Raw genomic sequence first — 72,089 nt, 5'->3', positions numbered from 1 at the left:
TGCTTGTAAAACCCTTGGCACAGTGCCTGGTGCATATGAAACATTGAATACAAGTTACTATTGTTGCTGTGTTATCATTATTAAAAATAACCAATTCTTTCAGAAAATCTTGCCCTTGGCCGCCAAGCCTGGAAGGAACAATGAGATATTGTTTATCTCATTTTCCTAGTTTTTATGATCCCTGGAACAACCAGGGATCTGGCCTCGTCTTGACCATTCTATCTGCACATACTTTTATATATTTTATTGCTTCTGTGAGTTTAGCTCCCCCAAAACTAAAAGTGTTGTTTTTTTGAGTTCCAGTGTTTTCTTGGCAGGAAACAATAATTTCTAAACAAAATAGTACTTCTAAACCAATGTCTTAAGAAAAATAGATTATTTTTGTTTCTGACCTTCTCTTATTCCCTTTCAGAAACTAATTCTTTCTCCTTCTTTCAGCAAGTTATCAAACCTTCTATTTTTAATATGTTGAGGTTTCTAGTCAAATCATTGCTGTCCCAAAAGAAAAGCCTTTTTAGCACTTTTACTGCTTCTTGCTGTGTGCCCTAACTAAATGGTGTTAGACGGATGGTTTCTTAGCCATTAAAATGACATATGAACACACTTTCATTCTGAAGGATTACTAAGAGATTTTAAAATTTTCTAATTAGAAAAGAAAAATTGTCTACCTGTGATCTGAACCCATCAAAATAAGCAATTCTCATAACTCCCTGTTTTGTAATACTTTACTTATACCTAAAATGCAAATATGCTCTTTACCTTTTTGATCATATGTTTGATGTTTTTCAATTCTTTATATGTCCTTTATTTCTTTGTCAGTGTGGAATTTTCTAATTTGTTAGTGCCCAAAGGGCGGCAGCTGGCTATTAATGAAGTGTGCTAAAGATGTTTGGTAAATGGTCCTGAAGATGATGTTAGTGACAATATCTAATTTAAACTAATCTTTACTCCTCAATCTTCCCCTAAAATGTCTCATTTTAGACATTTTTTTTTTTAAGTTGCAGATATTGCTGTAATGGATGATGATGGAAAGACCAATTTGGAATGAGTAGACTTATTTTTTCATGCTTGATTCCTAGACTTGTTAGAAATTACTAATTTTGACAATCAAAGCCTGCTTCTCAACCTTTCATTGTCTGAGTCTTGTCTTTCTTTGTTTGGGGTTTACGAATAACACAGAAGTTACAGAAAGCTCGAAAGATATACAGCCTGTCCCTGCTTTAAGTAACGGGCGAGGTTCCTAACGAATGATGTGGTGGAGTGCCGGCGGGCGGCCGGTCTCTCCTCTGGGTCTTTTTTGGTCCAATTACAGGTGAAAAGATGCTATGTTTCATCCTGTCATTTGAATTCAAATATAAAAAAGATCTGTCAGTTCTCTTTTATGTACTTCTTGCCAATACGAACAAGCCCATACTGAGTCTTATATTGATGTTTCTGCTAAAGCTGGCTGTACTTGTAACTACAGTACTTGTCAGGTGACTAAATGAGGATGAGCATTTGGTAACAAGTGACATTGAGCATTTCAGGTGTATGTCCTCTTACCTCAGGAGAAACAAACCTCAGGAGAAACAAACACTAAAGGAGTTTTTAAAAATTAAAAGCTAAAACCATCTTTCCAGGGTATTTTAAAGAGAGAAGATGCATTCTGATTGCACAGATGTCCATTAGGTGCATGTGACACCAGGTTTATTGGCCTCTTTTTGCCCTATTACTTTTTAATTAATTAGAGAAATGCAAATAACAAATTAAAAAACTACTTAAATAGAATAGTCAAAAATTGAGCAATTAAGGTATAATTGTGTGATTATATTATAATAGTGATTTTGTGAAGGGCTTTAAAATGTCTTAACATAGGCATTGACAAAATGTTTACATGTATAACTGATGATTTCGGATTCTTTTTCAATGAAATGTGCATCAAAATAAGGCCAATCAGTTTTTGTGGTTACCCAGGGCCTCAAGATTTCTTGCAAAAAGAGCTACTTTTCCCTCTTTGTGGGATCCCTGACAAACTGGAAGACGGTGCTACTGGAATGTGGGAAAAACAGCTGTGATGTAACAGGAGGCTGCCAGCCCCCCACACAGCTGGCTGCAAAGATAATTAATTGTGAAGAAAGTAAGGAAGTAATCCACAAAATTGTGTAAATGTTAAGTAATTTACATAATTAGGTATACATAAAAACGGATTTTTCCCTATGTTATTTCTTTTTTTTTTTTTTTGTGAGGAGATCAGCCCTGTGCTAACATCCGCCAATCCTCCTCTTCTTTTGCTGAGGAAGACAGCCCTGGGCTAACATCTGTGCCCATCTTCCTCCACTTTATATGGGACGCCGCCACAGCATGGCTTGCCAAGCAGTGCGTCGGTGCGCGCCTGGGATCCGAACCAGCGAACCCCGGGCCGCTGCAGCGGAGCACGCGCACTTAACCGCTTGCGCCACCGGGCCGGCCCCTATGTTATTTCTTTAATATAAAAAAATCTAATCTACCAACGGTTGACTATTCAATAAAGAACCTGATTTTTTAACAAACCAAAAAATTGTATGTTCTAATGTGTGCTATTCTTCAAAATAATGTTTTTCTGTGACTATATCCTTCATCTCTTGTTACAGTTGCTTTGTGTGTGTGCCTGTGTGTGTGTATCATATACAGTATGTGTATATGTGTGTGTATATACGTGTATACTGTCTGTGACTATATGCTTCATCTCTTGCTACAATTGCTTTAGGGCCACTCCGTGAACAGCACAAGAAAATCTCTCTAGATACTCTTTATATCAGAGGTAACAAACGTGTCAAATATGTATGACTTCTACTACTCCCACAGTATAAATTTAGTTATTCCAGTATTTTTTGCCTCTGATGTGAGACTTAGCTTAGTGGTCTTTCCCAAAGAAGTGCTCCAGACAGCCGCCACGAATGAATCAGAGCTGGCACTTCAAATGAAGCCTATTTGCCAACCTTTTATAGACATAGCTAGCTTTTGTCCTCCACATGTGATACTCAGTGCTGTATCTACTTGGGTTCATGGGATGCAATCTTCATGCAGTTCTGTTCCTTGGAATGCCTATTAGTGTTTTGTTCTCCTAGTTGTACATAATAGGATATAGGATGGGCTTAGGCCAATATTTTTTGGCTCTTAAAAGGACTCTTCATGAGGTTTACCAATACCTGCCAATCTGAAGCTCCTCCAGCTTGATGACCAGTAGTGGGAGTTTTGAGTCAGCCCCAAATGAAAGAACGAAGCATATGGGGATAACATATAGTACACTCTGAAGACAGATCTTAGAGAGGATCCCCAGACTCTTTTGAGGCATGGATACATCATTAAAACAAGAGTCCACTTTCTCTAGGTCATTGAAACACTTAAAAAGCATCACCAAAAAATCTCTTACACCCCATGTTTCCTTTTAGTTATCTTTAAAGTGTTTTACTCCCTGGATCCTTAGCTATTCATAAAAATTTTAAAAATGAAATATTTTCTATAGCATGTTTCTGGAAGTTTTAATTTTAGATTTATAGTTTCACATTTTCATGCCAGTATTTTTTGCACTCCATTTTGCTCTATTTCTAGATTCTTCCTTTTTTTCGCTATTTCTCTTTTATTTTAGATTTTGAAATTGTTTTAGATCTTTAAATAGCCTTTGCCAGATTTTCTTTCCTTTATTTGGCTTCATATTATTTTTGCAAAGTATTTTCTTTGTTCCTTTTTTTTCTGCTTTCCTTTTTTTTTTTTTTACTTTCCTCCCCCCAACCCTCTACTATCAAGCAAGCATTTATATTTTCCATTAACTATATAGTTTCCCCTAATCACTATAAACTATGTGAAAGTAATAAGTTAACAGATACATTAAGACCTCAATTAACTGTCCTAATACAAGTGGAAATGGCAGAGAGAATGCCAAGAGCCTAATTTTTATTTTAATGTGTTTTTCATATGTACATTTTAATGTGAGCTTTTACGATATTATTTTTCAGCCACACTATTTCAAACAAAACAGTGGACGCATTTTGTGAAGATCAAATTCAGATTGAGTTATTGGGACATTCAGCTGCCCAGTCTTTTCTGTAAACCCTGTCAGGAGCATCCAGCAACACTCCCAGAATGAGACCAAGCCCTGACTGCCTCCCCTTCTGTCCCTGGTCTTTTCTTTCTAAATCATCTTTTTCTGATGAGTATTTTCTGTTTCTAAATTAACATCCTCCTGCTGGGCAGTAAAAATGAGTGAGGGTCAGACAAAATTGTGAAAAAGATGTTGGATGACTTAATTAATCAATAGTATGCTGTACAGTTGAACTTGAAAGTAAAACTTATGAAGACTAAACATTAATTTTAGTGTCATGTGATCAGATAAAGACATGTTTTAATGATGCTACAATAGAATACCTCTTCAGAGGTCCTGAAATCTTTCTTGTGCAATCAGTCTGAAAAAAAACTGAGTAGTTGAATGCATCAGGAAAATCTGACTCATAAAGTACCTTCACCTGGTGACTCATACCTTCTTTTTACAGGATAGGCGTCTAGCTTAAGTCAGGTGAATATGCAACCAGTCTTAGCTACTATTGCTCATCTTGCCTTATCTTTTTACCCAGTGTGCCTTGGGCCTATCTTGGCAGAAACCGACCCTTTAAAGAAAAAGGCTAAAAATCAGTTCAACCGCAGAAGCTATCAAAATCTTTTATCTGACCATAAGTTCAAAGTTCTAATCAGGTAATTTACCTTAAGCCTGGATGGGGAATTAACCATATTCCAGAAAGTTTGGATTGAATAACATTCTAGATGCTTTTGTTTGTTTGTGTAGACTCATCTCCATTAATCTTCTCCCTCGCTATCTGTGATATTCCTGTAAATGATTCCTGTTAAATAGTACTTGTTCTAGGTGTCGTGTCAGGAAAAGTTCTTAGATGTCTTATCAGTCAGGTTATTCAAATAATTTCCCTATTGTCTATTCCTATTTGGCACTAATTTGACAGTAGCTTCCCCTTTTGTGGGTATTTTCCTTTTTCTGTTAAAAAAAAAAAAGCAGTCTGTTCTATCCATCTTCCATTTTCCCAGCCTCTACTCCGTCACTTGGAATTGACTTCTGTGTTAAGTGCCTTTAAGAAACTGGTCATTATGATTCCCAAAACATTTGGCTTTTCTGTGAAATTACAAGAATTGAAATAGCCTCTTTGGTACTTGGTACTTTTTCAAAATGTTCTCAATTTTCCAATACTGACTATATTTCTGACTTTCGAGATCAGTAAGAGCATGAATGAAGTTAATTTTGCATGAATGTTTTCCATGTACACAGCTTGGAGGTCTTCAGAGGGAAGAAGCAATATAAATCTCATATAATATACATAATTTTTGCATGGCTCCTTAGGTAAACTTTGGTAAAGTCTAAAACTTTTTTTAAAAGATTTGTATAGTGTAGAAATTGAAGGCTGAAGATTAGTCATTAATTTTTAATTCATTTATTCATTGAAATAATTATTCCTTGAGTCCTTGGCCATTGCCAATAGCTTGGGACACTTAGGTGAACAAAGCCCTAGACTTTAAAGGAGTAAGCAGTGTACTGGAGAGAGAGATACACTTACAAAATGTTAGTAGGCCCATGTTCTTTGTTTTCTTTCTTTTAAATTTCTATCAGAGAAACACAAATTTTTTCTACATCTGAGTCACTCCTATCCATGGGGAAAAGATTGATTTATCAGATTGGTGAAGTGGCAAGAATTTGACATTCATTGGTTCTACCCTTCCAGCTGAGTACAGTCACGCAGGAGAAGCCATGGGCACATGTGATTTTGTTCTTTGCCTCATTTCTCACTCTCATTACCACCCCTCCCAATGGACCAAGCCCTGAGCACAGGTGGTCTTGTTCTCTTTGTCCTCTCCTGGCTCTCAGATGGGTGAGAAGGAAGCTTCAATTTATTGTACAACAAATAAGTGTCCTCTGCAAGCAGCCTCCTGTGACTGATATGTATCAGAACTAAGACTTGTGAGGGAGTATTAGAAAGCCTGATGCTGGCTGCAAGTCTCTGCCCTGATATGCAGGTTTAAGTTGCAAACTTATAAGACATGGTAGGCTGTCACCTAAGACTATATTTGCTTAGCTTCATAGAAAGATACAGGACAAGAGATATATCACATAAAGCACCTTCATGTCATCAGGTGGCCCAGCACCTACTCAAGTACACAGCTTCTTTTGCTCCCTCATAGAGTGTGTCCAGCTGCCACGAACAAGAGAGAGGTTCATGCGAGTCACCATAACACAGAGAAGCTGTGGCCTCCGTTTCCAGCTAACCTTGTAGAATTGTTCTAGTGACAGAAGCCCAGCCTCCATGCCACCCCATAGCTCCAGTTACTGTGCCATCAGCAGGTAAGATAGACATAGCCTTCCACATGTATTGTCACTCTGTTGTGTCCAAGCAAAGAGCGCTATGAGAAGGCAGACTCTGAGATGATTCTTCCAGGCAAGCCTGGGTCAGCCCAGACCTGATCTTAACCATTTACTCATAATGTCCAATCCAGATTTATCAACAAAAAATGATGATATTTTGATCCATATCTGATTCTTTTGTCTATTTACCATTTTCTGACCAATGCATCATTTGTCTCTGGAGGTGTCTGAGGAGCCAGCCACACCACTTTCCCTACGAGTTCAGGACAATAGAGACACACCAGTCGCATGCAATTGACACACATAGACCAGTTTATGTCAGACTTTCTCCATCTCACCAATCAGGTAAATTAATTGCCTTCCTGTGGAGAGGTCTGAAGTGTTGCTGTAACCCACCTAGGAGTGGGATCAGAAGTTTCCTCACAGAAAATGAGACAAAGAAATAGGACACCTCTATGTTAAGAGTAGATTTAATGCTACATCAGAGGACCAGCCAAAGTATAGTGGAATCCCAAATGAAAGTGTGCCCAAGGACGCCTGCAGGAGACCTGCTTCCCATTGTAGTGAGGATATGAGCTGAGACGTGAAGGAGGAGTTGAATTGTCTAGTGAGATGAGCAGAGAGAGCATTTCATGTAAGTGTTTAGTAGGTGCCAGGGGAGAGCTGAGCAATATCATGAGATCATGGAGAATACAAAAATACTAGGGACCTTCCCCTCAGATCCGTACTTCTGTTATTAAATCAGTACTTTTCCTCACTCAAGGTAACTAATTCATCTGCTTAGATCATTTTAAGCCCTTGAAATTGTACATAAAGATAGGCATTCAATCTTTATTGAAGAATTCCCCTGAGATCTCAAAATTCTTTGAACTCTTCTCTCTTGAATATCTACTATGTGTCAAGCACTGTTCTTTCTATAAACACAAGGAATGCAGCAGTGAACAAGACAGGCAAGGTCCTTGCCCACATGGAACTTGTATTCTAGAGCTGTACTGTCAAATACAGTCACCACCATGTGGCTAGTCCCAATGGAGATGTGCTAGAAGTGAAACGTTCACACTAGATTTCAAAGACTTTGTATGAAAGAAAAGAATATAAAACATTTCAATAATATTTTTTAATGTTGATCACCTGTTGAAATGATAATATTTTGGTTGTATTGGGTGAAATAAAATATACCATTAAATGAATTCTGTTTCTTTTGCTTTTATATTGTGGCTACTAAAAAATTTACAGTCACATAGGTGGCTCAAATTCCCATTGGACAATGCTTCTCTCAAGAGAGAAAGAAGAGTCAAAAAGTAAACTAGTTCACAAATAAATGAATAAGATGATTTCACATTGTAATAAGTGCTATAAAGAAAATAAAAGTGAATGATGCAATGGAGAGTGGCATAGACTACCTTAAATCAATCAGCCAAGGAAGGCTTTTCTGAAAAACAATTTTTGCTGATGTATAGATGATATGCAGGAGCCTGCCAGGTGAACTTCTGTGGGAAGAGCAGCATTCTAGCTAGAGAAATAGCAGAGATCCCAAGGAATAGCTTGTCATCTTCAAAAAACAGAAATCCAGTGGGGTCAAATAGTAATGAGCCAAAGGGAGAGTGGTATAAGATGAGGTCAGAAAAGTAGGCAGAGGCCAGTTCCTCAAGGAGCTTGCAGACCTGGAAATGAGATGGGATTTATTCCAAGTGCAGTGGTGAACCACAAAAGAGTTCCTAGCAGAAAGACATGAACTGATTTACACTTTTAGAAATACTGCTCTACCTGCTTTAAGGAGAATTGGATGCAAATGGGCAAGAGGGGAAGCAGGGAGACGAGAGGCCATTTCAGTAGTGCTGGCAAAATGTTTTGGTGTCTTGGACTGGAAGGAGCAGGAGTGATGTAAAAGCGGACAGATCATCAAAACACAATTACACCTTCCAGCTTTCAGAATCTTGCTGATGGTTTGGATATGAGAGGGGAAGGCTGGAGATGGATGAGGGCATACATTTGCGTTTCTGGCTTGATGTGTAGGTGGTAGTGCCATTTACCGAGATAGGGAAATTAAGAGAAGAACAGATTGGGGGAAGCAATGGGTGTTTTGTTTTGCCCCTGTTAAGACTGAGATGCCTATTAGAAAGTTAAGTTAGAGGTTGTCTATGTAAGCTTTGAGTTTGGGGGGAAATCAGAGCAAGAGATGTAAATTTGAGAGGCAGCTTACGTACATTAAGCCATCACCTTAATTTACGTTTCAGCATATTGTGACTAAAGGCTTATATACTGATATTTTTCTATATTATCAGCTTCTTACTGAAACATCTTTTCATCTAAGTCCGGTTGGATCCCATAAACTTTTACCCAAAAGTTTCCAATGTTAGTCTTTCTTGGAGTGAAAATAAAACACACAGTCATGAAGTACGGTCAGAAAAGTACGTACAGAATGTTCTAGGGTTGAATGGTGGACAGGAGTTCAAGAGTCTGCTTAAGGCTTTTAAAAGGGGCCTCTGGGGAAAATGAGAAGCCAACCCCTCTCCAGGCTAAAGCTTTGCTGGACAACCTTCTGTTCTTCCCTCCGTTCTTGCTTTTTGCAGGCAGTTGGAGATAAATTAAAAGCATCATTGTTAATGTTGTTTTTCAAAGAATGGAAAAAAGGGAAGCATTATAATCAGGAAATCATAAAAAGTGGGGGAAATTGCTTTATCAGCCCTTGGCTGGAGTCTACAAATTAGAAAATTATACAGGAAGGCATTAAACAGTGGCGCGAGAGACGTGAGTTTGATTTTATTAGTTGTAGCTGAGAGATGGAACACTTCTGGAAAGTTCCGAGAACCCCTGGGGCCTGAGTAGAGAAGGGACGCAGCATAGAACAGCTCAACTCTGATGAAGCTTCAGCTAGTGTTGAAAAGAGCGGAAGACACAGCAGCCTCATAGCTAAAGAAAATTAAGCATGCTTTGTTAAAAACACTGATTTGTAAGGACAGTTGTCCACTCTGTAAACCCAAGGCATAACTCTTTTAGGTGACAAGGACACTAGGAAAAATGGTAATGAGATGAGCCAGGATTCCAGCAGTCAGTGTCCAGCCGAGGAAAGCATTTTCCGTCCTCACTGCTGAGCAGCCGCGTTGGGACCGTGATGACGCTGAGAGGGCCATAGTCTAAGACAATTGTTATTCCTTGACTGGGATACTTGCAGCTGCCAAGCAGTCAAGTGACATTCATTGAGGGCCTGCACAGTCTCAGGCCCGTAGCAGACGCTGAAGAGCACAGGTGTGCACAGATTGGATTCCACTCACACCCAGGACAGCTATAGTTTTAGTAGTCCTTGTAAAAGATCTTATTTAGGGGAAGGGTCTTTGAGATGTGGTGAGAACAAATCAATTTATGTAACAGCAACATTTCAAATATCACGATGGCTCAGTTATTAAATATGCTAAAGTTCAGCATTTTATTCAGTCTACTCTTTACCTCTCTAGTCTCATTATTTTTTAACATCCAAAAATATCACATTAGTTTTTTTAAAAAAGAGGAGGTAGTATAAAATACAAATGAAATGAAATCTAACAAATTCAAATATAATAAATATTCTAATACTAAATCATTACCCTCAATCAACACCTTCAATAGAGGTCTATCTATCTACCTACCTATCTGTCTATCTCAGTATTTAATGAATATACAAAACAAAATTAGAAAATATAGTGCAATAGTTCTGCTCATCAAGATCATAAAAATATGTTTCTTTCAATAGAGGAAGTTGTCTGCATTTACTTGGATGTTCATAAGTGTGTTTGCCTATCTCTAATTCTTTGAATATAAAGTTTAGTAGTATATGCCCTTTCCAATAACATAAATAACAAAAATAAAGTAAGATGATATTATGTTGTATATGAATGGACCAATTTCTCCTACTCAATATCAGAGTGGATTAACAAACAAACAAGCAAGTACACAGCCTGTCACTCCAAAGCACGTTCACACACAAATCACTATAAACAATTTATGGGAAACATACTTAAAATGTATTTATGTAGATTGGAAATGAAGAAATAGGCAAAGACATGTAAAGCAAATGTGAACCAAAACAATGCAGAAGTAACAATATTAGCATTAGATAAGGTGGGATATAAAGCTTAAACACCAACAGGATAGAGAGAGAATTTACACAATTGTAAAAGATCAAATCTGTGGTGTTTGGGAGTTGGCTGGTACTAGCTTATGAGAGCCTACTGTTAGCATTTATCCCCAACTCCCTGTTCTATAATGCCACATTGAAATTGGCCATGGTGTGATTATTTACACTGCGGAAATTGGCAAATGATACAAATCAGGGCTCCCCTCCCCCAGACACGATTGTTAACCATTTTGCAGCACACCCCAGGATACAATTGATGAAGTTAAAATTATTTCAAAATTTATGTGTACTAAACAATATAGCAATTAAAACTAAAAAAAACCACTTGTTAGAAATGTAGGGAAACTTTATTTAAAATATATAATCATATTGGCATATTTTAGTTTACTTCTTCAAAATTTTACAGATCCAAAAATTTAAGTAATAATATAAAGGAATTTAATGATATAATTAATAAATTTGATAAATGAAATGTATAATACTTATTATATTTAAGTGTGTAAATAGATGTCTCAGTTTAAAGGTGAGACATTTTTAATAAATAAATAAGCAAGCCACGATCGGTTCAAAATGGAGTTATTATCCTTTTAAGCATCACTAACTGATTTAGTATGATATGAGAGTTAATCATGTCATTTTCCTTTTCAATTTCGTATTTTAGCCAAACACTAATTTTCATTTACTTCCTTTGCTAAAAATTAGATTCAATACTGGAGAACAGCAGCTTAGATGTTCTTGGCATATTTTATAAATTACTGTAAACTCTAACCAGATTATAAGGGTGGTTATCTCTCACTGAGACATTAAACACAAACAATATTTCAATGTTAATTTAATACCTTGAATAAGATATAGATATATATTGGGAGCTGAGTACTACTGAGCCAGCAGGAAGAAACCCATAAGAATGATTTTTCTTTTTTTACGTAAGAACTACAATGTCCCGTTAAGACTTTTTCCACGTGCTCTTGTCAGAGGAAGGAAAGAATTTTCTACAGACACTCTTGATTGCTATCTGGTCACATGATTACTCTTGAGGAAACACAAGAGACCCGTCTGGAAGTGGGGTGAGAGGATTTCATGTAACTTCCCATTTAGAGACTGAGATTGCCTGTAGCAAGCTCCATGTGCTTCCTGCAACATTTAGCATCCAGGCAGTTTCCTTTCCCTAAACGTCAAGAATAGGACAGAAATGAAAGGAAAATGTGAGAAGAGGTGTCTGAAGTTCAGAAAACATTACCCTTGTCTGAGCTGATTTGTCGTCATTTGGGGATACCCCGTAGAGAGTATTTATTTAGGCACCTAGCAGAGCAGCCTTTAATAATAATTGAATAAATGAACAAATAGATAATAAATGACAGATGTGGGCAGAGGGTCAAAGATATCTGTGCTAAGAAACAATTACATTGTATGGGAGATTTCAGAAAATGGGAAATGGCAATAACATGAAATATAGATATAAACGCTGGGAAAGATTTTTAGTATTGGGTGATTATTCACAAAGCATCCTTACCATCCCCTGCGGGATGCAGATATCCATGTTGTCATTTTACAGGCAAGGTCATTGCCATTCTGACAGGCCAAGGAACTCTTCAAGGTCAAATGACTATTGAAGGTAAAACCACTAGCATGTGACAGTAGCAGAAAATGAGCATGTATCTTCTGATTGTAAATCCAATGGTCATTTCGAAACACCGCTGTTGCCTCTAGGGAAATTGCCTCAAACAGAAATCAACACATTCTACTGCAGTTCTAATTTGCATGCACTTGCCTTATAACTTTCTAATTCCTAGTTGTTTTTCACCACCTCCACTCCCACCCTAATTTCATAGCTATTGAGGGGAAAGCTAACTACTGGCCAGATATTCTTTGCTAAGGGACCTCAATTAAAAAAAATCTTGGGCCGGCTCCGTGGCTTAGCGGTTAAGTGCACGCGCTCTGCTGCTGGCGGCCCGGGTTCGGATCCCGGGCGTGCACCAACGCACCGCTTCTCTGGCCATGCTGAAGCCGCGTCCCACGTACAGCGACTGGAAGGCTGTGCAACTATGACATACAACTATCTACTTTGGGGGGGCTTTGGGGGAAAAAATAAATAAATAAATAAAAAATTTAAAAAAAAAAAAAAATCTTTTTTCTCCCTTCAGGTTTTCATTTGATCATAGTGTAATCATATTGGTGAGAAAGATTTTTGTAGTCATACCTGGTACCTACATCAGTATTTTACCTAACATAAAATTTTCCCCCAAAAAGCAAAATAAAATGATGTATAGACCTCCTAGTTTCCACAGAATGGTATAAAAAGCAAGGAGAACAACTCTGAAAATATAAGAATAAAGTCAGTATTTATGAGGAATAGGCCTGTTTGACAGGTAGCATTGCAGTGTATAAAATTCTGATGACAACATATTAAAAATAAAATAATTTTCTAGAAGAATGGGAGAAAAAAAGCAGAAGTCTATAGAAACTAGTGGACTTGGAATCCTTGGGAAGAAAACATGCAGAAAGCTGTGAGAGAACCTCCAGAGAGCCACCTGTTGACCCACTGGCACTCAGTTTCACCAGGCGTGGGGAAGGAGGGAATGCTCAGAAGGAAACCACAGGCACCAATTCTGCCCTTAGGAAACTTACAGTTGGGCAGGTTCAAAACAATTTCACTCCACTTTATGTAATTGTAAAAATGTCCCATGAAAGCAAGCCTAAATGAAAACATTTGTCAATATTATTTACTCATTTTAATTCACTCAAACTTTGTACAGAGTAATTTCTTTGAATACCTACCAATATGAGACAAGCATGGATCCAAGTGGACAGTTCTGCTCATATGATCCCTTTCTCCAGTCCCGGTTGATTGCTTGTGTCAACAATGGAGTCCCTAGTCAATTCCTAATGACCCTTGCAGTCTCCCCATATCCACCTCTTTCTTTTCAGTTCTTCTCTTTCACTCCTGCTTCTCTCTTTCTTGTTTTCCTTTTAATTTTTTCCCATCTTTTCTTTCTTGCTCTTCTCCAGGGGCACTTCAGGGAGTGTCTCCATCCTGCTAACAGTTTTTGTGCTAAAAACGATGTCTCACCCACACTCTGACCTATGAGGAGTGTGAGGGCCAGAACAGGTTCCCAGGAGTGTTCTGCTATCAGTGAACAGAAAGAATTTGTTTCATCAGGAGAAAGCCTTTGTCACTGATGGCTTTGAAATCATGCAAAGGACTTCTCAGTTCACAGCACATGATGCTTAATCATTGGCTTTGCTCTTCCAATGGAGACAAAGGAGACGGACAAGTAAAGTTAATTTCCCAGAGATGGTCAGGGCTAAGATGCTCAGAGAAGATTTTATTGAAAGGTACCATTGCTGTAATTTCTAATATTCTGTCTATGGCTTTCTAATAATAATAATGATAGCAGTAGTTGTTGTTATAGTAGAGATAGTAGTAATAATGATTAGTAATAATAGCCAGTGTTTACTGAGCACTGACTATGTGTCAGACATGCTTTACATGTATCAACTCATTTAACCCTCCCAACAACCCAATGAGGTAAGGATGCTTATTATTCTTATTTCACAGCCCAGGAAACTGGGGCATGGGTTTTAAGGCACATGCCCAAGCTCACACCTCTAGGTAATCATCAGTTAGGTATTTCCTCACCACAAGAGAACAGTATATTTGCAAAAAAATATTCTGATGGGCAGCTCATTTGCCTCTAAAGACAAGCCCTGTCATATCTTGATTGTTACTATTCTTAAATCTGAGAGGAGGAGTTGCCTTTGAATGAATTTTAGCTTCGTTTGGCTCTCTGCTCAAAGTCTCCTCCTCCTAGGGCTTCCCTGACCACTTCTCCATCATCTCTCTCTGTCCTTTTACCTGCTTGGCTTTAATACTGAGCACTTATTACTGCCTGACTGTCTTAGTCTGTTTCAGCTGCCTTCACAAAATACCATAGACCGGGTGGCTTAAACAATAGACTTTTATTTTCTCACAATTCTGGAGGCTGGAAGTCCAAGATTAGAGTGCCAGCATGGTCAGATTCTGGTGAGAGCTCTCTTCCTGGCTTGCAGACGGCCACCTTCTGGCTGTGTCCTCACATAGTGTTTCTCAGTGCGTGCACTTGGGGAGAGAGGGAGAGAGAAAGAGAGAGAGCCAGCTATTAGATTACCTTTCAGATTAGGACCCCACCCTTGTGACCTCATTTAACCTTAATTACCTCCCAAAAGCCTCATCTCTAAATACAGTCACATTGGAGGTTAGGGCTTCAACATATGGTTTTGGGGAAAGGACATAATTCAATCCCTAATGCTGACCCAGTCGAAAACACACATCAATGTGTTCATTGTGTGCCTTCTCAGCCCTCCTCCCGCTGCTAACAGTAGGGACATTGGATTATTCTTTGTTGTATTCCTCATACCTGGGACGCTGCCTCACACATGGTAGGTTCTCAGTAAATATTTGTTGGATGAATAAAGAATGAAAGGATCCCTCTTCTCTCCTCCATACTGGAAAATATGTATGGCATAAATGAGGGAGAAGAATCCATCTCATGTAAATCTCAAGCTTGTGGAGCCACTCTTAGCTTCTGAGTAAATTCACGGTTCCTTCAGCCGACAATGTAGGCACCCTGCATATTACCTTCTGGATCCCCTCCCCAGAGGAAGCAGGAGCAGGTGGAGTCGCACCAGCTGCACCTGTGGAGAACACCTAAGGAACGAGGGCGTGGCTTCTATTGTTACTAGAGAGTGGGAGTGGATGAGCAGGTGGGGAGAACAGATTCCCACTTGAGGAATGACTTTGTCTTCTGATCATTTACCCACCTCTGAAAGGAAAGTGCCCTCTGCCAATTAATGTTGGCTCCACCTCCAGGGACCAAGCCTCACTGTGCTTCTTGCTTGGCATGTTGTGGATCTAGGAGCGTCTCTTTGGAAATGCATTGCAAAATGTGTGTGCTCAGGTTCTGGTGACGTGGAGGGTAACTTCACTCAGCCACAGTTCCTCTTGACTCAGGCCTCCATGTAGGAGGAGAGAGTGTTTGGCAGAAAAACTGGATATTTCTTGGGAAGGAAATCCTTCTAGGTTTTATAGAAATTCTAGGGTTTCTTCCCTACCTCTCTGAGTGTGGAGCACAGCGTCTATGCACATACCAGCAGAAGTGCTGGCTGTGATGTTCGTGTATGGCTAAGGTAATAGCCCAAATCTACATTGAATGTCCCCAAGAAGCCTACCAAAGACTCACCAGCCATGTTTATATTATTGGATATACTAGTCACAGCTTACATTTTTATCTAAGTAATAATATTAATAACTACCTAGTTTTATCTTCCTGATAACAAAAGATGGAAGTTCCATGAGGGCAGGAACCTTGTCTCATTCATCTTCTCCCAAGAGCTTTGCACAAAATAATAAATACTTGTTGATTGCATGAGTGATCCTAAACCATGCTATGAAGTTGATGGTGTTTTACTCCTGTTTTATGAAAAAATTAGTGAATTTATCAAGTTTATGCGTAGTTAGTGGAAAATCTTAAAATGAAACCAAGATCTCATGATTCTTAGACCCTTCTGGTTAACAAGGATCCCACATAAATGTAAGTTCCACAAAGACAGATTATTTTTTTTGTTTCAATAAATTCCAAGGACCTAGGATATTGCCTAACATATATTGAATACTTAATAAAAATTTGAATAAATTGACAGAATGAAAAAAAAATTTCAAGGTACATGTGCCTTATATGACATTCTGAGATCCCGTCACTAAGAGATCTCTCAGACTTTATTTGAATATGTTCAGTAAGAGAGAAACCACTAGTGCTTTAGGTATGACACTTCCACATTTTGTCAGTTCTACATGTTGAAAGTTATTTTTGTATGCTTGGACTATTTCACAATTTTCTCAATAAAATAATTTCAGGTCTTGTGGATAAAAAATGGTGAAGAGGACAGGGCTGAGGACAATCATAAGACTTGAAATTAGAGAAGTTTCATCAAGCTGAAGTGAAATTGTAGTCACGTGACCAGATATGGATCTTTTTATCTGTGCAGTCGTTCAGACCACCTTTTCAGGCAGACCTCAGTTATATCATGTGAGAGTTTGTGAAATGCTTTGTGGAAATGCAGTTCCATCCAGGTCTGTAACCTTCCGCTGGCCACTGATCTGACAGTTGTATTAGTGATAATAACTGATGATGACACAGTACCAATCTGATCCAGGTTCTGTTCTAAGTTCTTTTCTATGTATTAACTCATTTAATCCTGACAACAACCTCATTCCCAGGTTGCTATTATTATACCCACCTGACAACCAAGAAAACTAAAGAAGAAAGAAGTTAAGTAACTTGCCTGGAATCACACAGCTAGGAAGTGGCAGAACCAACTCAGATCCCAGCAGTCTATCTCCAGAGCCGACACACGTCACTGCTGTGCTACACATGAATTGTTCTGAATCATGCTGGCTCCCCCAGAGCTTCACTTCACCCTCTCGTGTTCAAAAACCACCTGCTGATTAGTCAGTTCTGACATGTTTTCAGGGACCAATACCAAAATCACCTGTGATATAGTCACAGACATGGCTCTTTCCCCTTCTTGGAAAGCGTAAGATTTTCCTGATCGAGGTCCCCTGTCAGCTCTCCTGTTCCCACAGCCTGAGTCACCTGCTTATCTTCTCCCAGTTCCCTGGAAGGCCACTTGCACCTCTTATTTCTGTTCTTTTCGTTATTCCTCATCCACAGATCTTTCCTCTAGCGCTTTCCTCCCTCATGTTGAGAATTTCCCCATGGATGTCTATTTTCTTGATATATACAGTGTTATTGGGCTAAAACCTCCCATTTGTGTTATTAGCCAGACTCCATGCAAAAATATGTAATATATGAGACTATCTATGTCATTCTTAGTCACCTTCCCTGTCCTTTCTCATACTAGTGCATAATGCTTCTTGTTATTGTAATTTCTCTCTCTGCCACAAAGCCCTCCATTTTTCCCATTTATCTGAACATTTTTCCTCCTCCTTACCACATTTCAGCTTTGAACTCTTGTGATCAGATTGGGAATTACATCTCTGAACAAATGCAAGCTTTCCAGCATTGTAAAGTGCAGCCCGTCCCCAGAGGAGGGCCCAAAGCACCACGCGAGAAGCCAAGCCCCCTTGCGAGGCAAGAGATCTGGATTTTTCTTTCATTGGAACAACTCGCAACTGGAAGCAGAGATGAAAACACCACTCACATCCCCCCAAGGTTCATGTCTGATACTTGATATCGTCTCTGGATACGTGTCCAAGGTTTCTTTTATTGGTATCATTTGCCTGTGTATGACTCACTAGAAATGGCTGGCAGATGGTCATTTCATCGTAGCCCAGACATAAGTTTTAAGAAGCTGGCACCCCTCCTGGCTGACCAGACACATATCAAAGTCCCTTTTATCTACTATAGTCACCTCTGTATCCCTCATTGAAAAATACTATAGATCGAGGGCAGGAGTTGGCAAACTTGTTCTGTAAAGGGCCGATAGCAAATATTTTAGGCTTCGTGGGACATACAGTTTCTGTAGCAACTACCCCACTCTGGTGCAGAATGAAAGCAGCCATAGACAATATATAAAAAAGTGAGTTTGGTTATGTTCCAATGTAGCTTTATTTACAAAAACAGACAGTAGGGTGGATTTGGCCCATGGGTCCCTTATTTGCCACTCCCTACTGTCAGGAAGGAAGAAGGAGAAAGTAAGGACTAGACCTAGAAAAGTGTCACCAACCACTTCTGCAAGTCCTGCATTTATTTAATTATTTTCTGAGTCCAGTAACTAAATAACCTCCTGTTCCTAGGGGATGTGAATCTCTTACATTAATTTTGGGCCAGAATATCTAGTTTTAGGTGATCTTGAGTTATTTTTCTATTGCAAATTTTTAGAAGTAATTTTTAAATATTTCAGCTGTGCCTTAGATATATTAAGGGACCGACAGCGCCGCCCTGAGGCCAAGATGATGGTTGCAGTCAGACATAGAGGTAATTACCTAGGAGCTGAGTTGGAATTGGGAAGAACAGATCACCCTGCCCAGTGAGGTGCCCCGCATTAGCAACTTCCAAAGGTCTGCAATTTGATTTTATTGATGAGTTTCCTTGCACAAATCTACGGTTTTTCCACATTGCTTCCATAAGGACAGCGTTTTTCCCCCTCCTAGACCCTTAGACTAATGTTCTTGCCCTTGTATGGAAAAAGGAAAGCCAGACGGCTTGAAAATAATTTCTTATTGGCTTAGGAATTCATTTCATATTTGTCTGTTAACAGCAAATAAATTACCTTATTGAATTATTATTATTAAAATAAACCTTCATTCCCTGGGCAAAAAGTCACCAATGACAGGCACATTTATTTGCGTGTGTGTGTAAACACTTAGGAATGTGCAAATTGGACAGCATAAGGAAATTAGTTGGGAAGGAAACATTACAGTTAATGATGGTAGGAGATCATTAGCATATATAGTCTATACACGCAGACTCATGCCTTTACAATCTTATGGGAAGAGTCAGTGCCTTAAAGATGTGTAACAAAGAGACACCAACAATTGTTCGTGGCATTAATGTAGGAGAGTCCTGAACGGATGCAAAGTGGACCTCTTAGCAATCTTTGCCAAAACTCTGACGGTTCTGAAGAAGACAAGAACAATAGGTTTACCTAACAATAAGAGCAATAGCCCTTGGGCCAGAGGTAAATGTCCAGAGAATCGTCACTTACATATGGGGATTAAGTGCTTGGAAACAAATCAGAGGCGATCTTAGCAGCAAGCCTCAGAAGTGCAGAGGAGAGAAGCAGGCCTATCAGCATTGGAATTTAGGAATATGACTTTGGATCCTAGTTTAATTGGAGCACAGAAGCCTGCCCTAGCAGAAAACCAGGAAATGGTTTTCCTTCTGTCCAGCCAGATTCAGCGCTCGCCCTTTGACATTCCTTCTACTGCATGTATTATCACCAGAGAGAGCCGCTTGGAGCTGCTAATGAGAAGTCTGCAAAATAACATCAGCTTGTGCTTCAGGCTGAAGATAACAGACAATTTAACATTCTGTTGTCTGTAGGAATACGTTTCTTTATCAACTAGATTCTTTAACAAATTTCTTTCACTTGGTAAATTTGAGGGTCTCCTAAAGTCTTGAACTTGAGCCTGTGAATTTATAAACAGTGTTATCACCATCCTTCAGAGGTGCCTTGGTATTGCTTGGGAACGAGGGGAGATGTGCTTCAGGGTTGGAGATGTGGACTTCACACTCATCTCCAAGGTTGAAATGATCCCAGTGCAGAGGATCATCCAAGAATGGGTGTGCAGAGGGAGAAGAGAAGGGGAAGGTTTGAACTTAAGGCTCAGGAGAAGATGGAAGAGCCCAAAAATGAGAACAAAATGGGATTTTCAGAGAAGAGGGAGGTGGGTACGACATGGGAAAGGGTGAGGTCACAGATTTGCATTTTTGAAAAAAATGGTCCCAACTCGGATAACTTGGGAAAGTATTGTACTTATGGGCTTAAAATCCTTGAATTTTCAAGTCAACAGGTAGGGATCTGGGAAAATTTACACTATTGCTAAATAGTGTGGAAAGTACTTTCACAAATAACATGCCAGCAATCCCCAAAACATTGCAGGAAGGTTGTCTTATTACAGCAATTTTTACAGATGAGAAAATGGACTCTTGGAAAAATTTTCTCTCTTGCCCAGGGACACACAATTAGGTAGTGGAAGCACTGGGATTCAAACCCACACCTTCCGAATCTAAAGTGCACAGTTTTTATTCTGCTGTGTGGCCTCTTGCAACTGGATGGGAGGTTAGCCTGAGGCCAGAGAAGGATTGTCTGTGAGGAAGGAAGGGCTGGGGATGACTGCTCCCTGGAAATCTGAGCTCATGGAGATTGGCTGAGGGTCAGGAAAGTAGGCTGCAGAATCATCAACGGCTGGAGTGAGGGCCAGCCACGTCAGGGGACTTGCAAAGAGTGACAGATTTTTGAAACATCCATTGTGGATAATATGAGAGAGAATGCTTTGGGGATAGTTAATATTACTGCTCAGGATGCAGCCAACATGAGACATAATGAATCTGTAGCAGGCTTGGAGATTTTTGGTGTGGAGTCTCCCACAGAAATCAATTGAACAGAAGTGGGAAAAACAGGTTGGTGCCTAATGAGAGAGAAGAGAAAATTGAAAAAATAAGAGCTTAGGAGCCTTTCTGATCAGTCTAAAATTCTCCAGAGGAAATCATGCTTCTTTCCATCGATGTTGTCCACATCATATGTTCTGTCCTACAGTACAAAGTTTTCGGGACATTCTGGAACAAATTCACATTTCCCTGGGTTTCGATTCCCATCACCTCTGCTCTGTGACTTTCCTTCTCTCTTGTTTCTCCTGGGTTCTCTGCCCCAGCCCTTCAGCTTCACTCCACATTCTGCAGCCTCTATTTTAGCCCCTTTATACTGTCCTCCAAATTTTTCCTAACTTGTTATACCGCTTACTCATGTCAACTTCTGTCTCATTGCGTATTCAGGAAAAGAGGCCTCCATGAAAAGTGACTCCGTTTACATTTTTGAGCTAAATGTATCTATCTCACAGCATTTGTTCAAGGTCAGTCAACTTAGAAGTCATTCTTGATTTTTCCACTATTGCCTAAACCCGCAAGTATATACAAACAAAAAATTCACTGATTTTTCAAAAATGCAAATAACGACTTAAGTTCTCATTGGTTTATTCTTTAAATAAGATAGAAAAGCTGATGGGAATACAGAGGCAAGAGAGAAATGGCAAAAAGGCTGGAGGCTCGGCAGACCAGATGGTCTGAGACTGCAGTGACCCTGGGGCTAGAGGAGGTGGGTGAGCACAGGGATGAGTAACGGTGACATCCAGCCGGTGGGAGCCAAAGCGTGGTCCTCGTGTTGAAAGAGCTGAGCTAGGCCACGGAGGTGCCCCCAGAGGTTTTCAATCCCTATCAAGCTACCTTTTCATTATAAATTCCAGGTAGAAAGGAATCATCGTTTTAAATTCGGTGCAGCACTTAACACATTAAGGAGAAATTGATATATGTTAATTTACTTATTGCGGCTAAAGAGGAAACAAATTCAAATAAAATGAGCATGAACCATTGTGTTCTACATCCCACTTTATGATTGCCAGTAACTGTATACATTTGTCAACGTCACTGTTCACGTACTTAATGGACAATTGTCTGTAACTCTGTGAAAACCGACTGATCTTTTTATGGAAAGACATTTTTATGTTAGCCTGTTCTGGTTTCCCATGGAGTTGGTTTTTCAGCCTCACGTTTTGATAGTCTAAGAAGTGACCGCCACCTTCTGGCCATTGGGAGGATTGCTGAGCAGCAGAATAGAGTAGGGTGTATTTTTGGAACATTCTTAACCAGGCCACGGAATTAAAATTATCTTTCAGTTTCTAAAGTATAATAGTCACTTAAGGATCCACATGACTTCTGAGAAGTCCTTTTCTCTCCTCTCAAGCAGTATACAATTTTTGTTTAATATGTATCACCATCTCTAGTGTGAACTATGCTTATAATAATAAACAATACCCTAGGACAATCGAGGAGCTCCCATATGCTCTCCCAGCAGAGATGGGTCCCTGGCCCAAGGATACAGGTTAATAGTTTAAAGGAAATACTAACCCTGGTTCTCTGACTGAAACTAAGTCTGAGTTGGGACAGAGCTGTACAAAGAAGCCCTCTTGTAGAAGTGAATTTTGTCCCTTCCTCAATGGGGGAAAAAAGTACAGTTCTCATCAGTAGATAAACAACTAAAATCGGCCTTGATACGAATCCAACATAGGTTTCACCTGCACAGCCTGGAGACATAGCTGTGACATATATTTTCATTCTTATGCACATTCTTATAATCCAGACAGGTAGCACTATATCCTAAATGTACTCCTCTTTGGTGAAATTGGGAGAATAGGAATGACACAGGGTAAATGTGACAAATGGTTTATTGTGGGATTCCATTTATTCCCTTTATTTTTTTCTTTACTACGAAATTTGTACTTGAAAACTGTTCCAACAATTAAAAATTAGAGGGTCAGGTTTAAAAGTTCTTACACAACAACAAAATGATTTTTTTTTATTGCCTAGAAACAATAAAGACTTCTAAATCCCAGCTTACATGGGTCTGTATCAGTTGCTTTGGCTTAATTTAGATGTGATTGTTCCTTACTAATATTGAAAAATATGGTGCGAGATACTGAGTAGCTAGAATAGCAATCACCTTGACAGTATCTGACTGATGCAAGGATCTCAGCCCCCTTCCTTCCTAATGGGGGAGAATGGTGTGATTAGCTATAGCCCACTCTCGACTAAGTCACTTCAATTTCAGGTACAATTTTTCATCTTCCATGAACGATGTGTACACAATAAATTTCTAATTACAGGGCGTGAACTGGATGTGTCAGTAGAATGTTTTGTAATAGCACCAAAAAAAGAGCAAGGACACTCTCCTAACCAAGAAGGCCCTGGGGGGTTAGCTCAATTCAGGCTCCCTCTAAAGCTCTGGAAGACGGTGTTGGTGCTACCTGTCCTTAGCCAGGAGGCTTCTTTACAGAAGTTCTTGGAGGGCGTTTTGGTGGGGTGGCACTCTTGTGGGCAGCGTTTGTAGGCGTTAATAAAACGGCCACAGTTACGAAAGCTGGAATTATATTCATAACCAGTGTTTGCTTAATGCTGTAAAAATACTAAAGGAATGGCCAAAAGTTTCTGGGTATTTGGGGGGAAAAGGGTTCTTTGAATTTTTGGATGTGTGAGCAGAATAATGAAAACTCATCTGTTCTCCATACTTTTATCACACACATACGTCACACACACATAGTAGTCAGATCAGGATTTAATTCGTTGAAATGGGGCCTGGGCTTGGGAATTTTTGAAGGCTCCCAGGTGATGCTAATGTGCTGCCAGGGTATTAATAGGCTGTGTGCAAACAAGGGCTGCTTCCCACCCACCAGGATAGATCAAATGGCTCTGGCTTAGACAATTAAAAAAGTCTAAGCTTCGAGGAGTAGAAACAGTTAAGGAAAGAAAATAGATATTAGGTCAAAGAATTTGACTCAGGAACCAGTAAGGAAGAATGGCCAATCTGAAAAATGAGAGAACTCTATTGATGAGGGGCAATGCTCTGAACTTGGGAGTGACTGCTGAGCAGGCCATCACAGATCTCCAACAGAGTGTCTTTGGACCAAGAAAAATCAGAATGGAAGCCACAAGGCCATGGGCTCAGTATACCTATTTCCTAAGCAGAATGGAGTTGGACTTGGTGTGTGCCTCACATTCCAGCAAAGTCTATCCTCCTTTATCTGCTCTCACTGCTTGCAGATGAATTACTCAATACTGCTGTGTTGACACATGGACTTAGTATAAAACATGAAAGAGGAGATAAAGGTCTAGCGTAGTGGTTGGCAAATGAATTGTGGGTGCAGATCATCTAGCAGCTTGTTAAAATTCAAATTTACAAGCCCAACTGGAGACATTTTGGTTCAGCCGGTCTAGAGTGGGGCTTGGAGCTGGGCTACCTCAGCAATTTGTGAGTTTTTGAGATAAGAATACAGATAGAGGACTACATACCACATGTCTAAATATTTAAAAGTTGTAAATCACACTAACAGACTGATAAGGAAGCTCGCACCTCCTTCCTTGACAAATAAGCCTATACTGTGACCTGGAAGGTCAAGTTCAAATGTAGAGCTTTAATGTTTAGGTTCTGTCCTCTGCTTCAGTGTCAAAGGTCTAGCCTCCTACCTTGACAAATATGCCTTCATAATAACCTGGAAGGCCAGGTTCAAATTTAGCATTTTCAAGCCTCTCCGTGTTGAGGGAAGGAGCCTGTGGCCCACCCACTCTTCTCTTCCCATCTGGCTCTACCTGGAACCAGGAGACATCTCTATGCAGGTATGGGGACTTGCCAGGCCACATGCCTAAGTTCTGACCAAATGCCTTCTATCCTCACCCACCAAGCTGCAGCCTCTCAGGCTAGAGGTGTGCACACTGGTGATATGTCTGTCCCCTAAAGGGCAGATGGGGGAATGGGACCACCTAGGCCTGTTGGCTGGTTTGGGCAACCTGGGTAGGCAATTTCAAGATCTCAGTTCCCAGGTCATGGTCTAAAAGGAGGGTAGGGGCTCTGAGTGGGCATATTCCCAGGTCACAAAAATGCCTTCTCCAGGGAAGGGGCAGGGTTGGAGAAGGGGCACAGCAGGCCCTCTAAGGGCTCCTTTCACCTGGTCTAAAGTGGGTATTGAGGGGCTGTCCTGGTGGCGTAACAGTTAAGTGCGCGCACTCCGCTTCAGCTGACCGCGGTTCGCAGGTTCGGATCCCGGGCACGCACCAACGCACCGCTTGTCAAGCCATGCTGTGGTGGCGTCCTATATAAAGTAGAGGAAGATGGGCACGGATGTTAGCCCAGGGCCAATCTTCCTCGGCAAAAAGAGGAGGGTTGGCATCAGATCTTATCTCAGGACTGATCTTCCTTACAAAAAAATAAAACAAAATAAAGTGGGTATTGAACACAGGTGACTCAGATACTTGAACCCCTGTCTTAGACCCCAATGTCTCGGAGCACTGATCTTGCAAGAAAGCCAAGAAAGGGGCTTCTTGGTTGCCATTAAGTCATCATCACTCCAGAGGCACTTGGGACAGTCAAGGCAACTGAGCGGGAAACGCCTGCCGTTGTCATCTCCCCTCCCACCTCCATAACTTCTCCCACCAAATAGTCAAGGAAAAATACTTTCTCGCCCCACTTCAAACAGTATTTCGTTTAAAACTAGGGCTTTGAATATACATCTTTCTCACACTTAAGATTCTTGAGTTTTAGAATACAGAAATAATAAATTTGAATCAAAGGGAGAATATAATTTCACACTAATGCAATACTTCTGTAAAACTTGACACCTTGTTGACTATCAGCTGAGAACTTGACACATCATTAAAAATCCATTAGAACAATGACCACACCATTAGCTCTCCAGTAGACACCTTAAAACCTATTATTTGTTTAAAAGAAACATTGTTTGGGGCAGGCAGGTAAGTGGGGACATCTGTGTGGAATTGCTCCTATATTCACCAAGGCCCCAGAAGAAGGCCCAGGTTGTGTCCGGGGAAGTCTATGAGCACAGCTAGGTAGAGTCGGTCAGCATTGTGCAACCTCAGCCCAGCCCAGGGAACCTGTGCTCCACAGAGCGGGAAGACGGTACATAGAGTTAGTCACTCCTTTCATTAAGCCCCTCAGGCTGCAGTAAAATCCAGATATGGCTGTAGGGAGGAACATCATATAAATGATGTTCTGTCAACTTTGTAAGCCAGTTTAGAGCTTCTCAACTCTGGCTGGCCCATTAACATCGCTTGGAGAGCTTATGAAAGTACACATGGGCATCTCCAGAGATTCCTGTGCAGTTGGACTACAGTGGGCCCAGACGTCAGTGTTTTTATAAAACCTCCAAGGATACTAATACGCAACCAGGGTTGAGGACCACCGGTTTAATGAACTGGCTAATATCAAAGATTCTGAGATAATAAAATGGAGAACAGGTAGGTTTTGATGAGAAGGAAGGAAAGAAGGAGGAGGAAAAGAAGAGTGGGGAGAGTGGGAGGAGAGGGCCAAGGAAACATGGAATCAAGATTTAGGGCATGGCTGGAAGTGGTGGCAGCACCTCGATAGAAGTGTGACCTTGATGGATTGGGGGAACAAATGTGCTTGCAGGCAAAGACCATCAAGCAGTTATTTAGGGCACTGTCCAAAGTCTTATCTACTTCCCAGTTTGCCTTGTCCTAACTCAGTCTACACTGAGGCCAGAATGAATTGCCCAGTACCATTGGAAACTGACTGATCTCATGGTCCTCTTTTGGATTTTTAGACTCCCAGAGACCAAATATCACTACCCATTCGGCTTTCTTCACTACGGTGAATGGCATGCCATTGACCTTCCCCAACATCACTAACAGCAGCGCCCAGCATCAAAGTATGCGCAAATACAAATGCACCAATTATAAGTGTAGCGATCAATGAATTTTCACAAAGTGAACACACTGGGGTCACCAGCATGCAAATCAAGAAACAGAACATTGTTAGCACCCCAGAAGCCTCCCTGGAGACCCTTTCCAGTTACTAACCCCTCAGATACTATCAGACTTCTAATCCTAAAGATTAGTGAGTTTTTTCTGGTTTTAAGCTTTATGAAAATGAAGTCATACTCTACATTCTCTTGTGTCTGGCCTTCTTAGGTCAACAGTATGTTTGTGAGATCTCCCCATGTTGTTGCACATAGTTATAGTTTATTCATGCTTGTGGTTGTAAGACATTTCTATTTTTTTTAAAAAAATAAGGGGAAATAAAGAGTTAGGGATTAAAGAGAAAGCGGGAGATGGTCATGTCAGATATCTAAAACATTATAAGCCTAATCCAAAATATAAGTTTGTAAATGTTTCTTAGTCCCTGTGGTCAGCAAATGTACATTAACACCCCTGTTTACTCAGTGCCAGTATATTTTCAATAACTAGTTTCCTATTTTCTACTTTAAGACCCTAAGATTGCTGTCTTCTCATGTGGTTCCCAGCAAAGATTATCTTGTCAGTATGGAAGTAGTGAATATATCACCTTGCACAGTTATAATGTCTCTACTTCAGTAAATGTGGATGATATAATGGCCAATTTCATATAAAATCATTCGAAGGACACCCCAGACCATAGAGAAAATTTTATTCTCCAGAAAACCTTAGAGCAGTGGTTCTCAAATGTTAGTGTGCACCAGAATCACCTGGAGTGCTTGAAAAAGCCCATTGCCGGGCCCTGTGCCCAGGTTTCCGATTCATAGGTCTGGAGTGGAGTCCATGATGTGCCTTTTCAACAATCTCTCAGATGATGCTGACGCTGCAGGCCTGGGGACCACATTTTGAGAACCACTGCCTTAAAGCCTGCAAATAAAGTTATGTCTGCATTCCTTTGCCACATCCCACTGGTGAAGTTACTTCTTGTCATGCATTTGTTTTTTCAAAATCTTTGGATCAAGCAGGTAGCGATTTTAGTATTATTGTCATATTTACCTTCCTAAATTATTTAACATCTCTTATCTTGCCCTGCCCTACAATACAACTCTGCTTGTAATTCCTTTGGAGCACGTGTTGCATTTCTTCTTGATTTGCTTGCGCATTGGTGGCCCCAACTATCTGTCAGCTCATTAAAGGCATCAGGCCATGTACTACATACTTGTCTGTATCCCTTGGTCCCTAGCAGGCATCCTGCACATACTACTGAAGTCATTCACTGTACTCTCTGCTGGACCACTGATTTAATCCATATAGCCCTCTGCTTCTTCCCAGAATGTGTTTTGTTCATCTGACTACATACCTATAAAATGAAGCTTTGCCTCTTGCTGTCGTAAGCATAGAGAGATGATAACAATAATCTGTGATCATACCATGACCAGTCAAAAAAAAACACGTTACTTTCATGCTTTAATGTACGTGTTTCTCAACTAAAGTGTTTCTCAGACTTAGCGGCACACTGGCATCACCTAGAGAACTTTAAAAAAACACTACTGTCCGGAGCCCACATCAGAGGTTCTCTTTTAAGTGATGTCGGCTGTGGTCTGGGCATAGAGATTGTCAAAATCTCCCAGGTGATTCTAATACGTAGAAAGTTTTAGAACTTGTAAAGTACCTCGTTCTCTCTGTGAGTTTCAAGAGAGCCACGTTTTTTCCACAGGGTTATTTTCCAAAATGCCTATCTTTGCTTTATTTCTGTGCCTCTTGTGTATATTTTCCTTTTGAATTTTGCTTCCATAAACAATAAAATATAATGAACTGCTATTTACATATTGCACAGACCATTAAATTCATTCCGAATCTTGAATAAACCTGCTAGAAATAAAAAATAATAAACTCTGCTGAGTTCTGCAATTTCTGTCTCAATTCAGCTAGTCCATAAGTACTTGGCAGGAAGGAGTTTGTTGTTCTTGTAACTAAAGACTAGAACAGGGTTGTTTGGAGAAAATGATTCATTTTGAAACAGTCTTCTAATTTCCAGGGTATTTTCCCATTATAAAATAATTGTATATAAAAACAATAGTACTACTTTAATACTAAGATTTATAACAACGCCATGTCACTCTAAATGTAATAACCTCATGTCTACTATCCCACTGGTTTGGAAAACAAAACATTGATTTTAGTCAAATGAAGCTACTTGAAAATAGCTTAAATTTCATCAATTAGGGTGGCGGCCCCGTGGCGTAGCAGTTAAGTGCTGGCAGCCCGGGTCCAGATCCCGGATGCGCACCGACACACTGCTTGCCAGGCCATGCTGTGGAGGTGTCCCACATAGAGTGGAGGAAGATCGGCCCGGATGTTAGCTCAGGGCCAGTCTTCCTCAGCAAAAAGAGGAGGGTTGGCATGGATGTTAGCTCAGGACTGATCTTCCTCACAAAAAAATAAATAAATAAAAATAAAACGGTTAATTTAAAAAAACCTTAAAAAATTTTTTTCATCAATTAGAAAGTAACTGATGTTGTAAAGAGAGTCCACTGATTTCCACCCTACCCTAAAAGTGAGTAGATGGATAGATACCACCATATAAAAGAGAATCAGTCCTTACAATCAACCTAGGAAATAGCTCTTTCTCAAATAATGGTGGTGTCAGTAGGTCTAATCCAATAAACCCTTTCTATCAGATCCTTTCTTAAGGCTAGGTCCTTTTATCTCAGAATAATTAAACATGGAGTGAAATTTAGTTGTGATTTATCCATAGCTGTTTTGATAATTGATAGCCATCAGTCTACATTACTTATTGAAACTGCTGAGAAAAATATTAACAACATAATAGGATTTCTAGAGTGATAAACTTCAAGACACAAGATATGACAGTTGTTCTGAGTTCAGTCATTGATTCAATGTATAAACTTGGACAAATAATTAGCTTTCCTCTGCTACATCTATGGGTACAAGATAAACTTGAGAATTCAGATAATCACTCAACTCACCTCAAACGTGTTGTGAGTAAACAATTTTAGAATAGATGGCTTTTTAAAAGTTCAAAATAAATTTAAATAGCACCTTCAAATATCACTTTCACCAACCTCATCCTCACCTAGAGATTTCAAGACTAGTAGTGGCTAATATTTATGTAGCACAACAGAATTAATAAAGTACTTTTATACATATTTCATTATGTTTTCCTCCAAACCCAGGAAGGGCAACAATTTACGTATTACATATTTTTAAAAAGTGAGTCTCAGAGAGGTTAAGTGAATAACCTAGTGTCAAACCGCCCGAAGTTGGTGGAACTAGGGAACCACCCAGATTTTCTGACTCTGAATTGACTCTTTCTATTATACCAGCTGCCTATGAAGTAGCTAATTGAGAAAGATGTGAGAGATAGTAAAGACAAAATTCTCATACTCATTGCATTTTGATCCCTTTTATAAAGGATTTTTATAATTTACAGTTTGTCACTGGTAGAAATGTCCCTATACAGTGCTATATTTGTACCGTAAACAGCAAAACTATAGACATGCGTTTGGGACCACCTGCAACCTCATCTAGGTTATAAGAGGAATTAAGAACAGGCACATTTGCCACTGTAGCAACGTCTACTATATAGAGTGATCAATTATTTTCCTGGTACTAAGGAAAACTAAGCAGCTCTTTTTTTCATTTTTTATTACATTTTCTTTATCACATTTCTTTCACAGTATTTATTCCGCAATTTACTAGTTTTTGTCATTCTTCCAAAAGACCACTAGATGGTAGCCTTTAGTCAGTAATGTCTCATACGCTCAGGCTGGGAACTTGGATTCTGATTGGAAACATGTCATGTATGCTGAAGCTTGTTTTCCCCTAGTGGGCATGGAGTAAGGACTCTTAGTGATCTGTCTTCTTTTTGTTTTTTAATGGCTAGCCCTCTCTTAGTTCTATACAGACCCTTGCTTCCAGATACTACTTACTGAATAATTCACTTTGTTCCCCCATCCTGGCCTTATTTAAATGATGGAGTGTTACGGGTCTTGCCTTTGGTGGTGGTTTGGTCTAAACCTCTGCAAGGCAAGGTGGATCCCTCCGGACACTGTTCTGGGGAAGCACAGCAATAGGCTTAGAGCCCTGTGCTGCCAGTTTGGGGAACAATTGGGAATTTGTATCCAGAAATAACTTTCAGATGACCCCTGTATCGACTCTGGTACCCAAATCGTCTGCTGACGATATCACATCGCCAAACTTTTATAGTCACCCTGGACCATCCAATAGAAGTCTTCTCTCTGTTTTGTCAAGGCCATCTGATTTCCCCAGCAAAAGTAGAACAAATAAACATTCATTCAAATAAACAAACAAGTCTTCAGTCGCACAGGCTATTTGCATGATATGGTCCAAAGGTTTACTATGTTATATTTGTCCTTAGTCACCCAAGCATAAACTCTAAAAGTCAACCATTTCCTGCTCTATTTTTTCTCCAGTGACTGTTGATTCTTCCAATACCGTAAGTTTCCTTTACTAACTCACGTTAATAACTAAACCCGTGTTTCAGGTTCTCATTCTTTACACACCCGATCGAAAACGAGATGCCATCCCTTCATTTACTCAGTCAATCAAGTCCTTCTGCTTCTCACGTTCTCCAGGAATTCTTTCTGCACAATCTTACTGCATGTTCCTACTTCCTTCAAGTTCTCTCATTGTTGACCATAAGCATTTATACAACACATCCTCATACAATCCTTCTTTGCAATCATCCTCTGCAATTAACAGAGCTCCAAGATTGAATCACACCCCAAAGTTACCAACTAAACCATCCATCTGTGCAGTGCAGGGGTGGTGGTGGTGATTTGGGTGTGTGACAGTGAACTTTCAGGTGCTCAAGGACAACAGGAAGCCCAGTTTCTGGTCGCCACCACGTTAAACTTTAGTGGAGATTTTTATTGTTTGTGGGCTATGGAAATTTTTCCTCACAGGGGTCAACTGAGTTCACCTGTGTCCTAAAATCTAGATGAAATTGGTTCAAAACCCCATTGCACAGATTGTGAAAAGTCCCGTATTCTCTCCAAAGCTTTTAAGAACTTCCAGGGGACTTACAGCCTATCTCCTGATCACACCAGGCCCAAGTCGCTGCCTCAGCAGAAGTAGTTCAGTTGAAGAATTAGCTCACAGTAGCTTCACGATCTCCCTTTTCCACACCACAGAGGCCAACCAAGGAATTGAGACTTTTGCTTCATTTTCCCAGCCACCAGACTTTCCTCTCCCCCACGAAAGGGAACTTGTTCACATGTGATATTTATGTATGTAACAGACTTTATTGATGGTTAAAGATCATTCTGGTAGTGGTGTGGGGAACAGATCGGGGGTGTGTAGATGTTGGGGAGCCAGTTAGGCCACAGTTGCCACAGTCCAAATGATAGCGGTTTAGACTAGAGTGGGGAGGTGGGGGCAGGGACGGCCTAGTCAATTAGCCATGGCCTAATCAGTGTCTCTTTCTCCTCTTCTCCCATCTTTCCTACCCACTCACATTGTCCTGTCTGTAAACTTTATTCCCTTTTCACCTTCTAATACTTCTCCTCAACTTTCCAAGTACATGAAAGAACCTGATATTCTCTTCCTTTCTCCTTTAAAGTTCTAGGATTCCATTTCTGGTAGGTTACATAAAAGTTTCTACCACTCACAATTAGTCAAACATTTTAATCTAAAAGTAAGTGGTAAATACTTAAAACATTAACAAAGCAAAGAAATTAGTGAAGTTTTTTGTGTTAGAAGATATAAAATACTTACAATATGGTGTATATATTCTCTGTGGACACTTGAATACTCCAAACAGCATTACACTTCAGTGACTATGCTATTATCCTTCAGTTAAAACTGCAGCTTTTAGCAAACTAAAATGGCACTGAAGATACCAGTTTCCACTTACTTGAATGACAAAAGCTGGAAGTTTGGTAACCTGGGAGTGAAGCTGTGAGGAGTTTGCTGGCAGTCTTGTAAATGGGACAATTGGCAACTCTATCGATTAGAAATGCATTTACCCTTTGACTCAGCAATTCCACCTCTGCCAGTTGATTCTACAGGTTTGTAATGACAAATTCACACGTTTGAAATGACTTATGTACAAGGTAATTCATTGTAAAACAGTTCATGATAGCAAAAGCTTGAAAACAACATATAGGCCCATCCATAAGTGACTGGTTCAATAAATTACACTTCCATACAATTGAATAATATGCTCTCTATGAATAGATATGGAATAATATCCACAAATATTAAGTGAAAAAAGAACATTACACAATGATGTGTATAGGAGGCTACATTTTTGTGTAAAAGTGGGGGGAAGTATAATAATACATATTTATATTTTCATTTGCATAAAGATATTTTGAATGGATATACAATAGGATAATAAGTATTTACCTGTGCAGAAAAGGGAAAACTCAACGGATGCAAAACAGGGATAAGTTGCATAGAGTGTCATCTGTCTGTGTTGTGATTTTATGTGTATATACATGTATATATACTTATACATGTCCACACATATGCATTTGTATGTATATATGTAATTTTTATTTTCAATCATGTAACTGTATTGCCCATTCAGAAGAATACATTTTTTTAAGTGCCAATGTTTTTCTATTTCAAATAATTTTCTTTCTAGCAGAGGGGGTATAGCTCAGGGGTAGAGCATTTGACTGCAGATCAAATAATTTTCTTTCATATGTAAATAGTTAAGACTGTGGGTATTGGAGCAAGCCTCTGTCACTTGCTAGCTGTGTGACATTGGACAAGTTAGTGAACCTCTCGGTACCTCCATTTTCTCCTACATAGAATGAGAATAGTCATACTCATTGTAGTAGATTTAGAGGTTCAATTTGACAAGTTCAAGAAAAAGTTCTGGAGATCTGTTGTACACCAATGTGAATATACTTAACACTGCTGAACTGTACACTTTAAATTGGTAAATTTTATGTTATTTTTTACCACAATTGAAGATAAAATTTTTTTTTAGTGAGGATAATCATAGTGCCTGCCTACAATTCTGTTATGAGGATGATATAAATCAACATGTGTGAACCCCTTAGGGCAGAGCCAGATATTCTAGAAGGCTGCGGGGTTTTGAGTTGCTCTATTGGAATGTAGAGATATGCTATGTCCTCACCCTTTGAGCTTCCGTAAGTGAATCTGCGTTAGCAGTGGCCCAATGAAGCCTGATTGTATCTGGGTGCATTATGAGACATATTGTCTAAAGTCCAAGTGTGATCCTCAAGAACTCAGAGGGTAAATATATTTATATTGCTAAAGTCTCCACTGAAAAAAGCTATATGTTATTTCATGTTGTCAGCAAGGCTTAATGGCTCCAGAGAACAAAATAACTCGCCAGAATATTTTCATTTGTCAGGAGAGCTAAACAGCTGGTCCTCCCCCTCATGTAGGCGGCACTCTTACAAGCTGGTTCCTGCAATTTTCTTAGTGCAGAGCAACAACGTTCAGCAGATTCCTCTGTTCACCTTTCGGCGTGTCCATGCCCATCATACCAGCTGATCTAATTTCTAGATTTTTCTCATAACAAATATTGTATTTCCCGCAAGCAACAGGATCTCCCATTTCCCTGCAGAGAGTGTTTATCTATTTTTACTTTTCCAGCAGGTTCACGACTTCTGACTAGGCTGATTTTTCGGGCTCTTTCTCGCCCGCATTGACTAAGCACTGCATTTTAGGTTTGGCCCAACAAGTCGATGCAACAGCTCAGATATGTGTGACAAGGAAATTGAATTTCCATCCTTGTAACCAATTCTGAACAGTAACAGTTGTGAAGATAATCTAAGCTTATTCAAAAGTGGTTTGACGTTGTAGTAGTACGCTCCAAATCAGAGCTCAGCAACTTGATTTTGAAATATTTCCGAGTTCATGAAAAGAATAACTTTGTATGTAAAAGGGTTTGTCGTTTTGGGGGGAGCTAAATCACTTAGCAGGATATCCAGATTCTTGCATCTGATGTTCACATTTGGTATCTAAGTGTTATGCTGCATTCAAAGGAATGAAATGCTCCAGAATAAGAGATAGGAAACGTATTACATAAAAATAAAACATAAAATGTGTCATCTAAAAAGATAAAAAGCAAACAAACTTTTTGTTTTTAAATTTTGGATGTTTGCCTTTAAGTTTTTTAAAAAATTGAATCATTTATCTGCCATTAGTAATCATCATAATAGCTAAAATTCAGTTAATAGTCACCACGTGTGGAATCCTACATTGAGCTCCTCAGATCCATCACCTCTGAGAGTCTACACAACAATCCTCTTGTAGGAAATTGTAGATCAGTGAGTGTCAGCAAGGTACTGAAGGTCACGTACTCGGCAAATGGCAAAGCTGAGACAAACCAGGCAGTCTGATAACTGTGGCTGAGTTCTTAATCACACTGCTCCACAATTCTATAGGCCTGTTTATTTTTCCAGTCATAAACTCGGCTTAAATTTCCATGCATAGTAATTTGATTTTTTTTTCCCTTATCTGGTCTGTAAATTTGTGTAATTGGATTTCTATGGACCTTTGCACTACGGGCAAATTATGTTTCAAAGTTATGATATTAAGTGAGTTCTGTGATCCAAAAATTCCTCCCAAGAAACCAAACCCGCCTTCCCAGGCTGTTATTTGACTGAAATCCTGATTCCTGGCTGTGTTAGTTTGCTAGGCTGCTGTAACAGAGTATCATGAAATGGATGGCTTGGAACAACAGAAATTTAATTTCACATTACTGGAGGCCGGAAGTCTGAAATCAAGCTGTCAGCAGGGCTATGCTCCCTCTGAAGGTACTAGAGAAGGATGTGTTCCAGGCCTCTCATCTTGGTTTGTAGATGGCTGTCTTTTCCCTGTGTCTTTATCTCTTCTTATAAGGACACCAATCATATTGGATCAGGGCCCACCCTAATGACCTTATTTTAACTTGATTACCTCTAAGGATCCTATTTCTAAATATAGTCACTTTCTCTTTTTTTGTGTGAGGAAGATCAGCCCTGAGCTAACATCCGTGCTAATCCTCCTCTTTTTGCTGAGAAAGACTGGCTCTGAGCTAACATCTATTGCCAATCCTTCTCCTTTTTTTTGTCCCCTGAAGCCCCAGTAGATAGTTATATGTCATAGTTGCACATCCTTCTAGTTGCTGTATGTGGGACGCGGCCTCAGCATGGCCAGAGAAGCGGTGCGTCGGTGCACGCCCAGGATCCGAACCCGGGCCACCAGTAGCGGAGTGTGAGCACTTAACCGCTAAGCCACGGGGCCGGCCCCTATAGTCAACTTTCTGAGGTACTGAGGTTAGGACTTCAAGGTATCTTTTTGTGGGGAGACAATCCAACCCATAGCACCAGGTTCTGAAACAGAGTAGCGTTTGGAAGTAGTACTGTACTGACAGGGATCCTATCCGGTGGTGTAACCTGAGGCAAGTTTCCCTTCTGTGGAAAAGGGTATTCCATTGTCTGATTTCTACTCTAATGTTTTATGTCACCCTTGAATGCTATTTTAACACAATGGATACAATATATTTAATAGATTTCCTTGCTGCAGTAATTTCACAAAAGTTTTTGGAAAGGTGGCTTTATCTTTCTCCTTCTACGCATTTGCCAGAGAGATAAGTATTTAATGAACCATCTCACCCACCCGGGTTTCTCAGTAGGACCAGCTTTGGGGCACCAAATGAGAGGCTGTACCCGACATTTTTCCACTTTTCCCTCTGAGACCTTCTTATTTTTCCGGTTCCTCAACCCACAAAGACAGACCCACTGCCTTTTATTATCTTCACATATAGAGGCTCTTCCGTGACAGATTTCCAAAGAAACCAAAAACTGTTAGGTTTTTGAAGGAGCTGCCTACTGAATTATGAGTGCTTAATCAATGTTCACGGATAAAAAAGGTTGACCTCTGACTTTAGCTTCTGTGACTTCACTAGCTAATTCCAATGGCAAACATTCTTGAAGAACATGTGGCAATGCTTTAATTATCTCGTCTAATCTTCACAACTCTGCCTAGGATGTGAGGCTAGTGTTGCAGGAGAAGCTGAGTCTCACAGACACACAGTAGCTCGTCTGAGTGGACGTGGGGTAGGAGACGGGCCGAGCTTGAGCTCAGGCAGGCTCCCGCCAGAAACCACTGTTAGTCACTCAGTGATCCTGCTCCAGGCTGTGGAAGTGCTGTACTGCCCACGGTCCGGAATAGACTTTGTCTGATGTTTCACCTCTGCCCATCTGGTTCTTTAATTCGTCATTGGATTTTCCCAGCTAAGAAAAGTGAATAAGGAGTAGAGATGACATCTTCAACATTTATTTTTGCACAATAAACTAGTAATTCAGTAATTTTTAAGACATCATTGCTAAGAGTTGTTTTAAATGCCTTAATTGACTATGTTTTGTTCGTTTTACTATATATTTTACTTGAGATTTTTACTGTAAGGCATGCTGTTTTGAAGATAAAAAAATAGAAATGGATAAGAAGCCTGCTGAACACTGCAGGAGGTGAAAATTGGTATAATTACAGTGAACATTTATAGGTCAGTGGAACATAAGCCCTGAGGGAAAGACTCAGAAAATGGGGCACTGTGAACCAAGAGGCTGGGGGGAGACAGCTTCTCCAGGCTGCCTGGGAAACCCAGGGGACTTTGCTTTGCTCTGCCAGCGTCATAGATGGCATCTCAGTGAAATGGTTGTTCTTTTGTGCCTTCTTTACCACTTAAAATTTTTACCTCAGTATGACTCATTCTCTTTCTTCTCAGATATGATTGTCCTTCAAGGGATCTGAAAATGAAGATGAGGTCAGCCACGGGGCTTGTTGAATTACCTCAGAGATAGCTAGAGGTGTGTGTGTCTGTGTCTCTGCGTCGGTGTGTATGTCTGTGTGTGTGCATCAGTGTGTGTGCATGCACACAGGCAAAGTCCCGCATTGGTGGATACCACGTGGTAACCTCCTACACAACATATGAGCTGTTTAGATTCCTATATTTTCATAACGGTCCTCTGGAATAGAGATGAAATCAGATTATCACTACATATACCTAAGCAGTAACATTTTAAAGATATAATTGCTCTCTGTCACCACATGAATGTGCCCCTAAGGGGGAAAAAATCATATTAAAAAGCCCTTTTGTCTATGCTTAATTGCTGAACAGGTAGATCCTCAGAAGGTATTCATCCCCAACCTTGTGAAGTGAACAGGTCAAGTGGCTAATCATTTGACTAGAACTTCCCTTTGCCATTAAAGGTACTTGGAATACATTTCTAAAGATCATTCCTTCCTTTTAGGTAATGAGCCATTATGAATGAATCTTCATTCCTTAAAAGGCTAGATGCTCAGGCTCAACTGTATTGGCAAGATCTAAGCCAATATGATGATGAACATATTTGGGTTCTTTTTTGGACATTTGTAACTGCTAGTCAAGTTTGAGCTGGTAAGAGTTAGCTACTTCCTTATAATCTCACCTCCTGGTTAGAAGGAAAGCAAGTCGCAGGTTAAATTCTCATTTATATGAGGACATTTATTAACTAAACGTTTATTATCAAGCAAGCATGACATAAATGAATCATGAGAGCAGTTCAGTCCCTTTAGGTGCTTGGCCACCATTTTCAAGTTTCATTTAAGGCAAAAAAACCAAAATTCCTGAGTCAATATTTTGTCATCATTATAGACAAAAGTTTTCAGTATTCACAGCTGGACACTGGACATTTCCCAAGAAGTGCTTCTTGAATCCCTCTGTCTCTGAGTTATCCCTTCCATGGCAACTGTACACACTCACAGCATTAACAGGACTCCTACAGAGATGGCGGGTCATAATCAGACCCCTGTCCTACACCAACTACCTTTTGGACATTCCACTTGACTATCTTGTCACTTTAACTCTATGTTTGTTAACAAGATTCTCTTTCCTGAAAAATCAGCACCCTCCTGACTTCTCCATTTCTGTTGATGTAGTCATCGTTCTTTCTGCCACCTAAGCTTGAAGCCTACATTTTTTAACATAGCCACCTCCTTCGACTCCAAATTCCAATCAGTCCCTATGTTGTCTCAATTGTCTCTTTCTCTCAGTTTCTTTCCTTTTATTTCCTCTACCCTAAACCAGAGCCACATCACCACATGTCAGTACTTTTTCTTTTCTGTTTCGTCCCCATTCCATTATTTTACATGGTGCTAAATCAACCTTCCTGAAAACCCCTGGATTAGATCACACTCCTGTTTAAAGACTTTCAATGAGACTTTATTTCGTAGTGGAAAAAGTTCAAACTTCTTTGCAGATTCACCAGGTCCCAATATGTCTTTACCGCTTTATTTCCTCCTCCTTCACTATGCAAACCTCTGGGCCATTTGGGCTTCTGATTCAGAGCCCCTCAAAGACATCCCATGTGTTGGGCATTTCTTGTTAGTTTTTTTTTTTTTTTTTCCCAATGATGTTCTTACTTTCACCCTTCACACCATGGCCACTCTCCCAAAACACACACACACAACACACACACACACACACAGCCCCTTTTAGCTTCAAAGCTTTTGCTAGTATTTCAAGTGCCTGGACTTTGTATTTAAAAAATAAACACATAAACTGGTTTTAAATGTAGGTGTTGCCACTTATTGGTTCTGGTGTGGCGTCGGGCTTGTTATATAACATTTCTGAGCCTCAATTTCCACATCAGTACAATGAGAACAATGCCTACCAGCATATTGTTCATCCTTAGTTAATTTTAGTTCCCTTTCTCTACCACCTTTCCTCCCCAGGGAAGACTTTCATGACCTCACCAGTTACAGATTTCCTCCTCCTCTGAGCCCATAGCATTGATTTCTATTATCGTGCATTTGGAAAATCACCATTTGATTCTTTGAGGTTCCTCTTGTATTTTTATTCACCATGTCCTGGAACCATACATTGCATCCTGTACTAGACTGTGTAAATGCTTTGGTTACCATGCTTTATTTTTGTGTAGTCATGGTACCCAGGGCACTTTCTCACACATTCTTTCACTTATTCTCAAAACATGGGAGGTGGATATAATCTCTGTTTGGAGAAAGGGAAAGAGAGAGAGAGAAGGCTGAAGTGAGTTGCCTCAGGTCACTCAGAGAGCAAGTGGCAGAAGTAGGACTTGAATCTAAGTCTTCTCATTCTAAGCCCAAGGTTGTCTCCTCCTCCCAAAGCTGTAACCTTAGGGGGAGGAGCTTAGTTTTTATTGCTTATATTTCCATATTTAATTCTGTAACCCTTATAAGTCCCAGCCCTGTGACTGACTAGAATTGAGAAGGCACTCTGTAAATATTTTTGGAGTAAACAAAATAAATGCTACATACCACATTAATAATGCAAAATAATCCCAGGAGTTTGAGGGCTCATTCTATGTATATTTGGGGGTTGGGGGTGCCTTGTGCTTGGTGTCGCTACCATTTACCCTGTTTCTCTGAAGGTTAACAGCACAATGTCTTCATTCTAAAACCCAGAAGCATGAGGTTAAAGGAAGCATTCAATGCCCTCAGCTGAGAAGAACCAGAATTCACATCGCAGGTTCTCTAAAGTGGCTTTGTGTGGCTCTGAGCGCTGTGAACTCCACCATTGTATTCACAGGTTTTTAGCCTGGGGCTAAGATCAAGTAAAGCATTTGTTCTTAGGGCTTTTAACAACTGACATGTTCTCCATCCAAGGACAACATATTTAGACTGCGTGCATTACAAAGTATTAAGCTCCTTTTGACTGCAAATTTTTAAACAAGAGATCTATTTGAATTCTCTTGGATGCCATTCTTCCATTGACATTGTTCCTATAAAACGCCATGGTAGGTGGTTCTGTGATGCTGGACAGAGTGTGATGACTCTGAGCCTACAGACCAGGAAGTATTCCTAAGACAAGGGTGAGGAACATTTTCTTTCTCACAAAGAGTATTGACACAGCACTTTCGCCTCCCTGTCCCCACCACAGGCACACATTCCAGGGGTGGGGTGGAGGGTAGCTCAGAAGAATCAACACAGAACACAATAAAAGTAAAACCACCATCAGAGAAAGAAATAGATTGCACCTCCCTGGATTGAACATGAAGAACAGTAGTAGACAGATGTTTTTCATGACGTATACAAATTTTCAATTACTTGAGTTTCATATTAGGGTCAATTAAAGAAAAGATAAAGGAGGAAGATAAGGGGTCAGAAAGTATAGAAGAGGAGGCAACCTAATGAGGCAGAGGGTGGAATGAAAACAAAGACAAACAGAGGAAGAGGAAAGAGAAAGAAAACGAAAAAGAACGTCAGCGGCTCCCGGGTTCTGAGGTGAGCTAGCCGTGTGGGTCAGCAGCCTTAGTCACACATCCTGTTATTCACTTTGGGCATCAGAGCACATTTTCACCAGCCTTTGAAATTTCCATACGCTCTACAATGATTTTGTAGCACTCTCTTTACTGGGAAATCGCTTATCTGCTCTTTTTTTCAGTCTTTGAGGTCTATTTTTTTAAGGCTTTATTTCCACACGAAGCCCAGATTGTTTTGAAATGGGTAAAATAATGTGTTTGGTCTTGACTCTGTCCATTTTGATCTTAATTTGGGGCCACTTTAACAATTCCAAAATGTAGTAGAGTGGCTTCTTGCTGCAATAATTGAAATATAACATTTTTAAATGTTATTATTATTATCATGTAGTTATTTTGTTGTGTTTAGTTGTTTGAAAGTAGACACGCTTTGGTTCATCAGAGCTGTGTTTGAATCCGGGCTCTACGTTTGCTGAAGCTACTGTCCCCTGAAAGCTCCAGTTTTCTGTCTACAGACTAGTGGAGACCCCGCGCCTGTCTGGTTCTAGGGAGGATGCTGTGAGGTCCTATGTGCTGCCATCACAGGTCTGGCATAAAGTAGACACAAACAAGTCAGTTCCCCCCTCCCCACCCCCTTCTAATGGCACTCCCACTGAGTGGAAAAAAAATACGTCAAGAACTCTTCCTGCCTTTTCATTTCCATTGATCACACTGAATGGGATAATCGCATTCGCTCCTAAGGCACAAAATTATTTTCAGGGCTGCAGCTCTGTGTAGTCTGAGCTCAGAGCAACATGACTTTGGTTCTGGGTGAAATTTTACCTGGATCTGATTCTGCTCCTAGAAGGATGCTGGCCTCAAACACTCAATGTGCAGAACTCTGAGTGACCAGGTAAAGGTGCAGCCGCTGAATATGAAGACCTGGGATCCAGAACATTCATGAAACTAAATCAAGGATTTCTGTTTTACTCTAGATTAAAATATCACTTATCTCCAGTCAGGGCACATTTTTCACTCCCATCGGTAATAGATTTATACCTGTACAAAGCTGAAATGTAGTGACTAATTCAATAGAGTGTGTGATTTCAGGGAAGCCAAGAAAATTACGAGAATTCCAAGTAATACTATTTTCAGCAGAAAAAAATCAGAAAATCTTGAATCTTAGTACCGGAAGGAAGGTAGACATCATTTAGTCTAATCACTTATCCGGCAGAGAGACTGCCTTATTCACATAGCTGATAGTTTCTTCCGGAGAACGGAGAATGGCCTAACACGTATTGCCGTTCAAGGCAGCCTCATGTGTTGTGAGATGGCTCTGGTCTTTAGAAACCAGTCTTCCTAAGGAGCTGTTTGTCTGCCTCTCTGCACTGCTCACCTCTTGCCCTTAATTCTGAGTAAGAGATTTCTGCTAATTTCTCTTCCTCGAAACAGCCTTCACTATCTGGAACACTTGGCATGCCCACTCTAAGCATATTCTTCTTTAGGTTCGACTTCCCAGTTTTGGGGCCCGTTCTCTCATGAAATATTTCTAGACTCATCAACATCCCTGTTCCTATTAACACTGTGGTTATCTACTTCAGGCAAACCCTAACCAAGCTCGGAGAACAGTGAACTGATTGTCTCCTGTGAAGACAATATTTTTACTGTTGAGGTTAAAGAGGTCTACAATTACACTGGGTTTATTTGGGATTTTGTAATTTTGCTTTCTTTTACTTTATTTTCTTTTTATAAAACTCACGTCACTACTTCTAACAAGCTTGTAATAAATAGACATTCTAAATCTTCCTCTCCTATACCTATATAATAAATTTTTTTTAGAATCTTTACCCTAAATTTTGCCAGACCTTACCATCCCATGGCAACCAATAAGGTTACATTAATTTCAATAATTTAAATTTCATTAGCTTTTACCCACATTTACTGAAGTAGTCCTCCTACACAATTCATCTAATTATTTCTGGGAGTTCTGAAGGGTGTCTCAAAAGAACAAGTCCCCCTTCATTGGAACCACTGCTCCCCAACCAGGCTCAGCAGCTCCCTGCACTCCCCAAGTCTTGGCAGGTCCTGTTGCTACCCAGGAAGTCAGGTAGACACCACAAGGCCATGTTTCTACCTGGCAGCTGCTCCAGTGACATTGAACATTCTCCCTTTGTTCCTAATATTGGACAGAATTATATGCAATGTCTCTTCATTACAGCTCTCTGCTTTCCCCAGGACCCAAAGATTTGTCCCTGGGAATGCTCTCAAGTAACAGCTGCCATATTCCATTCAGAATGGCTTTTCCCTTCTGAGAGCCAAGGCTTTGTTACTGGGCTAAGCTTCTGGTGCCCAAATCCTTCCATTGTACAAGGGGCTCTCTCTGAAGAAGCCAATAACCCCCTCTGCAAATATCTTTGATTAGATCTTTTCAAACCCTGTCTTTTTTCCCTCTCGAAAGGAATATCGCACCATGAACATTTTTACGAAATCATTAAAAATTCTTCAAAGCCATCATTTTTAATTTCTCCACAATATCCATCTTATGGATATACCATACGAGAACACATTTGCCCACTTTTCTGTTGCTGAGAATATTGGATTTTATACACAGCTTTATTTTAAGCAAATATTGTGCTTTATGATATTCCTATTATACACTTAATTTAGCCCATTGCTTAGCATTTGTAGATAATTTCATATCCCAATTATGTCATTCAATATATTAGCATCATTCCCAGCTTTTGGCTTTAGATATGCGTTTTTAAGATGAATCTCTAACTTTTTAACCATCACACCAAATTTTAGTTGCTTTTAGACCCAGCTTTTGTATTTCAGCCTATGGAGCTTCCATAGCCCTTGTAGTGAGATCTCCATATAAAAGAGAGACACATGTATGCAAGGAGTGAATTAAAATCTCACTTGTAATTTCAAATGTTGATGACTATTAATGTCAGCTGCTAACTGATATATTTCCTAGTCATCATTTCAAACCCTCCTCATTAAACATAAATCATATATAATGAATTATAGAATTTAAAGAACCTTTGTATAATCTAGTTCAGTGACCTAATTTCAACCATCCATCCATCCACCTATCTCTTCCCTCAAGCAGTCATTAATCACCCTCCTTCTGTTTCTTAGGGACAATATAAATATTGGGGACAAAAAGTAAGCCACAGACCCTATCCTTGTGATATGGCTGATAGAGGAGTGGGAGAAGTGATGGAGGGTGGGATTCCTACTCTTTGGTAGAAGAAGGAAGGATTCCAAGAGCAAGCAATATTTAAACCACACCTTTAAAAAGAACAAAGAATTCAGCAAGTGATTATGTAGGTGGGGTAACAGGCTTGAGAGGACGTGGTATGTTGGGAACTAAATTTCTGTAGCCACAGCATTAGAGTGCACAGTACCCTGCCTGGTACCCTGAGATGAAGTTGCAAAGATATGAGTCTGGTAGTAAAAGCCTTGGTATGAGGAACAAGAGGAATGTGCGTATTGTCTACCATCAAACAGAAAAATAATCAAGGTTACTCAAGTAGGGGAATGACATGTTTTAGAAAGACATTTTTGATGACATTGTGGAGGACGGTTTATAGGCTGGAGGCAAGAGATAAGGCCTTTGTCAGTGTGACAGGCTATTTTATCAATAAAGCACAGAACTTATTATACTCAGATCTGTGCAAGGTGCAACAGATTCATCTCAACTTATCCAAGATTTTTGGAAAAATAGTAAGCTTTCCGTTATTGCTTTTGTTTATTTACCTATGAGATGAAGTAGACTGGCCCTCTGTTTCTCTTGATGAAATCTTTAAATAGGTAGAAAAAGAAAAGTTGAAAAAGGGCATCAGGAACCTCCTTTATCTTGGTTTTATCTGCTTTTGGAAGGTAACTGATCCAAAGCTATGAAACTCCACATCTCACCAGTCCTGTATTTCATTTGGCTGGACGATGTGTCAAGAGAAGGCCTCGGGCCTCCTTTGTCCACTAACAGGCCAGCTGTGAGTCACGGTCTGAACATGAGGAAATGTTCATTTACTCTTTCATAGTCATGGCAATGAGACTTTTTTTTATGCCCAGAGTACTATCCTTGCCTAAAGTTCCTGTTGAGAAGGTTATTTTCTGCCACAGGCAGGGAGTACAATGTCAAAATAGAATTCCAAGAGCTCCATCATCATTGATAGTCTGAGGAAGCTGAGGTTTTACAGCTGCCTGGAACCCACATGCTTCATATGATGTGGATCAGTCCTGTTCATTAGCGGCCTCTGGATTCTTAATGCCCCATGGCTTTGGAAACACTTGTTAACTCACAGAGGGAGGAGAAGAGCTGGAAGCAATTGGAGGACAGCCTGAATTTATTATAATTCAAATCAATAACCTCCTTATCTTTCCAAATCTTGGTTCAGAATCTGTTGAAAATCATAGTTGATTTAAGTTGTTCTCAGTGACGCATCCTGAGAAAGAGGGAGACTGCAGTTCAGGGTTTCTTGAAGCCACAGACGTGTGAAGAGCTGCAGAAGGGAACTGATCAATGGTGCTTTCCAGACCCACATATGCATTTTTCCAGAGGCTAGAAAATAGAGGCCAGGATGGGGCAGAAGGGAACCAGTTGATGTGGAAAGGATCATGTAGATGCCGAGGAACCTGCCTGTCTGATCTCCTGCCAAAAGAAACACTGCGGACTCCCACCTCCACCCTCTGTCGCTCTCACTGCACAGAGCTGGCCCTCAACAAACCCATAATTCTTCTCCTTAATACGATTCTCTTGACATAACCTGACAGACCACATGAAACCTAATCAAGACAACAACCGTTGTCATTGGCAACAAATGCAGGAGTTGCATCACAAGCAAACCACATTCTTTACTCCACAGGGCAGACATTAGAATAGAAACTGACAAAATGTGGTGCTACCCTTTCCCAGGTACCTGATGTTATTTAAAAAAAAGAAGCTTCATAGGAAGTCCATATCAAAATTTTAAGAAGAAAACACATGTAAAAGCTAGTGGTGTAGAAATCTTTCCCATAATTGCTATTACAAACTATTTTGTCTAAAGGTGGCTCTTTTTTTTTTTTTTTTGCTGAGAAAGATTCACCCTGAGCTAACATCTGTTGCCAATCTTCCACTTTTTATTTTTTGCTTGAAGAAGATTAGCCCTGAGCTAACATCTGGGCCAATCTTCCTCTATTTCGTATGTGGGACGCCGCCACAGCATGGCCTGACATATGGTATAGGTCTGCCAGGGATCCGAACCTGTGAACTTGGGCCACCGAAGCAGAGCACACCAAACTCTAACCACTTGGCAACAGGGCTGGCTTAAAGTTGGCTCTTAAAACAGGCACCTGTCTGTCCACTGAACATGAACAACAGCAACACCTTCCTCATCCTCATCCTCATCCTCATCCTCATCCTCTTAAATAACACCAAGGAAGTGAAAGGGCATTTCAGTCGCTGGCCACCCTGGGCTGCAAAGTACTGAGTCAGATTCCCTTCTGGGTACTAGGAGAGGTCAGGGCTAATCATCTCTTTACCATTTGCACATAATACAGGCCAGGAACATGGTAGGTGCTCAACAAATGTTCATCTAATGAATGAATGTGTGAATCAATGACTGAAGTGCCAAATTTTAGGAATACTCTTCTAGTGAGAATTTTACTAAGAGAAATTTTCTTATAGTCGCAAATATACTCAAATTTGGGCATTATAAGCAGTCTTTCCATTTCCTGAACCATGAGTATTTTTATACCCTTCTTATGGTGCTTACGAAATGAGAGAATAAGGATTAAGTTGTAAACTAATGTATTTGTACATGGAATTGCAAACTATAAATATCATGCCAGTGTTTGAGACCCAAATGTCTTTGTATTGGATAAAATTTTCCATTGTGTCCATTTTAATTTAATTTTTTTTTTTTTGGTGAGGAAGATCAGCCCTGAGCTAACATCCGTGCTAATCCTCCTCTTTTTGCTGAGGAAGACCAGCTCTGAGCTAACATCTATTGCCAATCCTCCTCCTTTTGTCCCCCAAAGCCCCAGTAGATAGTTGTATGTCACAGTTGCACATCCTTCTAGTTGCTGTATGTGGGACGTGGCCTCAGCATGGCCGGAGAAGCCGCGCGTCGGTGCACGCCCAGGATCTGAACCTGGGCTGCCAGTAGCAGAGCACGTGCACTTAATGGCTAAGGCATGGGGACGGCCCCCATTGTGTCCATTTTAAAGTAGGCTTAGTTTAAGACATTAATTTGGTAGTAGAAAAATAGAATTTGTATATTGTTTTAAATTTTAAATTTTAAATTTTCAATGACTAAGATTGTACGGTATTTGTTCCTTTGAAATAGGCTCTCCAAAACATTGCCTAATTCTCAAATATTAATAATAACCCAAATATATTTTAAAATATTAATATTCAAGCTAATTAGCTTAACAAATGAAAAAAGTTACACCTGGTTAGCTACTTACAGATATTAAAAATTCATGTTTCAACCTGTTCCATGCCATGCCCTTCATTATATCACTCTGTTGGGACCTGTAAGATTTTATTCTTTTTTTTTTTTTTTTTTTAAATTCCATGTTTATTTATTTATTTTAATAATTTTATTTATCTTTTTTTCCCCCCAAAGCCCCAGTAGATAGTTGTATGTCATAGCTGCACATCCTTCTAATTGCTGTACTATAAATATCATGCCAGTGTTTGAGACCCAAATGTCTTTGTATTGGATAAAATTTTCCAATTTTATCCAATGGGGGACGCAGCCTCAGCATGGCTGGAGAAGCGGTGCGTCGGTGCGCGCCGGGGATCTGAACCTGGGCCGCCAGCAGCGGAGCGCACGCACTTAACCGCTAAGCCACGGGGCCGGCCCTAAGATTTTATTCTTTACTTTTCGGTCAGAATGAACTGTGGGAGGATTTTGAGTCTCCTTCGGCATATTTAGAATATCATTTGCACTGACTTTGATCTTTGGTTCTTAATCCAAGAATGCCTGGGGACTTTGATTTACAACTATAAACATTAAAAAGCACAATTCTTTTTTTTTAATTTTGGAAGTTGCTTCTGCAATCACAGAAATGTACTTCCTTGTTCTCCAGGAGAGTTGGTCCTGGGAGGGAAATCCTGTTTCCTTCCCTGATTTGCTGTCACTTATCTCTCAGGTAGATAAACCCTGTTTGAGTCCTAGGTTAGCTCCTTTGCGACCTCAGACAAGTTGCCTCGTACTTTTTGACTTATAACATGGAATGTCAAAAACAACTTTTTAAATGGTTCCAGGGTCAATTAAATGCAGCCATATATCAAATTGTGTTTTGTAAATAAACATATGAATTGCATCCTGCTCCAATTTAGTCAGAAATTATCTTTCCTTTCGTATAAAATGAATCTTTAGACTAGAACATCACAAATGAATTGAAGATTGGTATAGGAGCCTGACCAAGGAGGACTTAAGAGAGGGAGGAAATGAGAGACGAGCTAAGATTATATAGCCCAAGGAAGAAAAGGATGATCTAGCATACTTTTGGTTCATAGACAGTGCTTCATCACAGGGGTGGAAAGTAGATGTTTCCTTTTACTTGGAACAGAGTAGAATGAATGACTTTAATTTATAGAGGCAGGTGCTGGTTTACACCAATATTTCTCAACCTGGAGTTACTCTCAAACTTGGCCGCACGTTGGAATCACCTGAGGGGCTTTAAAAAATGCTGATTCTGGATCCCACCCTCAGAGATCTTTATTTATTTGATTTGGGGCATGACCTGGACACCGAAATTTCTAAAACTCTCTAGGTGATCCTAATATGCAGCTAAGGTTAAGAACCATCATTAAGAGATTCCAAAACCAGGCCCAGGCCCTCTGCTGGTGCCTGAGATTCTCCCCATTATGGCTTACCTGAGGGATTTGGACATCGTTTCTAGGAGCTCCTGGTTAATATGAATTATATTACTTTGGAAGGCATAATGCATTAACACAATTGTCCTATCTTCTAGGTCTTACATAGTTTGGAAGAGTCATGAAGCAAAGGAAAGTTGGAGAAGGAAGAAAAGGAGTAGGGAAAGTCCCAAAGCATTAGAAACCTTGCATGGGGTGGAGGGGGCTGACGTAAACCCATAGAGCAAGAAGGAGATGTTGGGTCATCACATTCTATTACACAAATTGGATTTAAGTTTCATTGTCTTTTATCCCTGGTTTTAATTACCACATGTCTCTAAATGCATTGTCACAAATTTTTCAAAAATTGTTAGAATAAAATTGTTTATAATTCACTATTTCTTGAATGAATGCGTAGGTTGTAGCACTTTGGTGGAGAGGATGCTGCAGCGGATTACATATCAGCATATAATGGGAAAGTGGAAGGGACAAAGCACCAGGGCCTTTAAATTCCTTTACAACCTCAAGATTCTAGGATTCTGGACCTCCAGGTGCTGTGACTCTAGAGGGATGGTTGGTAATCACTCGAGTAGGCTACTCATGTGCTTGTAAGATTTTGAAACATGCTACAAAGATCAAATGAGGAAGCTTCTTCTCTGAAATTTTTCCATATAAAAGCAGAATGTGGCTTGAGTCCAGTGGCCCACTGTATCTTTAGATGTCAGTATCTCCTTTTTGGCCCTAAGAAAGATGTTAGCAATATATATATCTGACAAAGACCTCGTATCTGGAAACTATAGAGAACTTGTACAAATCAATAAAAACAACCCAATTTAAAAAATCACAGAAAACAGACATTACAAATGAGAAGATATCCAAATCGCCAATAAGCAGCAATGTTCTAGGGTCTGCCTGTACTGGCTCACAAACACCAATTTTTAAATGTTCATGAATTTGGCAAGCTAATTGTTAAAGCCATCAATAATTTAAAATTAAACTATATTAACTTTCAATTAAATTATATTAAAAACAAAGGTAATACATATTGAAAACTCATCAATTCCTAATTATTTTACTACCTTTTATTATTATCTATGCTCTTGAGGCTGTTTGTCTATTGCATCTGTGTGGTGGGAACACTATACAGTGGTGAGCTACTGTACTAATCAACTCTGTGTTCAGCGTTGTCACCTTAGTAGCTTGAATGGGGATATTTATATCTTGGAAATCAGCAAATGCTACAAATCAGGGATTGAGTGTTTGTTTCGTTGACTGTCTAGACTTAAGAAAGTGATGGAGAAATGTTAATAATGCAGAATAAAGTTGAGTGTGTCATGTCCATAAGCATTACATAGGGAAGAACACAAAAATTGAGGAAATATTCTTCTAGAATGTTAAAAATGTTATTCGATGCAGCAAAGAAATTGCCTAGTCATTAACAAATGAGTGGAATTCCAACATACATCTTTGTTGTTTCACTTCGATCTTACTTGTTAATCTCAACCAAAACAGAAACCAACAGTCATGTAGGAACTATACTCCTTTGTCAATTGCAACCGTAGTTTGGCTACATACACAAGAGTTCAGCAAAAATCAATACATTCTGTGAGAATCAATTGGCTTTATGAAATTACAACTTGAAGACTATTGTGTACTTTTTATTATTTGTAAGTTGTGTGCTACACATACTTTATATGGTAAAATTTACAATAAACTTTATAGGTATAATTTTTTCCTGGAAAGCTGGTTGTTAAATATTTAAAACACCACTGAAAACTCATACAAAAAGATAGTCAGCATCACTATTCACTAGGAAAATGCAATTAAAACTACAATAAGGTAGGGGCCAGCCCAGTGGTGTAGTGGTTAAGTTCACACACTCTGCTTCTCGAGCCTGGGGTTCGCAAGTTCAGATCCCAGGTGCAGACATACACACCGCTTGTCAAGCCATGCTGTGGCAGGCATCCCATACATTTTTAATTTTATCATCTAGGAAAGTGGTTTTCAAATCTGACTGATCGTCAGAATCACTAGAGAAAGTTTCCTGGACCTCAACTCTGCTGGTTCGGATTCGGTAGTTATGCGTTGGGGTTCTGACTTCTGTTTTAACATCTCCCCTAGAAAACTGTAATAATCAATCTGGTTTGGGAAACTACTGACCTACCACTTTAACTATCCTTCCAGCTCTGTGTTAGAGTCAGATTTGATAAATGTGAAATATATATCGTGAAGTTTGTATCTTAAAATGCTTATAACTCTGCATATGATGGCAGTGACTATCTTCAGGATGATGTAGGCTCTATTAGCCCACACCTTTTGGGGACAGTTGTACCACTTTTTATGATTACATTTACCCATCCATCTAGCCCACTTTGCTCCATTTTACCTACAAGTATATCTGAAAGATCTTGTCAAATGTCTTCATGAAAACCAGATTCAATATGACACAGATATTCATCCCCCTGACCTAGCATAGTCACCTTCTCTGGAAAAGAAATTATATGAATTTCACATAATCTAATTTGACTCCTGTATGTTACTTCCTGCTTCATAGAAGGTTCATGGTTATTGCTTAAATAATTTATTCAAGAGTTTGCCAGGGATTCCCCTGAAAGTCACTAGTCTCTAATTTGTGGAAACCTTCTTCTGTTCCATCTTTTGAATATAAGGCTCTAAAACATTACTGCAAGTTTCTAGTACCTCTGCCTCTCTCTGTGATTCCTAAATCTTTCCCAAGCGGGTGGCCCTTAGCTTTGAAGAATGGGTAGGATGGCATCATGTTGAATATCCAGATAGGTAGAAAAGCATAAGCAGTATGTGCTCTTGCAGAGCATACGTACTTGGCCTCTCAAATAAATGAGTGTTTACTGATTTTACATAAAACTATTCCTGATCACTTCTTGCTCTTTGTTCAAGAGCTACGATAATCTTTATAACTAATACCTAAGGTATTGTGTGATCCGTTCTTAGGAACAGTAAATTTTACCAATGAAGGGGACCTCTCTGGTCATCTAGTCCATCACCATCATTTTCAGATAAGGAGACTGAGACCTAGAGAGTGGAGGGCTTGCCTCAAACCCCAGGACAAGAATTAGAAGAGTCAGGACTAGACTCCTGGTCACGTGCTCTTTCAATCACACAAAACTATTTATCTAAGGATGCTGTAGTGACGCTACCATCAGACCAGGATCCAGTGAGTTTACAAATTCAGTCTTTATCTGGACCATCAATTTTACTCAAGGAAAAAATTCCACAAAATAGTAATAGAGTCCAGGAATTGAAAAATTCTGCACTGATGTGTAAAAGAGGGCCTAGGCAAGAAGGATAAATGCTCAGCACAATCTATCTTTATTATAGGAAAAGCAATTTAAGACATTTTACTGAGTAGCGCCAGAACATTACTGAAAAAGAAAGTTAATGCTCTTTCCTTTGAAAAAGTCTTCTATAATGTGCAGATATTGTCATATTAGAGACACTCCAGGGAAATGCTTGGTCAACTAAAATTGTTAAAGAGCTAAAAGTGAACATTGACTGGGAAGCAAATTGAAATATATCTTTCCACTTCTGTGAATTCTAATGGTAGCCATTGATGCTCTCCTTAATTTCTTCCACCCTAAAAGATAGAAGATATTTTTGAGGGGAAAAAAAGGCTTTGACAGCTAGTGCGGGGAAATTGATGGCAACATAAGGCTATTTGAAGAAAAAAATGTGGAAACTCAAACACTGTTGGTGGGAGTGTAAATTGAATCAGCCACTTTGAAGAACAATTTGGCAGTTTCTATTAAAATGAAAAATGCTTGTATCTGATCATTTAACAATCCTACTTCTACGTATCTATGGTAAAAACATTCTTGGAATGTGTGCCCAATGAGAGTTGGTGAGGCTGTTGTTTGTATGTAATAGTGAACAACTGGACACCCGAATGCCCATCAATAGGAAAATGGCTAACTGTGCTGAAAAATAACAATATGATGGAATACTATGCGTCAGCTAAAAATAACAAGGGAGATCTTTGTTAAGTGAAAACAGTGAAGTTGCTGAATGATCAGAATGATCATTAAGTATGACGCTATGTTTTTAAAAAAGCCTCAGAAAAAAGTAAAATATGTTTCTATAGGCACATAATTATTCATGAAATCACATGGAGGTCTAGAATTTTGCTGTCCAGTATGGAAGCCACTAGCTGCAGAAAGCTATTTAAATTTAAATTAATAAAAATAAATAAAAATAAAAATTCAGTTCCTCAATTGCATTAACCACATTTCAGGTACTGAATAGCCACATTGGGCTGGTGGCCACTATAACGGACAGCAGAGTTCTAGAAAGATAAACACAACTGATAACAGGGTTACCTGTGAGGAGGGCTGAGTTTGGGGGTGGTGATCCATAGGAACTTTAGATTTCTGGGTAACTTTTAAAAATTTTACAATGAGGGTAGGTTATATATTATCTGGATAATTTAAAAGTAATACATTTGTAAAATTGAAAGCATGGCTAGCAATAGGATTTCTAAAACATTTCCAACTTTTAGTGAGTAGATCAGTGAAAATTGATTTGGACACACTGTCTTTTTAGCCTATGATCTATCTAAAAGCACACAAAAATGCTAAAACAAACTGTACAAACCATTTGCCCCCCTTCTTCCTTTCCTTTAGCAAGAGTCTGCTGAGCACTTACTATAGTCCAGGCATTTAAAGGCAACTGCTGCTTGGACTGAGGTGTATTCACCATGAGTGCAACTAGTGGATTTCTTTGTCATACATTATTTTTCCTCTGTAACTGATTAACTAATTACTGGTTGGCTTTATGTAATGCTTATATAATTACAGAATATAAACATTGGTTATTAGGTTAGCTAGAATATATATTTTTATTTTAGTGTAATAGGTATTCATATTTATTTTTTTAGGGCTGAAAAATAATAATTTCAGAAAAAACTCAGATTGGTGTACATAATTTAGCAATCATTTGAGCACTTCCACGTTAGAATAACTTCATTGAAAGCATCAGAAAGAAAATCATATACCTGCTTATACAGTTATACACAGACTTACTATGGTACCAGGTGTATCGATGGAAGCACAAACATTTTCTGAATTAACTTTTTAGATAATAGATAGAAAAGTCAACAGCATGGTGGTGAATCTTGATGATGAGCGTTCTCGACAATGCTTCCTACACAGTAGACCAGACTGAAACTCCCAGCTAACTGTGAACACAGCAAAGAATAAATCTTGTGTCCCCAGATACACAAAGATCAGCATCCCCATTATATCCATGGAACCTAGCACATAGTATTTGTCCAATTAAATACTTTTAGGTTAATTAAATTACATCCCAGAAACAGTCTATAAGTCTTAAATAAGGTTTGGCTTCTAATTTCAATTAATAATATGGAAACTGGCAAAGAATTTCACCACACTTACAAAAGGGTTTGTTTTTCAACTTCTATTTTTTGCCTCATCTTAAAGTGTGAGTCTAATATAGCAAAATTTGCATTTAGAATTGACTCTTTTAAAGTGTATGTGCTTTTTTCATTTGAAAAAATGGTTCATGATATTGTTATGCAGTAAAAGTTATTTTAAAAATCCATTCTTTGTTAAAGTATCAGCAACAAATTTAAGCACTACACAAATAGCTAAATATAAATTTGAAATAGTATCACTTGGGTACAAGTTAATTGCCTTCATTTGCTGGACTTCAATAGCCATCGATCTCTACTTATTCTAGTACCTGGATACTCATGGACGATCCATGGACCAGCATTAGCATCATCTAGGGGCTTTGGAAATCCAAAATCTCAAGCCCCACTCCAGACCTACTGAATCAGAATCTGTGCTTGGTATGGTCTCCAGGTGATTCTTAGGCACATTAAAGGTTGAAAAGCACTTGTCTAGCCTTCAGTTGCCTTTGCACATCTTCTCACCAACAGACCAATATTTCTCTGGCCCGTTAGCTTGTTCATACTCTTCCAACCAACATGCTATCTACAGAGTAGTCATTTAGACTCACAGCCACTGTCTCACAGCCTCTGCTAAAGTTATGCCTTTTATAAGGGGAGATACATCAATTGAAGAGGAGGGTGGAATTAGCCTCAGAACAGGAGCATAACAATAACCTTGAGTCTAATAGAGGCTGGTACCAGGGCAGCACCTGGACATGGTTCTACAGGAAGCATTCTGTTTGACTACAGTTCAGTAGAGGAAAAAAAACAAAAAGCATACCAGAAGCCCGGGAAGGTTCATATTATCTATCAGCTATGTTCAAGGAGATGTTTGTAGTAAGCCCAGGTAAGGGTTCCTGGAAATACCCATTCCTGGACCTGCTGGAAGATGCAAGTGGATGCAGAGCCAAGCAAGTTTGCTTTCATAAATCACATGAACATAGCAAAAGACTGAGAGATCTTGTGTAAGAAAAACCTGTTTAATTGTATTCAACCCTGCCTAATATTTGTTTTTTTGTCACAAATGTTTGTTTCTGGTTTTTTTTTTTTTTCCCCGTGCAACGCTCATTAAAATTGGGCATAACTGTCTTTGGTGGGACCCGCTTTGTGAAATGTGAGTGCAAAGGTTTCTCTTATTGCCTAAAAGATAAGTTAAGCCCTGAAGTTTTAGAAAAAAATCTGACATTATGTAATGGTGACTATACCTGTCTCGGTAGTTTCACTATTTTAGAAGTAAAACAATGCTTTGATTCCAAATATTAAATTAACTTAGGCACTGCTCTCCCACTCTGTCTCCCAAGCTGTGACTCAGATGTCAGAACAAATTTTTTTACCTGGTTAGGGAAGGAATTTTCACAAGTTTCAGAGCCATAGAAGCCTAAGTAAGGTACCTGGTTGGTGCAGCAGCTTCTTACTTTCCGTCTTCAGTTTCTTAAACATTGAATATATCTTTTCCATTTCTGTTTTTAAAGCACTATCTGTGGAACATACTATCACTACATGCAAATGGAAGAGACATATTGCCTCAGGATGCGCTTAATAACGATTTTTCTTAAATGGCAACTGAAACTTGCAATCAAACACAGCATCTGTTTTTCTTTTTTTACTTTATAAAACCCAAGTAAAGTAATAGGACTTTTAACAAGAAAACTGAGTTCCAGGGAGACCAAATGAACTTGTTCAAGGCGACTTAGCTCGTTAATTACAGAATTGGGAATAAAACTCCAGAATCTGTAATGTCTCTTGTAAAGCATCCCACATAAATGACTAGGTCTCAGAAGGTTCCTTACAGTTAGGTATAAAAAGTGTCATCCCTAAAAATACGAGTTGCGTCTGAGGAATCATTGTCTAAATATGTTAAACTTTAGAAAACAAATTGCCAGCTACAATTATAAACCTCTGAATTATGGACACTTTCAATGAAATACACTAATTTGTCTCATAAAAACCATTTCCAAAAACCAAGATGACTGAAACAGATGTTGTGTGTCAGGGTCAGAGGGAAGCTTTCCACTTATATTATGCTAATTGAGAAAGATTCTAAAAATCCTTTCCTGGGGCGAGTGGGGGTTGGGTACAGAGGCTGAAAAAGAGAGGTGAGGAAATGTGTTTTTTGGTGTCGAGTTTTGAGTTTTGAATAGATCACTACTGCGTTATATTCCTCTGAGTTTGGGATACATGTTGGATTTTGTTCATTAACATGTCTGTTATGTGGACAAAAACAGCAAAAGACTCTGAAGGTCACTCAAGTTCTTCTGTGTATTCGAAGTCTGTTGTTTGTAATACACAAAATAATTTTGGGGAGTTTGGAAATCTTTGGTTATGAAGAAATACCTGTCAGAGCCTCAAAAATACCATTACTAATGGGCTTTGATCGGGGTTTGGAAATATTTTCACTTCAAAAACTGTTCTAACAGATATTCTGTAGTGAGACTGGGTTTGTACCTATCACGTTATGTGAATTCATTTTGCTAAGAGTAGCCTTCTCGATTTCCTTGGCTTTTATTTTTAATTACAAAGGCAGTAGGTGCAGTGGTTACATGCATAGGCTTCAGACTTGGACTATCTGGTTTAAAATCCCAACTCTATCATCTACTGGGTGTGTATGACCTAAGGAAGTTATTGAACTTTTGTGCCTCCGTTTTCTCAGCTTTAAGATGAGGGTAATAGTTCCAGTCTCACTAGAGTGATTGTGATGACCAAATTAAGTAATGATGCTTATACTTAAGCATTTGCGTTTTGCAAGTATATCGAGTGACTTTTCCAGTCATTCAGTATGCTAGGGGATGACCCCCCATAATAAAGTGGGATAGAGGGGATTTTTTGTTGGCAAGTTGAAGGCAAAATTGTTGGCTATTCTTCCCACTGAAAGAAGATCCAGAAATATAGGATATTATAATATGTTAAAATTTTAGTGGCCATCAAAACCTATTGTCTTGACTGAAGTTTGGCTAATATTTAGAGAGGGCATTCTAGTGAATCATTTTAGCAAAGTAATCTAGAGGAATTCTGTTCTAGCACTGGAAGCTTTTTTTAAGTGAATGTTTCTGGAGGAAAGGAAAGATTCTTACCTAAATTGTATTGCGATTTTTTTCTCAGAAATAAACATGCTATGTTAATGTTGCCAGTAGAAGTTGTGCCCTAAAACATTAACTTTTCTTTCCAATGAAATGTTGACTTACTATTTTAATAGAGATATCCCTAACATTTAGTTTTGATCTAGAAAAAAAGCCCATTTAACTAAATTTAATCTAGAAAAAAACTCATTTAATCTTTTTATCAAAATGAATTGCGCTTGGAAGAACACATTGTGTGCTCAAAATATAGCTCTAATATAAATCGACAGATATATTTCTTTTGTTCAATAAACCCTAGATAATTTTTTTTACATTAACAGCCTTTTGATCATTAATTAGGTGAACCATACCTTATTAGATGGAGTGTATAACTGATTATGTTAAGAATGTCCAGGGCCGGCCCGGTGGCTTAGCGTTTAAGTGCTCGCGCTCTGCTACTGGCGGCCTGGGTTCGGATCCCGGGTGCGCACGGATGCACCGCTTCTCTGGCCAGGCTGAGGCGGCGTCTCACATACAGCAACTAGAAGGATGTGCAACTATGACGTACAACTATCTACTGGGGCTTTGGGGAAGAAAAAAAAAAGGAGGAGGACTGGCAATAGATGTTAGCTCAGAGCCGGTCTTCCTCAGCAAAAAGAGGAGGATTAGCACGGATGTTAGCTCAGGGCTGATCTCCCTCACAAAAAAATAAATAAATAAAAATAAGAATGTCCAATCTATTTTTGACTTCCTTATTGACTTGCTCATACATAGCCAATGAACAAATCCTTCTAATTCTTGTGTCATTAGTCCCTTTCTTTCCATTTCTGCACAAATTTATACCGAAATGGAACTGTTGAAATCCACAGCCTTTGGAATCATCCTCCTCCAAATTATAGTGCATATTGCCACCAAATTAATCTTATTTAAATCTCTCTCTGTATTATTTACCTACATCCCAACTAAATTTTACTGATTTTTCCATAGGAAAAGAGTCTAAAAATCCAACATCTCTTATCTCCCCGAGACTACCTACTTCCCCCAAACTATCTTCTTATTACTCTTCCAACATGTACCTTCTTTCGGGGCCTAATTCAAGTCCTGCTTCTTCTTCAAGTTATTTTCCATTGGTCTAGCTATATATTGGTTATTCCTCTAATCTCTTGGCACTGATTGTTTCTATTATTAATTTTATATTTATCATTTATCTTCTTTGTTGGAGAGGTTGTATATGTTTTCTATTTTCAAGCAGATATTTTACAGTTTTTTAATCTCTGCCAACCAGCCCAGTACCTAATAAAAGTTAAATGATGATGATGATTTTAAAAGCCCTGTTCTACAATGTTCAGATATGCTTTTAGATATAGGGATGATATCATTTTATCATCAGAATTTATACTGATATACATTCTAAATGAAAAATAATCAAATGAAAATTCAAAATAAAATGACTTTAGAATATGTTATTTTGCAAAGTGGAAAACTACCATGGAGTCTGCTTAAAACTCCTTCATATTAAAGGAGTACAGGCATATAGGTGAAAAAACACTCCGGAATTCCACCTCAAGCTGCCCTTACTTGAACACCATGCCTTCGTAAGAATTTCATGACTTGGCAGGCTTCGCGGATTGTCACAGTGTATGTCCGGAGTGCAGCCAAGGACAGAATTTAGTGTTAACTAGACCAAGAGCTCAGGGTACTCAGATTTCTATGATTTTTCACAGAAATATCCATCATCAATTTTAGATATTGGATCAGCTTTCCTTTTGGGGTGGTTTGGTATAGAGTTGAAACAAGAGTTCTTGCACGTCATAGACAACCAAATCTCAATTCTGCATTGTTGAACTATATGACTTTGGGCAAGTTATTTAACCTCCTTATGCTCTCATCGGTAAAATAGTGGTCATGAAATAACACCCTAAGAGTTATCGCAAGAGTTAAATGAAATAAAATGCAAAATGCCTGGCACGTAGTTGATATGTGCTAAGTGTAAATTTCTGTAAGTTCCTCGTATCAGCCAGTGGCAGGTTTCATTCACTGGGTGTTTACTCTGTACCAGGCACTCCTCTAAACACTTGATGTCATGGGTATTAAAACATTTAATCTTTGCAGCATTCTTATGCAATAGCTATTATTATTATTATTATCATCATTATTCAATTTCACAGATGAGGAACTAAGTCACAGACAAGTAAAAGAACACAGCTAGTAAGTGTCATACATAGAGTTCAAAACAAGCTTTTGGGTTCCAAACGCACCCTCTCAACTGCTAGACAACATAATCTCTCCCACTATCAGATCATTTCCGTGGACAACATCCTATGGGCAATTTAAAAAGCAGTCTCATTTTAACATGCTATTTACCTAATTAAAACATAGTTGGGAGAAGTATACAATGCATTCCACAGTCAAGTATAAATCATTTTAATTTATCTATTCTTTTGAATTAGCTGCACCATTGCTCCCATTCAATTTTCAGAAATCCAGCCTTGCTTCTTCTGACCTAGACAAAGGTACACTTTTCAATCCTTGTCCCAGAACCTATGAAAATCTTATTTCTTATTCGTTTTGCTGCCTATGAATAATTAGTTAAATATTTTCAAGGATTCCAAATAATCTAAAAAAAACAAATTTTGAAAATACACAAAAAGATATCTAGGAAAACTTTTATGAAGTTAAGAGATGTTATCTGCTGTTCTAGGCGTGGGTGACTTTATCAAAACATTTTGCCCACTTTCAAATTTCCACTCGTTAAAGCCTAAGGCCTTATTTGGCTGTCACTGACAATACTGTGTTTTTCAGAAAAGTTTCTGGCAGCTAATTTTAAAGAAATTTTGTTCAAAAAGGCAAGCTGTGTAGTGTTCCTGTTGGAAGAGTGCCTCTGACCCTCTGCATTATTATAGAGCAAATTGCCAGTTTATCCAAACCTCACCCACTTTTGGTTATCTTCAGATACCATTTGTGCTTCCTAAGGCAGTGATTTTCAAACATGATTTTGAAACACTGCAGGGTTTTTCAAGTTATATTTCAAGGGGGTGGCAAAGAATTCTCAAAACAAAATTAATTTTATTTTCGAAAAGCAGGACGCATGCCATATATCATTTGGGGGATTCAGGAAGGTAATTGTAGATGTTAGGAAGTTGCAAAAATAATGATAGGCTATGGGGACCTGTGAAGAGGCAGACAATTCTGCTGCTACAGTGGAATCCTTTAACATGCACCAAAGCAATGGGTGTTTTGCAGAATGCCTTTGTTCAGTTTTAGTCCATGTTTAACCACAACCCTCAATGAATTTTTAATAGACTATTGTTATATCTTCCATTTTAGCTTAGTTGTGATCATCAACAAAGTGCCCAGTCTCTCTGAGCATCCACATGACATGCCATTTATGAGATTAGCTTGTCAATATTTTACTCCTCTTAAGGTCACTGAAAGTAAGAACTAGAACCTAGAATCCCCTGAACTCAATGAATTTCCCAATATATGGCCCAGATCATTCTCAGTCATATCAATTCCTTTATTTGGTCACTGAGAATCACTTTTCTCTACTTAAAGCCAGACATTTAAATATCTCCAGCTTCAGGCTCTCATCTGGGTACTTGGGCTATACCTTGTCCTATCAGTTGTTCTGTACTTTATCTACCCGATTATAAACTCCCAGAGGGCAGAGGCAGCGTCAAGCTAATCTTTAAATATCCTAGGGCATTCAATATAGTGCCTAGCACAAAATAAATGCCCACAAATGTTTGTTGAATGGAACTAAGTCTTTAGAAAGTGGGAAATTTTTCTAATTTTTTTTTTTGCCATGTCAGTTTACTGCCTACTGGATTTTTTCCCCCCTCACTTTATCCTGTTATCTGAACTTTTTATTTCTACAGACCTGAACAGGTTTTATCCCTACTGTCTGCTAGGCTTTTTTTTTTTTTTTTTTTAACAAAACTTGCTTACTTCTTTATTGCATTTGCACATTCTGGTTCCTCATCCTGGAGTGCACTTCTTTCTTACCTTCCTTTCCATTAATTTTTGATCTTCCTCCTCTTCAAGATTTTCTCCATCTTAGTATTCCTTCTTCTCTTATGCAAACCATTTTCATTGTATTTTTCTGTGCCTGATAATATCACTTTTTAGGTGTTCTGGTGTCTTTTCCTGAGCATCATCCAGTGCTTTCCATTAAGTTACAAGCTCTTTGAGGGCAAGCTTTGCACACGTGTTTTACACAACTCCTGATGCAGTTGTCAGTCTCTCAGCCCACTTTACAGAAATTGGCTACTTGTTTTAATGATTATACATATACAACAGCCCCCCCCTTATCTGAGGTTTTGCTTTCCAAAGTTTCAGTTGTCTGTGGTCAACCGTGGTCCAAAAATATTAAATGGAATATTCCAGAATTAAATTCCAGAATTAAACAACTTTTAAGTTTTAAATTACACACCTTCTGAGTAGCGTGATGAAATCTCACGCCGTCCCATCCAGGATGTGAACCTTGTCCAGTGTATCCACACTGTATATGCTACCCCCCCCATTAGTCATTTAGTAGCCGTCTCAGTTATCAGATCACCTGTCATGGTATCACAGTGCTTGTGTTCAAGTAACTCTTGTTTTCCTTAATAACAGCCAGAAAGCACAAGAGTAGTGATGCTGACAGTTCAGATATGCCAAAGAGAAGTGGTAAACTGCTTCCCTTAAAGGAAAAGGTGAAAGTTCTCAACTTAATAAGGAAAGAAAAAAACCCTGTGTGCTAAGGTTGTTAAGATCTACAGTAAGAACGAATCTTCTATCTGTGGAATTGTGAAGAAAGAAAAAGAAATTCATGCTCGTTTTGCTGTTGCATCTCAAATATGTATGTAGAGGAAAAAACATAGTATATATAGGGTTTGGTACTGTCTGTAGTTTCAGATATTCACTGGGGTCTTAGAATGTATCCCCTGGGATAAGGCGGGACTACTGTATTTGTATATATGGATATACATGTATACCTATAAATATATATACTCTTTAAACTAAGGGAGCTTGCCGCTTACTGTTGCACAGTGATGAAACATTTTGTAATGGTGCAAATTCTTTAGGAATGAGAGTAATTATACCCAGATTTTTTTAAAAATTTAAATATTTGCTTAGCAGATTTTCTATAAGTCATGCACATATGTTTCATTAAATTGTTATAGGTACACCACGTGGTGATGCTGTGCTTCTGTGAACAGATCCCCATAGTATGCTTTTCTGCAACATTTTAAAGGCAAGGAGTTGAAACTTAAGGTGGAACAACCAAGGAGGGAGAGAGGAGACACTTTTAGAATTGACCTAATAGTAATCATAGAAGCCAAAAAGATAATCTAATCAGACTGTTCCATTCTCCATTTTATCTGCATGCTTTTCCTAATTCCTACTTATGTTTTAATAAAATGAAAAATATTCTTAGGTCCTGAGACATGTACTCTGCTTGCAATCCTGAACTGTCTGTAGCATCACCAGGCTGCTGGGGACATGTCTATTCAAAGGTTTGGGTTCCCTCCCAATCCAGTTCCAAGGTTGGCACTTCTACTGTCCTATAATAGATTTAACAGGGCTTATCACTTACTTTCTTGAATTATTGTAACCTTTAAAATTTTTTTCCAGTAGCAAACTAAATAGGCAAGAAACAATTTCTTCTCTTTTATTTTAAACCTCCTTTGAGTAAGTTTGTTGAAGCTAAATTGATCACCAATGAAAACTTTACATTAAAAGACAATTAAGGTAATTAAGTATGAAAGGCTAGATTTATTTTATTCTTTTATAGGTGAATACATAAAATTACATATACCATAAGCAATAATTTAAACTTTAAAATCATTTTCAACTACTCTCATGAAAACAATCTGTCCCTCTGGAGGGGCTTTAGTTTAAGTGCAAAGCGATAACAAATACCATTTGTGCATATAACTAGTGTCGGTCCATGCTTTGAAAGGGCCATCATTAGCAAGGTTGTAAGACACAACAGCAACCTGTAATGTGTTCCATATGTAGTATTTTGAAACCTTTGTTTGGTTTCTAACTAGAGAGAGGAAAAAAAGAGCCCATTTTATTCTCTCGGGATTTGTCTTATAAGGTGCATCAGGCTGAGTTCAGCAAGCAGAGGAGTATTTCTCCTTGTCTAGCTGTGCTTGTTTACTGTTCCCTTATAAAAACCAAAGGACTAGCAGTTTTCTTTTATGAACGTGGACTGAGGGGAAATAAATAGCCCTTGCCGGAGAGGAAGGTCAAGTTCAAAGTTTTTCTTTCCTTTGGCTTCAGGAATAAGCAAATGGAAAGACTAGCCAAGCAAGCGCGCAGCAGGCATCTGATGGTTAAGCCCTCCCCCCAGGACTCTTTATGTACATAAGCAGAAGTCACTCGAGCAGCTGCGGCGCATTAGTTCCAATAGTTTAACAGGCTGCTTTGTAGCGCTGACAAAAGCCGCGCTAGCGCAGTGGCTTCCCTCCATGTTCCTTTGCCATGCGAGCTCGTCAGTGATCTTCGGCAGGGGATCGGCAGGGGAGGGGTGACGTTTAATAGGCTTCCGCTGAGGAGTGCTTGCCTCGTCCACACCCAGCCCCATCTCCACGGAGAGACTGAGGCAGGCGACCCGACGAACTAACAGCAGCTGGATCCGACCTGCTTCCCCGGACATTGCCCCGTCCCCTGAGCGAGGCAACCACTGGAAAGAGGCCAGGGAACCACACTGCCCTGGATTATTGCCAACTGTACAAAGTTGACCAGGAATATGGCTCAGCAGACGACAAGCCCGGACACCTTAACAGTACCTGAAGTGGATAATCCGCACGGTCCAAACCCCTGGCTGAACGAGGATCTTGTGAAATCCTTGCGGGAAAACCTGTTGCAGAACGAGAAGTCCAAGACATCAAGGAAATCGGTTTCTCCCAAGCTCTCTCCAGTGATTTCTCCGAGAAATTCCCCCAGGCTCCTGCGCAGGATGCTTCTCAGTAGCAACATCCCCAAACAGCGGCGTTTCACGGTGGCACATACGTGGTAAGGTTTGCACAGATCATCGGAAATGGTGGCCCGTTCCCCCGGGTGATTTTTGCGCCTCTCGCCTTTCACTTTAGGGTGGGGAGAGAGGACCATCATCATTCCTCACCTGTGATTTATCGGAAGGAATCTACCTTAACAATAAATCCCTCAGATGTCCAAATCAGGGCAGGAATCCTTTCGACTGCTAATAGGAGCAGTTGGGGTGGGTGGTTCTCAAAGTTCAATCCTTATTACAAGTCGCTACAAGAAAATTGGATTCCAGATGTCAAATAAGAATGCAGTTTTACTCCCATACGATGTGGTGGCGTTTCTTTGATTTCCTAAGCTAATATCCTTGCCAGGTCCTGCAACAGCCTAGGAAAGAAAGGACCAGAAAGGAGAGGAGGAAAATTATAGTTTCCTCTCTCTTCTGTATGATCCCTGGTTGAACAGAGATGTGTATAATGTGTGTGTGTGTGTGTGTGTGTGTGTGTAATGGTGTGTCTCCATAAAACCCCTCCTGGCTACAAACTTTAATGTATTTGTAATTTCAAACATGCCTTTCAAAGGAAAGAAGAAAGGGTTTAGGAATTCTGTGTAGAAAGTTGCAGGCTGGTGCTTGGTAATATTGTTGTGTTCTTTGAATAGGGATTCTTTGAATATGTTGTCAATATTTTTATTTTCTTTATGAATATTTTTATCTTCTTTACAATGGGTAATTTGATTTCTGCATATGCTTCCATGTATTTTTCTAGACAATTCTTGATATTTTCCTACTCTTGTAAAAACAAACATTAAAATAAACCATTGTGTGAGCTTATATTACGGTGTTTCTGCGAGAGAAGAGGCAATTCTAGGCTATGATCAGAGAGAGAGAGATCTGTGATGATACACACTTGGTTAATTTTAGGTAGTAGTAGGTTCTACACACTACCTCCACCTTTTGGTAAAATGAATAGTAGTTATGATAAAACAAGCATAACAAAAAAAATAATGAATGTATTAGTTGAGAAACTGATTTTTATACAGTTTTTCCAAAGAAATCTAAAGAGTATGCCAGGAATGGAAAAATAAAACAAAACAACAACAAATCAGAAACAAGACTTCTAGAAAAGAAGTAGAGAGACTCAAAATCTAAACTATTAGCAACATGGCCATACCCAGGAATTTATTAATGTCAAAGATGAAAGTAGATGACAAAGGAAATAAAAGGCATTCTCGCCCAAAGAAATGTCCGACCTTAGAATTTTAATTTTAAATAGCTAGATCTCTGATTGGGGAAGTGTTCTTATTCCCCCGAAGATTTTAATTAGATGGCATTTCTAAGTTTAGTTAGGTATAACGCTCGTAAGAGAGGTAAGACAAACGTTGAATTTTTCAGTCTTAAAAATAAATAATAGAAAAATGATGACCTCTCCAGGGAAGGTATTGTTGAAAATATTTGTCAGAGATAAGTGGTGAATGAAAGGTATAAACACTGGGAGATGCTCTGAGGGAGAGGGATGGTTTGATACCAGGTGCCAGAGCAGGAAAGCTGGCTGAAGTTAATCAAGAGCCAGGCCCAGAATTTAGGTATGCAATGTCTCTTTCTGTTGAGATTTTTTTTTTTTGTTATAGTTCCTAAATTGTACGCCTTGCTGAATGAGTAAGCCTTAACTCAGCCTCTTGATTTCAATCTGAGTGAAGCAACCTAGAGTTCAACTGAAGGTTATCTGAACTATTTGGACATGTTGAGATGTAAGGAAGGCAGGAAATCTCATGAAAACATGCTTTCTTCTGAAATTTCTGGCACTTCCTTTTCTGGTGCTGTTTGGAGAATCTCCAAGAGCACAATTTCTGCCGATATTTCATTTTGGTATATCAGGTCTCAGCCAGATCAGGGAGGCATCAAAAGAGCAAAGGAAATGAAAAATAAAAATTATGATATCGATTCTCAGTAACTCAGGAGGAAACAATATCCCTCATGGACTAAAAACATCCAACAACGGAGTTGGAAAGAGTACCTCACATTTTCCATGTTGGTTCAGTGAGCCCCGAGACTTTCATAACATCCACAGGCATCTTTTGACAAATGTCATCCCATCTGTGCTTTCATAACTTGGATTAAGCACCATGTAGAATTTTTAAAATTTATTCCAAATCATGCTGATATATATATATATAGCTGATATATATATATATATATAGCTACCTAAACTGCTTCTACTACCACCGCACTGAAATCCTCTGCCCCTCCTAAATTAGATGATCAGCCACACAGCCTTATGCGTTCCTGCCTCAGAATGTTGGTTCCTGCACCTGATATTCTCTTCCATTCGATATGCATATATTTAATACCTACTGAGTCCAAAGTGTTTAGGTTGTACCTACTGATTACAAAGTTGAACAAGAGCTATTCCTTGGTTTCAAATAATTTATACTCTAGCATAAAAAATAAATCATATTGGAAGGCATCTGGTTTAGTTAAGGTAATCATGTTGCTCTATAATATCCTCTCTAAATCTCAGTGGATTGACACGGTAAATGTTTATTTCTTGCTTCTGCTTCCGTGAGGAGGTAGCATGCCCTTGGTACTTCAGGGACCCGGGATCCTACCCTCTTTTGGTTCCGCTATTTGTAACATTATTTCCAGGCTCAGCTGAATCAGGGGAAAGGAGCATGGAAGATGGCGTGTGTGAGTTTTTATGAGGCAGGCCTAGAAGTGCACACATCACTTATACCAGTATTCCTTGGCTAGAACTCAGTTCTGCGGCCACATCTAACTGCAAAGGAGGCTGGAAAACCTATCACAGCTCTGTTACCCAGGATAAGATAAAACAGATCTGATAAACAGCTAGCCTATCTCAGTCACAGTACGTTAATGGTTACGTGGTTCAGTCACCCTCTAGACCATAGTTGAATTCATAGAATAACATCTGTGATGACCTGTCCTTTAGCATCTCTGCACACCTCCTGCCTGGGGATCAGGAGCAATTCTGTTATTTGACAAGTCTATTGGTTAGAAAGTCCTTGCTTATATACAGTTGAAGTCTCCTTCCCTGTAACTATCGTCTGTGGGTCCTGGATCTGCTTTGAAAACCCCAAAGCTTGAATCTCTCCTCTCTCCAATAATGTAGCCATTAAGGCAAGAGGCTTGGAGTAAACCCATTGGAGAGCCAAGATCTTTTTCTGTTCATCTTGGCACACCCATTAATCAATATTTTCAATGTTATCATGCTTTTAAAAAATTCTTCTCTTTTCTTAACTAACCACCCTACGTTATTTCACCTTTATATGCTGTATTTACCAGGTTAATCCTGGTCATCCGTATCCAGACTTCATTTGGATTTTCATGACCTATTTAAAAAGTAGTATACTGAGTTGACACAATACTCCAGGTGCCATGTGACTCTCATACAGAGAGCATTTGAGCAGAAGCCAGACTACTTAAGTTTAAATTCTAACTTCTCATTTGCTACTTGTGTGATTTCGAGCAAGTTATTTAATATAGGCTTCAGTTACCCAATTTCCTGGGCCTAGTAACAGTATCCATTTGGTGGTGTGGTTTTATTGAGTACCATTATGTATAAATTAAAGTGTGTTACATAGGGACAGACACTTAATAAGTATCATTATAAGCTAATATTTTCCTTGTTTTGTGCTATGTGTCCGTTATTCCAGCCTCGGTCAGTCTGAATCTTTAGGATCATGTTTACGTTTTTAGATGATTACCCTGCCAGTTGCTTATGGATGAACTGGACTAAAGAATATATGTGTGGAGGGCCGGCCCCGTGGCTTAGCGGTTAGGTGCGTGCACTTCACTGCTGGCAGCCTGGGTTCGGATCCCAGGCGCACACGGAAGCTATGGCTTCTCTGGCCATGCTGAGGCCGCGTCCCACATACAGCAGCTGGAAGGATGTGCAGCCATGACATACAACTATCTACTGGGGCTTTGGGGGAAAAAATAAATAAATAAAATTAAAAAAAAAAAGAATATATGTGTGGAGACGGAGAGTTCAAAGGAATGATGAGTGTGTGTCAGTTTCAGGAGCAGGAAGAAAGTAGAGAGATTGCTGAGGCAGAACCGCAGGACTTGGTGCCTCTTCTCTGCCTGCTGCCATTCTACACATCTTTCAAGGCTTCTCGTCTTGAGAGCGTCCTCTAGTTCCCTCACCTGGAAGTAATCTGCTGCTTCTTCAAAATCTGCACTGCTATTTCCTCAATGCTTGTTAATAATAATTATATCAGTAGCTAATGTTTATTGAACACATATTTTGTCTAGTGCTGTGTGTTCGAATAGAAGTCCCTGTGTCTGTGCTTTTTCACTAGTCTGTTTTACCATATTTACTTAACCTCTACTATCTTGTGGTCTAGTGATTATGGACAGAAATCTGCTTTCATCTGAGTAGGGAATTCCCCCTGATGTCAGCAGGAACTCCAAAGTCAGTGGAATCTCTAGTGACAAAAACTTGACTTTCAGTGTAAGTTTATTTCAGGAAAATCTTTATATTTTTCAGATTTTTTCCTGAATTTACACTGTGTTCTATGCACTCAATGAAGGAAAGTGTTCAAGAGTGTATATAGTGAAATTAGGCCATAGGATTTCTTTGGGTAAGGTGGTATCCAGGTAATATTCAAATGTCTTGTCTTTATAATTTCTGTGTATGCGTATGTGTCACAACATATCCAAAGGCAGAAGAAGCACTGAGTCACATCCTTAAACAACAAAATAATTTCTCTAGGTGGATTTTTGAAAGGCCTCTTTCAGGAGACTTTTAGGAAATCTTAAAGATTTTTAGGGACCTACATAAGTGTTTTTGGCCATATTTTTTGTTGTTATAAATTTCTCTTTACCAGGCATTGGCATTAGATATAAAATTGCTCATGTTTAAAAGTAAACATTTGCTTTCTTGAGCCATAATTTCTTCAGCAACCATAGTTGCTGTTGTGATTGTTGTTTGAGAGAGAAACAAACATACTATAAATTTTCTTCAAGTTACAAAAGGGGGAAGAAACCTTTTATTACCTACTAAGGAGAAATCTAGCCATTTAGAGAGTTTATAGGTTATATACACACACACAATGAGACACACACTCAAGCAGGTTTTCAAAGACATTATTTAGTGATTCAATTTAAGAACTCTTTCTGCCTTGTTTCAACTCTCCTACTTTTGCCCTACTTTAACTTGAAGGTTATCTTTTCTCTGTCCCTTATGGTGAGGATACCCAGAGAAGGGCATTGCTAGTGCTTTCCTAGGAGCTGGAAACCCAGAGATGGATTGTGGATATAGTGTGATACCAGAAAGTGGGGAGGAAGTTTCCAGGGGAAATTATCTGGGGAGCACAACAGGAAGTAATGCCGGCACGTTGGGCGGGGCCGGTTGGCTTAGTCTTCTGCAGTGTCCCTGGTGTAATGGGCTGTGTGTCTTCAGCCAGAATCTTGGGGGCACTGCAAGTTACGGGTGTCTGTGGGTTTTGAAAGGCATGATTAGCCTTTCCTGAAATCAGAAGACCCCAGGAAGACATTCCTTTTAAAGACTTGTTAATTGACTTGTAATATTTAAGAAATTACGAAGATAAAAATATGACAAATAGTTATTGAAGAAAACATTGAAATGACCTGGCAGTTTATTTTATTTTATTTTTTTTTTTAAAGATTTATTTATTTATTTTTCCCCCAAAGCCCCAGTAGACAGCCGTATGTCATAGTTGCACATCCCTCCAGTTGCTGTATATGGGACACGGCCCCAGCGTGGCCGGAGAAGCGGTGCGTCGGTGCGCGCCCGGGATCCGAACCCGGGCCGCCGACCTGGCAGTTTATTATGCATGAATACATCCTGTGACCTTTGACATTTATCTTAAAGGACAAGAAAAGATATGAAATGTATCTATACTAGCTGAAGCCTTTGCTACCAGTGGTGACAATACTTCTTTTTTTTTTTTTAAAGATTTTATTTATTTTTTTATTTTTCCCAAAGCCCCAGTGGATAGTTGTGTGTCGTAGCTGCACATCCTTCTAGTTGTTGTATGTGGGACTCGGCCTCAGGATGAACGGAGAAGTGGTGCCTCGATGCGCACCCGGGATCCGAACCCGGGCCACCAGCATCGCAGCGCGCGCACTTAACCACCAAGCCACAGGGCCAGCCCTATGGTGACAATACTTCTAAGCAAAAACAGTCTTTCTTGTCAACTTGGTAGAAATGTTGAATGAGAAGAAAATTAAAAATTGAATCTCTAAGTTCATTAAAATAGCTTTTAAATCATGCCTTTAATTTAAAAAGTTATTCTTTGTATAAATTTATGAATAACAAGCTCCTGTGAGGTTAGGTAACTACATGAGCTTCGACACTTTTTCTTTTTCCTGTACAGGAAGCTACCAAAATTGTTCTTCAAGTATCAGTTTCAGGAAGAAGCTTTATTCTCACTAGTGTAGCAAAATTATGTCATTGTTTTTTAATCGTTTTGCTTTTGAAAAAATCATGTTTTTAATACTGATTAATTTAGTATAGTTGAAGCCCTATTTTTCCAGCTCTGCTGGCCACTTGATATTTGACCTTAGTTACTCAACCTTTTTGAATTGTAGACTCTCTATTCATAAGTCATATGGTTATAAAGGCATTTGATATTTACAATAAAAAATTGACTAATTAAATTTACAAAGTGATAACAAACTATGGTACATTTAAGATAAGTAATTAAAAACAAGTTCCAACTTGTTGTAAGCAAGTGAGGTGGATGCTGCATGGGTTAAAACAGGGAACAGAATTCTTTAATAATTCTGTGACCATAAAAAGGCTGCAGGATCTTCAGATTGAAAGTATTGATGGTATTCACTCTAGGACACCCTCTGGAAGCCATGATTTTAGGTAGGAAATGTGGAAATCTATAGATGATAATAAAAATTCAAATTTAAAATTTTCTTTTACTGTATCTTCAGTTATATACCATTTTAACATATCAGTCTCTTCTACTATATATACAAAATAGAAAAAAAATCAATCATTTCATGTTCAATTTGAGATGAAGTACTTATTCTCAAAATGAGATCTTGAGTTGATATGAGAGGAAGTATTGCGATTTCATTTTAGAATAAAAATTTTCGGTTCATAATAATATAGCTTTATACACTTAGATTTATTGTAACATAGCCATTAATGATTTAGCTCATGCTATGGGTCACGTACTTTATGTACATTAACCCTTCAAAGCAAAGCTGGATTTAAGTATTATTATTATTTTTTTTTTAAACAGTTTTATTTAGTTATTTTTTTGTGAGGAAGATCAGCCCTGAGCTAGCATCCATGCTAATCCTCCTCTTTTTGCTGAGGAAGACCGGCTCTGAGCTAACATCTATTGCCAATCCTCCTCTTTTTTTTTTTTTTTTCCCCAAAGCCCCAGTAGGTAGTTGTATGTCATAGTTGAACATCCTTCTAGTTTCTGTATGTGGGACGCGGCCTCAGCATGGCTGGAGAAGTGGTACGTCGGTGCGCGCCTGGGATCCGAACCTGGGCCGCCAGTAGTGGAGCATGAGCACTTAACCACTAAGCCACGGGGCCGGCCCTGATTTAAGTAGTATTAGCTATATTTTACATATGCTGATGCTGAGGCCCAGAAAAATTATTATAAAACCAAGATCATTCAGCTCTGCAGCCATGAAATGAGTTGAGTTAAAAACTTGAACCCAGGTCTGCCTGACTCTCCAACCTGTGTTCTTTCAGTGTTACCTCCCTTTGGGCTAAGAGTCATATTCACATTTAAAACCCTATCCTGCATATACGTCAAAGCTACAGCAATGGATGTTCAATGACTTTACAAAATGGTGGTTAGTTAACAGAAGAGTAGGGATAGAATTCTTTCTTGGTGTGGAATCTCAGTTTGTTTGTTTACACATGTGGTTTGTATACATGTATGAATGTAGACATCCTTTTTATCTGGTAAAAATATGTGTGTGTATAGGAGAAGTATATGTCTTTGGTGAAGAAAGCGAAGGGTCAAAAGAGAACATTCTGATTCAGAGTAGTTTTGAAATAAGACTGGCATAAAAACAAAACCAATCAAGGTAATTTTATTTTCAATGATTCAGAGAAAA

The sequence above is a fragment of the Ceratotherium simum genome, chromosome 18, assembly GCF_057802395.1.
Source record: "Ceratotherium simum simum isolate JZ-2026a chromosome 18, ASM5780239v1, whole genome shotgun sequence".
Lineage (NCBI taxonomy): Eukaryota > Metazoa > Chordata > Mammalia > Perissodactyla > Rhinocerotidae > Ceratotherium > Ceratotherium simum.
This window is presented reverse-complemented; position numbering follows the sequence as displayed.